At 26.0% G+C, this 72,089-nt stretch overlaps 4 protein-coding genes across 5 annotated transcripts; all 4 read left to right on the top strand.

The window, feature by feature from the left end:
* Positions 1-5,665: 5,665 nt before the first annotated feature.
* LOC145844350 (uncharacterized) lies at positions 5,666-9,579 on the top strand. The gene is made up of 4 exons (XM_082951745.1): positions 5,666-5,917; positions 7,804-7,954; positions 8,561-8,658; positions 9,325-9,579. The coding sequence occupies exons 1-4, from the start codon at positions 5,666-5,668 to the stop codon at positions 9,577-9,579; spliced, it is 756 nt and encodes a 251-aa protein (XP_082807871.1).
* A 15,464-nt stretch (positions 9,580-25,043) lies between these two features.
* Positions 25,044-28,484, top strand: LOC145844347 (tetratricopeptide repeat protein 7B-like). Its single transcript, XM_082951741.1, has 2 exons — positions 25,044-27,180; positions 27,832-28,484. The coding sequence occupies exons 1-2, from the start codon at positions 25,044-25,046 to the stop codon at positions 28,029-28,031; spliced, it is 2,337 nt and encodes a 778-aa protein (XP_082807867.1). The 3' UTR covers positions 28,032-28,484.
* A 1,172-nt stretch (positions 28,485-29,656) lies between these two features.
* On the top strand, positions 29,657-49,364 carry LOC145843861 (dual specificity mitogen-activated protein kinase kinase 7-like). The gene is made up of 12 exons (XM_082951112.1): positions 29,657-29,784; positions 30,139-30,390; positions 30,937-30,994; positions 33,740-33,920; positions 35,951-36,070; positions 39,989-40,096; positions 41,353-41,445; positions 41,630-41,716; positions 44,444-44,658; positions 47,508-47,573; positions 47,921-48,241; positions 48,459-49,364. The coding sequence occupies exons 1-12, from the start codon at positions 29,682-29,684 to the stop codon at positions 48,595-48,597; spliced, it is 1,743 nt and encodes a 580-aa protein (XP_082807238.1). The 5' UTR covers positions 29,657-29,681; the 3' UTR covers positions 48,598-49,364.
* Positions 49,365-53,026: 3,662 nt separating this feature from the next.
* On the top strand, positions 53,027-66,628 carry LOC145844276 (uncharacterized). Of its 2 annotated transcripts, none has more exons than XM_082951659.1 (11): positions 53,027-53,113; positions 55,929-56,009; positions 57,179-57,246; positions 61,339-61,571; positions 62,222-62,344; positions 62,944-63,043; positions 63,344-63,439; positions 64,140-64,302; positions 64,688-64,881; positions 65,153-65,290; positions 65,930-66,628. In XM_082951659.1, the coding sequence occupies exons 1-11, from the start codon at positions 53,038-53,040 to the stop codon at positions 66,014-66,016; spliced, it is 1,359 nt and encodes a 452-aa protein (XP_082807785.1). In that variant the 5' UTR covers positions 53,027-53,037; the 3' UTR covers positions 66,017-66,628. The 2 variants fall into 2 exon arrangements, with proteins under 2 accessions (XP_082807785.1, XP_082807784.1); XM_082951658.1 differs by having other exon boundaries at positions 62,932-63,043.
* Positions 66,629-72,089: the final 5,461 nt, after the last annotated feature.

The raw sequence follows: 72,089 nt of genomic DNA, 5'->3' as shown, positions 1-72,089 counted from the left end.
GTCGATTAAGTAAACACTTAAAAACTTAATCGAAAAAAATAAAATGACGAACTGTTTACAAAAAATTTAAATTATTTTTTTAATATTTTCACAATGAAGTTCCCTCTAACACACTATCTATACTCACTAGCTTTTATTCTAAAGTCCGAAGCACCTTCAAACCTTGGTGCTTTTAGGCAATTCTAAAAACTCCCCGTACCAAAAGAACCAATTGTGGATTCTTCCCGTTTAAATAAACCTTTTATTATAAAAGCTAATTTCAACAGCATAAATCACATTCATACTTTTTAAATTATATATTATTTTAGCTATTTCTTTTGAAGTTGTTTTTTGTTTTTTCAAATATTAAAGCAGGGTTTTAAAAATTTTTGTATTTAACGTACCAGGTTTACTAGAAGAAGCTTTATTTTTACGGACCTAAAAGAAGTTAAAAAACAAAGTTATAACTAAATAATCGTTAAACAGCACGACTGTTTACTCACAACCAAATAATTAGTATATTTATAAATGTATGTGGCAAAAAAAAGTTATTTTGGTTGCTTTTCACAAAACTTTTTCAGATTTTTTAGCCGCCAACCTTTTTCAGCAACGGCCGCCAACTTCTGCTTTAACGGTTAACAGATAAATACCGTGTTGTTTGCTAACATTATACAAAATATTTGGATTCAATTACAAAAATATTCTTAAATAATAATTAAATACTTATTTGTTTTTTTAAACAACTTTATCTATATATAACTAATGTTGTTTTTGTTTCTATGAAATTTGTTTGTCTATAAACTATAATTGTAATTTACGATATAACTAAAAACAGTTATGTATAACGTCAATCTATAAAGAGTATAATTTATAGTTTCAAATTTTTATATAAAATCAAGATAATGAGTTTAGTTACTTGTTATGTTTGTGTAAATAGTTACAAACTTATTCATTATTACAGTTTTATTTTCTAGTAGAAAAGCTAGTCAGTTTTTTTTATAAAGTTACTTTTCTTGTTGTAATTTCGATGTATTACCCGTTTAATTTACATATATAAACTATTAAAACAAAAAATATTTTGTATTGTTTGTTTCTAATTTTTTTCGTGCATGATGTAGTAGCACAGGTTTTTTAGTGCTTATTCTAGGTTATAAATGTTTTTTTTTTTTAAACATAAAATGGCTTGTAGCAATATTTTTCAAGTAAATATATGTATTTTACTATAAATCAAAACCAAGTAATTCAATTATATTTAAGTCTTTTTAAGTTGTTAAAAAAAAAGTAGCAAAACCCTCTTTATTTCTGAAAACATTCATAAAAATTTACTGACTCTGTTAACATGTAACATTTTTAAAAACCAATCAAAATTTGTATTTTGTTCGACGCAAGACATGTTCAACTAAATGTAATAAAAAAGTACACTATTAGTAATTTGTTGTTTTCTCAGCAAAACAAAAATTTCAACCGCTAGACAGTGCTACGCACTTAAACATTTTTATTGAGGTATTTTGCGGGCTTCACATTCATTTGGGCGCGCCTTAAAGAAATAATAGACCGAGTGATAAAATCAGGGCAATTACGTATTTTAACGAAATACTACGCTAAACTCAAACCGGTGTTTACAGGTTTAAAGATACTTAAGAAATTATTCTTGTGTATCCGTCACCTTGTATAATGCGCGGTATGCATTGAAGTGCGTAGCGTGAAAATTTACTACTGCAGTTGGTGTTCAGCATGACTTTTCAAACTTCTTACGTAACTAAACAGCTAAATGATATTTCGATTTTTTAATGAGTTATTGTTATTAACACGACCACGCTTCGAAAAAAATATTGAAGTTTTTATTTCAAATAGGCTATATGATTTCTTTTCAATATTTAGAACAACTCAAAAAAAATTGTACATATATTTATTATAGGTGTTTAATGAATAAAAAAAAGTTTTGTAAAATATCTACAAAGAACTGATAGTTTATTTTTATTCAGTCTACTAAAAATATGTCTTTATATAAAAAAGTTCAAAACTATTTTAATCTATTTTATACAAAAGAAAAAAGTCAGCAAACTAAATTTACTTTCTACAGTTTATACTATTATGCAATACATTAATATCTACTGATTTTTGTTTGAAAACCGAATTTTCAATGCAAATATAAGTTTTAGTTGTTATTTAGTGTAAGTTAAGCATAAAAAAATTTCTGTTATCAAAATAAAAGTTAAAAAGTTTACAAACATGTTGTATTTACATATATTGTGTCATCAAATAAAGTTCTATAATTAAAAAAAAACATATCTAACGGTTAAAGTTCATTTTTATTTGCTTAATTTATTACATTCATTAGTTTAGTTATATTTACTTTAAAAATACTTTCTTTTATCTTCTATTCAAACAAAAATAACATTTTGATATAACTGTGTTTTGTTTTTCAAAATTCAAATTATCATAATTATCATTTTTTAATCCTGAAATAAAGCTTAGGCTGTAAGTTCTTTATTTTTGTTTTTTTTTTCTTGCAGGAACAAAGTTTTTGTATAAATTGAAAAATTTGTATTTCATTAACAATAAATTGTAAAAAGAAATATTACAGCTTTTGTTTCAAAAAGAAGTTTAAAACTCTAAATTACGTTTAGAAAGTCGAAAGAGTTTAAAAATGATATTGCAAATTTTAAAAATTAGATAAGGAAAATTGTTTAGTATAAAATATTTGAACTAAAAAAAAGTTTTGTAAAATAGGATTAATCAACTTTGATTAATCAACTTTGGAAAAAACTTGTTTAAGTTTTGTTTTATTAATAAATACTAAACTAAAACGTAATTGATTACACTCGTAAACTATATTCATGATCAAAAGTTGCATAACTATTTCAAATTAAGGTCACTTTGAAAGATGACACTAATAAAACAGAAATCGCAACTATTTGTTTTAAAATTATCTTTTAAACAATTTTCGTCAAAATAATTAAAACTGTTTGAAATATATTATTTGTTGTAAATTCAAATCTGAAAAACGTGGTGTTAACGTGAACTAACTTTTCGGCTGACCAAATTTGTATAAAACTGTTAAGGGTTTTTGTTTCTTTTTCATTTAAATATGATACTAAACTACACACGGTCAGTCAAACGGTAATTAGCTCGTAAATTATTTTCGAAATCAAAGTTTACATAAACATTTCAAATTAGGGTTACTTTGAGCGGCGACACAAAGTAAACTCAAATCAAACATATTTGTTTTATCGTTGCTAAACAAATGTCATCAAATCAAATAGATATTGCTGGTGCAACTTGAAATATGTCATCTGTAATATGTGTGTTATGTGCTGCTCGTGCATGCTTCACTAGCAGCTCGGAACTTCCATTTCGTAATTTCTATATGTTGGTAGTAGCTGTCGGTAGTGTGGAAAACAATACCGGCAGTCACCAGATGAAAGGGAAATATTTGTGTTGAAAACAACCTGTTGTTTTCAGGATTAACACAAATGACTTCAGGAAGCTTTCACGATCTGTTTTGTTTTTGTGCAAGTTTTGCATATATAGAGCAGATTTTCATTAAAAAAGTTTAGAAAAAACTTACAAGCCTTAGTGTGAACTGGTGGAAATTTTTTATGTTAGTTCAAAAAATAATTTAAGTTTAAATTCTGTTTATTTAAGTAAATAAACTTGAGTTTACGTGACACGTAATTTAGCAAAACGTTGAACTTTATAACAGCTTGTAGTTCAATGTCAGTTTTGTTTGTTGACAATTTTGTTTTATAAATGTGCAGCAAGTGTTTAGCAGAAATTAAAAGACAAAGTTGTTTGAACTTGCTTAAAATATTGACAGAGCTAATTGAATTCAAAAAAGAGTTAGTTAAGAGCTCTTTAAAGTTTTGATTACTATTACTTACGTTATTTTAGCAAATGTGGTTAAAAGCTTTTACATAACTTTTTTGTTATAACTACATCTGTATAGTTGTTTTTCATATTGCTTTAAAATAGTTGTTTAGTTTTTTGGCAGTAATTATTAATAAAGAAACTATTACTTTTGTTTTAAGAGCTTGTTAAATACTTTAAAACTTTGTTATTTCAAAATGATTATCTTACTTAATAATTTGCACAATAACAAAAATAAGTTGATAATTTATTTTATTAAGATAACGAAAAGACAAAAAACCGTAGGTTTCAAAAACGAATGGAATAACAATTTACTAATTAAATTTAACATAGTTATGTAAAAGTATATACCGACTTAAAGCAAAAGTTCTTTTTAGTTAAACTAAACTGATCTTATAAGAAAATAATTTGAATAAAAAAACGTTGTATGAAAATAGTTAAAAAGAAATTATGTATCAGTAAAAATAAATTCGATTTAAATTATGTGTTCTACTTACTTGTTCATTCTAAGTGATATTTAATAATCTACTACTAAGCTATCTTGTTAATAATGGTTGTCAACATTATTTTAATTGTGATACAATTGTTATTTTTTTCCTTTTGACCCTTTATTTTATAAAATTTATACACTTATATTCTTAAGATTCCTACACTAATGTATAATAAACAAAGAAAATTAAATTTACAAAGTGCATTACTTAATAGTTTAATATTTTTTTTTAAATAACCAAACATACGTTTCATTTTATTAAACTCTTAAACAGTAGACTAAAGTAAACAATAAACAAATGACTATTTTCGAAGTTAATTTTACTTTAATTTACTTTTTTTAAACGTTATTAAGAATAATTTTGTACATACAGCTAATTTTCATTATAAAGGCAAAAAATTTGACAGCTTTTAATAAACTTAAAGTACATAAAAACTTATATAGTAGTTGACCAAATACAATACTCATCTATAAAAGTAATTATACATTTTTTTTTACAGACATTAATCAATGTCTTTTTAACTAAACTGGTACACTTTATTAATTGTTGATTCAAATAGTTGAGAAACTTTAAAAAAATCTAGAGTTTAAAACTTACTCTAACTTTTGTAATGAAAATTTTACTACTTTGATAAAGCTATGACTAAAAAGCTGTGTCATTATTGAACTAGTTTTTAAATAAAATATATCTTTATTTTGGTTTTTGTTTTTACTTTATTTTTTAACTATTTTCTGTTATCAGTACAAGTGTGTTCTTTACTTTGTTTTCGAAACCTAAACTTTCGTAAAATTAAGTGTATTTAATAAATAAGTTTGCATTAAACAGCTTCCTAAACACTACTATCACAAAGACAAAATCTGTTATACGTTCTAAAAAACATTTAAAATCGAAAGTTACTTATTTTTTCACTATTTAGCTAATTAAAATTAACACAGAAAAAAAATAATAATTTACAAAGTTTACAAAAGTAATTACAACACTTATAGTCACTTCAAATGTTTGTAAAATTATTACAGATAGAAGTTTAAAAAACCTAATGCTAAGTGAATAATTGATAAAATTAACATTATATACTTAGTGTTTAGTCATTTAGCCAAGTCCAGGAAAATATATATTAAAGGAAAACATAAAACCTTAATAAAATTATGTTTTGAAAATAAATGCAGTTCTATTCAGACTAAAATTTTTTTTCTAGAACAGGTTCAGACTAATAAAAGTATTAGAAAATAAAAACGTTTTTATAGGCATTCATAATTGTCTATTTTTAGCTTTAGTCACAAAAAGTAACTTATTTACATTTTAGATCACTTTACTAACATACAAACATGAAAGTAGTATTGGCGAGTTTCTCAAAATGCGGAACAAAAACTCTTGGTTCATGCTTCGAAGAACTCGGAATGAAGAACCACGATTTCCCAGAACATTTCGAATACAACTACGATGCGTGGATGAAAATATTTCAGCACGGTGGCAGCAGAGAGGATTTTGTGAAGATGTACAAAGATGTTGATACTGTGACAGATATGCCTGCTTGTTATTTTTGGGAAGAAATAATTGACGCTTTTCCAGATTGTAAGGTTTATTTTTGTCAAAGTTATAATAATTAAGTTTTATCTTTTTTTTAACTAATTTTGTTACTAGTTTGTTTGATTGAACTATTTACTTTACAAATGCTTGCTTTTGATGGAAGAAAATAATTGATGCGACTTCTAATGCTAAAGGTGAAATATTTTTTATTTACTATCCTTCTAAAAATCTATACTCTTAAATACTTTATATTAAACTTTAATTTTATATAAATTTAAAATTACTTTATTTTCTGGTTCTGATGTTGCTTAAAACTAAAGGTGATGTTTACTCTTCGTAAAAAATTGAAACACTGTTTTTTAAATTTTAATCCAAACTAAGTTCGTAATTTTCCTAAAAATAAACAAAATAAGTGTTCATGGCGTTAGTAAACATTTAGCTCTTACTGTTAATATCTATAGCTTATAAGTGTTTTAAATAGTATTGTTTATTGACAACTTAAAATACTTTTTTTTCTCTTAATGTATTTATAAACATTGTATTTTTTAGTACAAGATATAAACACTTAAGTGGTTGACTAAAATTTTCTTTACTTTTTTAACGAATAGCTTACATACATTTACGTTGTTTCTTTAACTTTTATTCACAAGATAAAATGTTTTTTATGCTCTAAAAAACCTACGGTTTGGACTATTAGTAAAATTACTTTATGATTTGTGGTTTTCAATCGAAATTTAGAGCTTTTTTATAAGCTAATAGATTTACGCTTATTTACTTAACGTGTAGTTGTAAACGTAATGTTTTCTATTACTTTTAATCGATGGTTATATAACTTCTGAAAAACTGTGCATCTTAAACTAATAAAAACTTTAATAAAAAGTAAAATTGTTATAGTTTTATTAGTATTTTTTAGTAAACAATATATTAGAGCCTAAATTATTTAAAACACCTTTTATAAGTACAAAACTATTTTAATGTATAAAATAACTATTGCGTCTATAATAATAAAACCTATTTTAAAGAAGGAAGTTTGTTTTTTTAACATTAATTGGAGCATTAGTTGAATTACAATTTTAATTTATAAAATAATTATTGCGTCTATAATAATAAAACCTATTTTAAAGAAGGAAGTTTGTTTTTTTAACATTAATTGGAGCAATAGCTCTCAATTACTTATTAAAGGCTAGAAAAATATATATTTAAAATAGATACAAGCAATTTTTCTACTTGTAAGAAAAGCACTAAGTTTATTAATAAAATTTATTATCGGCAGGCTCTACTTTAATTTAACATAAGCAGATGTAGTTTAAAAGTTATTAATTTTAATCTGGACAAAACTTTAAATTGTATTTATAAACCGAAAGTTTTTTTTGTACACAAGACCATTTGAACAAACTATTTTTATGACGTTCAATAAAGAATAAACAACTAATAACGAAATAGTTACACAGTTGTATTTAAAAAGATAAAATGCAATAAAATAACCAATAAAGTTGTACTATCCTAAAGAAGCAGTACGTTAACCAACTTATAAAAACTGAAAATTAACTATGAAAATTTTGTTAAAAGTTATCAAAATAACGCTGAAACAGAAAAAATTTCTATAGTTCTAGTCCTCAAAAACTCGGTACATAATTTAAATAACATCATTTCTAAATAAATAAATAAAATTATTAAATTATAAAAATAGAATAAAAAAACACTATAAGTTTACTTTAAATTGTATAAAGTTTCATTTAAAAGTTTTCAAAATAACGCTGAATTAAAGGAAAAAATCTAACATTGACAATAAATATTTACAATTCCAGACACAAAAATGCTCAAAAATTGATACATAATTTAAAAAACAACTTTTCTAAATAACTTTCAGTATTGAAGTAAAACATAAAATAAACGAATTACAAATCTACTTTTTACCTAGTAAATTTTCTCACAGGTCGTACTCACACGGAAATCATCTGACGAGGTCTGGTACAAAAGTTTCAAGAAGCAGGTGAGAGAGGCTGACGGGGACAATTTCAGCAAACTGAAGATGATTATTACGTCACCAACTATTTGGAAAATGAGAAAATTTTATGATAAAATGTGTAAGTTTTGTTTCACTTATTTAAAACTAAAAATGATAACTATTTCACAAAGTATTAAAAAGATTTTTTTTTGTTATTTTTATTATTTTTTAACTGCAGAATTTCAGAAAGGAGTTTTTATCTAAAAGCTAGTAAAGTTATAAAAGTTAAAGTTTTTAATTTTAAATGTTTAAACTGACTGTTAAAAAAGAAAAATAAATATTAATAGCAAGTTTTGAAAATAACAAATAAATTTCACGCGTCATATATTAAACTTTTTACAAAAACTTTTGTCGGGACTCTTAGCTTTTTTCGAATAACTAGCATGAAACTTTAGCTTCTGAAACTTGCTCTTTTTTTATTATCGTATAAGTTTCAAAATTAAGCACGGCTTTATTTTGAAATTAACTCATAAAATTTAGTTACTTTATAGTTTTTATAAACCAGTTTGTAGTACCAAAATTTACACTCCAAAAAAATGTTTTCTTAAGCGTTGTAGAAACTTGACTTTTAGTGCTGTAATCCGATAACTAAAAATTGCATTTTACGTTCTTTTGAATACATATTTTGTTATACGAAGTATAATGTATTATTCAAACACACTTGAAAACAAAATGTTTTATTCAGGTCAATGCATGTACAAACACACTCACCAAAGTTCGAATGAATTAAATGAAGATTTATGCAGGGAAGCATACAGAAAACACAATGCAAACGTGCTTGAAGTTAGTTATTGTGTTAATTGGTCATCATGTTTAACTATTTATGTTCAGAAGTATGAATTCAAAACCGTAGTTTAGAATACTTACAGTTTCGTTTTAAAAAATTAAATTGCAAATTACTTAGAAAAGATTTAAACAAATGTTAATAAATACCTTAGTAAAGAATAGCCATAAATTCATTAAAAAATGTCATTATATTAAAGACCGTCTATTTCACATAAACAAAAACCTAAATAGCATCATTTAAATTAGTTTCACTTAAAACTGTCACAATGTTGAGTTTAGTTTTATATATACAGCTATTTAACACTGAAATTTAAACTATTCATACGATTTTATTTATAAAATTTTTTGTAAAAAGTCAACAAATGTGCTTGCTCTATACTTCGTTTTAAATTAAAGTTTGCTCAGAACAAGAACGAACTTAAAGAAGTTTAAAAACCTGATTACTTACTGAAAAGCTGTTGTACAGGAATTTTCTTGTTTACTACAAAACAAATACAAATTGTTCCAGTAAACTGACTTAAATTTAACTTAAGCATAAGTTTAAGTTTAAATTATAAAGCAAACTGATCAATATTTTTTATTGTTTGAACAGTGTTTCTACTGGTAGTTAATTTTAAATTAATAATTTTTGTTTAATTTTTTTAAATGGAAAAACCTTTACAGAACTGCCCGAAAGAGCGACTCCTAGTGTACGACCTGAAAGAAGGATGGGGCCCGTTGTGCGAGTTTCTGCAAGTGCCGGTCCCCGACAAGCCCTTCCCGCACAGGAACAAGGGAGGGGTGATCATCAAGGAACTGCTTGACAACCACCCCGTGTTCATAAGGATGAAGCGGGAAGCGTTCTGCGTCATCAGCCTCTTCGCCGCCTTCCTGTCCTTCCTGTTCTATTATATTTTCAGCGCTTTTTTCATTATATAAGTACAACAACTACTTTATTTGTTAGTTGTAAGAAAAAGAGCTATCTCGTCTGTTTTGCTTTGCTGCCAGTGAAAAAGGGACTGAAAAAGAAGCGTTTTTTTTTAGGACAATGTTTTTATATTTAACTTGAAACTTGTTAAATTAAGAGTTCAGGTTTTCAGTGTTTGGTATAACTATTTGTTCAGTGCGTTATTTAGACACTTTGTTGATATATTTTCATTTTCATTTTAAAGTTTAGCGTATTTAAAACAGAGAAAAAGCTCTTTTATATTAAAGTAATTTATCTCAGATTATTTTTTTTCAAATGAATAATCATTTTTTGGCAAATTTTCTTAAAACTTGAAAAACAAGTGCTATCATTTATTTAAGAAAATTTTATTTAATCTACAATTTCTTTGACAATGGAAATTCAACCTTTCGCGGTTTTGTTTAAGTTACATTTTTAAAATTAATTTCAATTATCTAACATCATTGTAACTTCTTAAACTAAAATATTTAACAAATTAATCATTAAACCAATTTCTTTGACTTTGGTTTTTCAGAAACTAATAAGATAGTTCTTTTCTTAAAAAAGAACATATTCATATATGTTGCAATAACAACAATATCAATAAGATTGTTTTTATGTGCAAACTATAATACCTTTTCTGTACAATTAATATTTTATTGCATAATACTATTCACTATTTGGGGTTTAATTTTAAAGAATTGTCTATTTTAATCGAGTATCAATTTATAACTTGGAATTTTTTTTAATAAGTATAACATTGCTTAAATCTTTACAAAAAAAAATTTTGTGAATTATTGAGAATATTAATTAGAAACAATTTACTAAAATTTAAATCTCTGCGGTTATTATTTTCGTTAATTTTTTCTTTTTTTATAAAACAAATTTGCCGTATGAGCTTACCATGTTTGTTCTACATTTTTGTTTGACTCATCTTGTTTTTGAAACATGGAAAAATATTCATACTTTAATTTTTAAATTTCATTATTTAAACCAGGGTTTCCCAAACTCATTTACTAAATCGCCCCCTTTTCAGAAATTTGAAAAATAATCGCCCCCCCCCCCCCCCCCCCCGATTTTAAAATTTAGTTTTTCTCTTGAGTACAAACTTTTGAGCCAAAAAAAATGTGTTCGAAATGTAATTTAGTCTGGTATTTCTTATACACGCACTTTTGGGCTGTGTTCAAAGTAGTTTACAGGGCTTGAGAAAATAAGGTACTGTGGTTTTCTTATAAGCCCAGTAAAGTGTATTAAAATACCTAAATATTAAAAAGCCTTGTGTAATCAGTAATCAATCCTGTTTAAATATGAATTGTTTTGAAACTAATGAAACTTTTAGGGTAGTGGTGGACAACTTTTGTAGTCAGCAAATCATATTTACTAAAAAATCTTTTCTTGTTTCAAATCGTTAAAAAAATGTAATTGAGGGCTGCATAATTTAAAAAAATAACATATAAAAAAATAAAAAACTCGAGCATAATTGTAATAAAATGATTTACTATTATTGAGATCTAGGAAATACTAAAGTAACTGAAAACCAAATTGAAATTGTATTTCAAAATCATAAGCATCAAAAAACTAAATTTTGTTTATTTTGCACAAGTAGTTTCAATTTACTTGGCGGGTCGAAATTTGATTTGATCTGGACCGTAAGTTACCAATCTGAAATATTAACTGAAACCTGACATTATAACTATCTCTCATTTAACGAATTTCGGACATTTAGAGTGAATACTAAGTAACTTATTTAAGCCGCACAAAATACTTAAATTATTTTATTAATAGGCATATTCTAAAATTAAATACCAGATATTAAAAAACTATAAAAGAATGAAAAGATTTTTTTAAACATAATGAAAATAATATAACAAAATAATATAATATAATAATATAAACAAAATAGTATAATGTAATTTTAAACATAATAACAAATAAAACATTATTGCTGATCCAGTTTTAGAAAGTTTGACCGACTGGTTGATTATCTCTTATGAAAAGTGGGTTTATCAATAGCTTCTTTAATGCAGTAAAATTATTAATTTCAATGCTAAGATATATTATGAGCAAGTTAGTTGTAAAAGTAAAAATTTAATTTTTAACTTTTTAAACTATATGTTTTGTAGTTAAATACCATTAAATAGTATTTGACTTAAAATAACCTTTAGGAAACTAAACCTTAATTTTAACATTTTTTTTCTTCATTTAAATTCAAAAAATATCAAATATTTTTCAGTTAATTCTGTGAACAGAAATTAATCAATTAAAAAATTCTTTTAATTGTGTTAAACCTTTCTTTTGTAACTGTAGCAGTCTTTTTGATTGCTTATTTAATACTGTTTAATTTTTTTTTCTAGTTATTAGCCTATAATAATTTACCAGAAGAAAATAGTGAAAAACTAAAAGCTACTGTTGAACAACATATTTTAATTGCTAATATATTAAAAAATAAGATGAAACAAAAAACAGTTGTATTAATAGTTTAAAATTATTTAATATATAGATTTTTTAACAGTAATCAATCAAGTTAGAAAATAAATTTAAGTTTAATAATATTTTAAATGAAAAATTTGAAGTCATTTCAAATGGAGACATCAAATATATACTCTTTTAAAACCAAAAATAATTTTTGAAATAAAAAATTTATTGGTTATCAAGTTTTTTTTATTTATACAGATTAAACAAGTAATAACAAAAATATGTCAAATAAATTTCTTTCAAACAAATACTTTAACCATTATGCGATAATAACTTTTAGTGTAATGTAAATCGACAAATATAAACTACAAAATTAACCAGGTCAAAACAAAGCTATTAGCATATTTAAAACATAAACTATTTTATAAATACAGTAGACTTCCTCTTCAATTCGCACCTTGAACAAAATAAAAAAGTTTAAACTCAAAAATTAGTACCATTTTTTTTTAAATGATAAATTTAAATATGTTATATGCAATAACGTTATGAATAAACATGAAATCAACTAAAACATAAAACAAACATTCATAATAAAAAAAAGATCTATATAAGCTATTAAGTATTGTGTATTTTTTGTTTTATTGTTACTTAGTTAGTAATACACTTTATTTAAGTTAAATTTAAGAAAGTATAAATTTGCACTTTTTTTAGTAAAAAGTGCGAACTCAAGAGGAAGTCTACCATAATTAATATTTATTAGGCATTATGCAAACCTGTTATAGAATAAGTGACGTAAAAGAATTTTTAATATAAAAAGACTACTTAAATACAATACAAACCAGGTTAAACACGAAGTATTTTAAAAGATCAAATAAATAGAAAAAACTTTCATAAAATAATATCTGCTACTGAATTCTAATATAATGCGAAGGATGAGGTTCATGAATGCTTGCAAGTTTTTCTAATCTGATTCTAAATCAGTCAAATAAAGCCTCAAGTCACCTCTTTTACAAATATCTAGATTATATATTTTGCTCAAGATGTTGATAACTAAACTGAAAGCTTTCTCAACAACGTAGCTAGAAGGAAAAACTGTACACAATAATCTAAATTGCTCTTAAATGATCGGATACTTTTGCCTTAGTTTTTGTTGAGTCCAAAAGCTTTCATTTCGTTCTTCGGTAAAATTACTTTAAGTTTAAGGTCATTTTGTAAGTCGGAGGAGGTTTCTTGTGAGTCGTTTACTTCAAAAAGATCTGCCACGAAGGGATCCATACTTTTGTCTACATGATAGCTTTTTTGTGTCAAATCGATCTTTTACTACTTAATATGTTGAAATTGTTAAAAATTCAGATAATTTTTTTTTTTTTGCCTAAATTGTCAAATTCCAGGTTTTTCTAGGTAAATTGGCAACCCTGTATAGTTTTATTTCTTAATTAACTTAATGACTTTCCAAAAAACAATTGGAAATATCATGAGGTGATAGTTAATATAGAAAACATAGGTTTTTATAAACCATTTATGATCCTAAATAACATATATGTAAGGTTAAAAAATAGTGAAAAGAACTCCGATCGTCTATGATCTATGTAAGTGTTAAATAAGAAAATATATAATTGAAAATATGTAATTAACTTGAAAGTAGGAGTGAAAAGTACTTGATTTTTTCTCTATATTTTACATAAACACAATAAAATTTTTTGTTTAAGTTTTACCACAGGGTCAAATATTTATTAGCAAGCTAAAATTAGTAAAATAGCAAAATAAAAATTAAAAATTTTATGACTACCCAATATTTTAAAATCGCCCCCTTTTCGCCCCCTTACTAGTTATCGCCCACCCTTTCGCCCCCTTACTAATTATCGCCCCCCGAAATACTAAAATCGCCCCCAGGGGGGCGATATCGCCCACTTTGGGAAACCATGCTCTATATAGTAATATTTTCTGAACTAGAATGTTCCTGTATTTTCTTATTCAGCAAATTTTAAGTTTTTATAACTTATTTAAAACTTAATAAAACGGCTTCAATATAAATAATTTGACAGTTGTTTTGTTAATGAATACTTTATTTTGTACTTTACAACTTAAAAAATACAATGTTACAAATAAACTTTTTATTAAAAAAGTTACAACTAATAAACAACATTCTAACAAAGTATGTAACTAATTGTAATGTATCGTTATTGAGTTTCGCGAATAGCGAGAAATGGTTTATTTTTAAGTGCCTTACTTAAAAAGCCCCGACGCCCCCCAGTCTACCACCACAAAAGTAATGCATTTAAACTTAATACAAACATAAATGCTTTTGTGACGAAAAAGTATGTTTGCATCCATGCAAAGTCAGTCTGTTTTGTTTAAGTTTAAGAATGTTTTGTTATGTCATGCAAGTATAAAGCCAGCCAAATTATAAAAAAAAATAGCAGTAAAAGTTTTTAATTAAGTTATCTAATGTGCACAAAGCATTTAAGATATTTAGAGCCACTGATTTCGGCTGTATACACTTATACTTAAAATCATAAAATTACTTAGATCATGACTGTAGTTATATGCTTTCACCGTGTTGTTTCAAAGTTTTGGGTTGAATTTTACGTCTTGTTCTACTTTAATTTGAAAAGTTCCATAGTACTTCGTAAACATAAAGTAGAAAGACAAAAACTTTTACTTGATAATTAAAATATTTCAAGTTACAAACACATCGTGGTGCCACATAACATCAAAAATGTATAGGAATCTAAATGTGTACAAAACTTGTACGAATTTGCATAAGGTTTTCAACTTAAAATGCTACTATAAACAAACCAAGAATATGCTCAGTTTTTAACTAAATATTAAATATAAGTACACTGAAGTTCTAAATCTAAATAATTCTTTTTTAATTAATTGTCAAAAAAGGTTTACCTATAAAAAGGCACAAAGAATTTAAAGACTATAATGTTGTTTTATTAAAGTTATTAAACAAAATAGTAACTTAAAATACAACTTTATGTACTAATTTAGTAAGATGATAAGTAAGAAGCTAACTGATTAAGTTGAAAAACATTTACAATATGTTAACATTGATATATAATTTAAAAAAAAATATTTTTCTATTAATAACTTAAAGTAACATCTACAAGTTGCTTTTAATTAAAAATTAATCTTCGTATTTAGTTTGACTCTACTTAACTATTGCATTAATTTTTCTCTAGAAAAACTGATTTATTTTAGTTTTAAAACAATTAGAAATTTTATATTCTAAACAACTCGGTTTTTAGTTGCTAGACATCAGTAGTTGGTAACTATTCGAGAGTTTACATTCAAAAATTAAGTAAACAAAATTTTTATTGCTATTTAAACCCCTTTGTATTTGAAGTTCTGACAATTCAGCTTCACTAAAATGTTTTCACATTTTTAAGAGACATATATGATAGTATATATGGTATATATAAGTAAATTTTATTTATATGAATAATAGATTTCTAATTTAACTACAATTTACCGATTCTAGTTACAGTTATAGTATTTTTTTTTATTAAAGTTACTTACTAAAGAAATAGTATCTATTTAAAAGTTTAAAAGGCTGAAATATTTTAGTAATGGTAAGTATAAAATGATAACTATTATTATTTAAAAAAATCATTTCAATTGTTTTTACTATAACTAGTGTGTTTTTTAAAAGTTACTATACAAAAATAAAACGAAGCAACCAATTAAAATTAGATATAAACATCCTGTATAATGTATTTAGTGTAACTATTTTTCATTAGTCTAAGAGATATTATATTTTTTTAAGTTTATAAACCATTTATGAATAATTTGTAATTTTTTGTAATTAGATTTATAAAGTATTGGCTTTTTACTTGTTTGAAACTTGATTCTAAACTTACTTATAACTTAACAGTTTAAAACTAACCTATATACACTATGATTAAATAAAAAGTAGGTGGCATTAGTAGTTTGTAATATTCTATGTTTTTAATATTTTTTACTAAATTTTTTACACAAAACAAAGAATAAAGAACACTTTTTTGGAAGTAAGTGAAGTTTTTGTTGGATGAAAGAACAGAAAGTCGAATAAGCAAACAAATAACAAATAAAGCTACGGTCTTGAATACTTTCTAACGTTTGAGTTTTTATCCAAACTTTTAGACTTACTCAACTTTTCAAAATATTTTTACGCGTTATTGAGCGTTGGTTTACAACAGTTAAAGATTCACAAAATTTTCTGGGGTTAGACTTTACGTGTGTAGCAGCAGTATTATACAGTTCAGAGCTGGCTTGGTAAAAAGCAGTGTTATGTTTACTCAATCGTGAAATTTTTGTTATAAAACAAACAAAAGTTTATACGTTTCAGTGCTGAATTGGCATGACAACTTTTAGTTTTTTACATTTTATGGTTCTGAGGTATTTTTTGACTCAGAACTGCAAGTACTATTCAATGCATCAAATATCTGGTTGAACCATAAAAGTTTAGCACTAGAAGTTAACAGTTCAAATATGTATATTGCAAATAGTTCGCTTATGCTGTTTACTGTTCCTGCTTTGAAAATTATTGAAGGCATTAACATGTGGTTAGCAAGGTTACGAACACATAATGTAATAAAAACAAATTTAATTAATTGTGGTAAACACGAAACATCATGTTATCAGGAGTGTTTTCACTGTCGACGCCGCTGGATTTTGGAGACTTAAAAATTAACAAGAAATGAATCAAGGAAAAAATTTCCAGAAGTTGTTTGCATCAAAGGTGAAATAAAATACTCGGTGGCTTAGTTTCAAGTCAGTAATGCGTTAAGAAAAATATTCACCTGCTACTAATACTCGGACTGTTAAAGCTCAATTATGTGGAAGGCGTTATGTTTTTTGTGTATGCTCATTTATTGACAGTAAATATACTGTAGAAGCATATTACAGACAAAGATTATTGCGTTGTGTTTAATACAGCAAAAAAATTTGCATGGTTGAACGAAGGTAGATTTTTTAGGTGTTTGAAGACAATGTTTCAGATGAATTAACTAACAATAATGTAAGATTAAACAATGTTGAGGCATGCGATCAGATTTATATGCCGAAATCAATGCCAAAAATTATTAAAAGAAGACAACGTTAAAAATTAATTGCTATTAAGAACAGAGTATTTGTAATTGTTATTGCTAACATTTAAGTTCTACTCTCATGTAGTGATAAGTTTGTGAAACAATATAGAAAAAGAATTCATTGGACTTGCTAAACGACTAAAAACGTTTCTGACGTCGTTTCAGTTGAATATAAAATTGTAATTGTCAGCAAAAGAAACGGACCAGTGATGCTTTATGACGTTGAAAATGAAAATCGGTAAGAAAAATCCTGTTAAGCAACACAACTCACTGAGTACTTTTCTTGTTTAAAACTACTACAACTAAATTATCTTTAAAATTAGTGGCAAAAAGGTAATCTTAAATGCTTAACAAAGTATTTTAACTTTGATTTTTAATGCTTTTAGTTTTCGGTATCTTTAAAGGGAAAATATTTAATAAAAAATTTTGATAAAATTTGTTTAAATTAAGTGTAAAAACAGGTTTTCAAAGTTCGGTTGAAAAATTCAAACAAAATTCAACACATTTAAGTTATTTTATAGTTCTTACAGTGTAAGACTTACACTTAAACTAAGTTATTCATTTTATTTGACAGTAACTCTTCTTACTCGAAAATCTTATACAATATTTAGTTCTCATTTATAAATGTTACTTTTTTGTATAACTAAAGAAAATAGTTTCAGTAATGGTGTGTTTATTTATAGAGTTGTAAAGTATATTTTGGACTGACTTCACTGTTTATGTGTCGTGTGGTGCCTTTAATTTTTTAAACTAAAAAAAAATTCAGTTTTTAAAAAAATTTAAATAATCTAAAATTTAAAATGTAAAGCAATATATCCAAAATTATATTATCAAACTTAAACTCTTTAATTCTAAAAGATTATATGTAATGTTTATTGAATGAAAAGATAAAGTAGTCAAAATATTTTTCCTAGGAACCTGTGTAAGAAAAACCTTTCGGTTATTGAGTCGCACAGTGAGCACACCATTTAGATACCTTTAAACGTCTTGTCCAGGACATAATAAGTCTTCTTTTCTTTACATGTACTAGTATTTTAATTTAAACACATATCAAACTATTTGCCATATTTTAATGGCTAAGAAATTACTATATTTATACCATATATTTATCAACTTTTAACAACTTTATACTTTCGATGTACTAAATTAAATTAGTAAAAAAACTTTCGAACTTTTAAAAAATGAATAATTTATGTGCAAATTTTCAATTAAAACTAGAACCAAAACAAAACTTTTTAAAAGCTTGTATTGAAGTTTTAATTTTAGAATACATATTTTTTGTTGTTGAAAAAATAAAAAGTTCTATTAAAAACATTTTTTTCTTAAACAAATAAGAACGATTGGGTATTTGATTGATCCTTTTCAGTTTATTAATATTTAAAATGAATCGTTTGATAAATTAGTGTTTTTAAGTTAGACCTGACACATGTGTGAAGGAGGAAGTTTGTTTAATAAAAAAAATCCCCTAAAACTTAAGTATTACCAAAAAACAGCTGAAACTATTACATGCTTAAATAATTATTTTGCAAAAATCTATTACAAATTCAAACAGAAACCACAATACTTAATGGGTTATCAAACTGTGATTCTATAATAAATATAAAAATGACAAACCATAAAAAAATGTTGTTAAACTTATGAAAAAAAACAAAATCAAGATTTACTAATTAGAATTACTATATAACTGTTAAATAGGTTGTTGTACTGAAACTAAAATTTGGAATTTGAAAATTATATATGGTAGAAAAACATGAGACTATCTCTTACCTCAACAACAATAAAAATTTTTTGAAGATTATATATATATATATATATATATGTATATTATAGGTTTATTTAATATTTATATAAAAAGATTATTTAGGTATAAGTTAAGCAAAATTTATTATATGTTATTTAAATTATGATACCATACATTGAAAATCAATTATTAGGAATTCACACAGTGTGGCTTGATGCCGTAGTGGTCTCCATGAAAACTGAGTTGATTGTTGCAATCGAAACCAAGTTGTCAACACATATTTGTAAAAAAGGTTAATGGGTCAAAATTTCACAAGGTTACTAAACTGCACAAGGAGACAAAATTTCACAAAGACAAATTTGCACAAGGAAACAAAATTACACAAAGGGACAAAGTGGCATGAAGACAAGTTTGTAGAAAACTGATAATTTTGCACCAAGGGTTAATTTTTCACAAGAGTAGAAAACAGGTAGAAAAAAAACTAAAAGATGAATTAATAAAACAACAAAAACAGAAAAATTAACTGACCAAGGGTTAGGGGTAACAGTGATAGTAAAAAAAAAACTTAATTAAGAAAAAATAACAATATAAAAACAAAATTCTGTGCAAAAATATCTTTGTGCAAAATTGTCTGCTAGTGAAAAAGTGTCATTGTGCAATTTTATTCTCTTGTGCAAAAGTGTCTTTGTGCAATATTGTGCCCTCGTGCAAGTTTGACAGCTACCAGTAAAAATGTTACAAAGTGTTTTCTAAATAAGTATTGCCTTCTTTTTCTTAGACTTGACTGTTTTAAACTTCACTAACAAAATAATAGGGTATAACAATAAAAGTAAAACACTCTTTTGGTTAAATAAAAACTTAAAAACAATTAAGTTATCTAAAATTATTTGTTGCTACAAATAAAAGTATATAAATTAGAATTGGTGAATCCTAATGGAAATATTTAAAACTTTAAAAAGAACCTGCTTGTTGCAGAAAAACAAAAAAGTTTTTACAAAATCATAAAACATAAGTACACTAATTATCATTAAACATGAAAATACAATCCATAAAAATTGTATCATAAAAAAAGAACTCATTTAAATACATTAAAAAGCATCAAGTTTTTACTTTTAAAAGTACCTCAAAAGTTTAAGAAAGAAAGTAAAATGTGAAAGTTCACAACTATGGTCAATGAAATGGTGTGGAGAAAGACCTTTCTGTCATCGAGCCTCACACCATACATTTTATAACATTTTTTGAGCAAAGTTTTAATTAAAAAAAAAAAGAAACTTAAGATCAATGAAAAATCAATATTATTATTAATAATATTTTTTTTTAAGTATTATTGTTTAAATTAACTCAAAACGTAATTATTTTTGAAAGAAAAGATTGGTGTGCACCCTTTTTTATACCCATTTCTGCCTATATTGATTATAGAAACCATAGTCTACCATGGGCACCACACCGTCTCCTCCCCTTAGGTTTCAATTTTTACGATCATGTACGTCCGCATTTTTCTTTTTTGCTCTTTATATAAAACACCACTTAACTGCCTTTCTAACTTTGATAACAAACTATAAAAGTTTCCAAGTTACTTCCAACTTTATATTCCCCTTTAGGAGTAAATGTTACTGTTATTATATCATTAACTGTTTTTAAGTTAAGTTAGTTAGAAGTATTTACAGTTACTGTATATTGTAACTGTGTATGTCTGTGTAAAACAACCAAACATGCTAAAGTATATATTAGATAAACTTAAATTAATATGACATAATTTAAATGTTTGTGAAAGTAAAAATAAAAACCATTCAATTTGCTTCATGTAATTGTGTCTCTTTAGGCATGGTTTTGTTAGATTACAGTTTAGTAGGCTACTTTGATTGATTGTATTGTTTCACTGGAAAAAATCAAACTAGAGAAGACAAGGTGTTTTCTTAAATAAAAGCTCATAAGATTGTTAAGTTTTTAGTTCATAAGTTAAAACTATAAAAAACCAGTGCAGTCATTACTATACAGTTAATAGCATGTCTGAGAAATTTGAAGTGATTTTGTGAAGCATTGTTTGTAATAGAGTACTTTGTCTGATTTTGGTCAGTCTAGTTTTGTCTAATGAAAATTTGACTATATTTTGATTTGTTGGAAAAAAGTTACTAAACATATGTTGGGACCAAAAAAATAAAATTGAGAATAAACATTGAACAACATTATATATATATATATAGTTTTTAGAGAGTTATATATAAAAATATATTTTCGTATTAGAAGTCAAACTTTATTAGCTTATGTTTTGAAAAAGCAATAATACGTGTTGCTTAAGGTTAAGTTCGAACAACTGTGAATTTTAATATACACTAGTTACAACCACAAAAACAAAATATGATTAAAATATATAATCAAACATAATATTCACAAAGTTTTAGTTGTTTAAACTCAATATTTGGTTTTATAAGAAGTCTATTTATAAAGTATTTTCCTAAATATGGTTGTAGATTCATGTTAATAGTTAAATTAATTCAATAATTAATTAATAGTTATGTTTTGACTATTTCAGTTTTGATCATTCTTTTAGTTTATTCATTAAAAAAAAGTTAACTAAAAAAATATTAATTCAAAATTGTGTTAGCTTATACTTTAGAAAAGTGCTTCAGGTGTCATTTAATTTCAAGTTCAAAAGGCATTCAAAAATACTTAAATTACAACCAAATTAAAGTAGTATCATTAAAACTAAAAATTGAACAACATGCCTGCAAACAGAATTTGTTTTTATAAAGAATTTTTTGTATTAGAAGTTGAATGGTATTACATACCTTACACTCAGAATAGATTGAGAAATTTAGGCAAATTGGGCTTTAAACTTTTTTTTTTAACTCAGACCAATTATACTTTTTTATTTTCTTTTTACAAAACTCTTTTAATGTTCTTAATTAACATTGTTAAGTGCAGTGTACTATTTTATTATACTTGAAAAGGTCGTAATTATTTTTTTGTCATGGAAACCTGGTAGTAAAAAAAGTAATTAATTTGCACATGTGTTATAATTTTTTTTACAAAACTCTGGCTGTTACGATACTTTTCCTAAATTTAAACCCGTGTTACTTAAAAATTTCTTTAAAAGTGTGTTTTTATTAAGTCTTTTGCTTTGTATTTTGTACTTTTATATATTTGAGCTTTATTAACAGTAACTTCTCTCTGTTTTTGGCTGATATCATTTTTTTTATTTTATCTATTATTTTTTCTTTTACTCAAGCTAGCTTGATGTAGCTCCTGTTAGTTAATAAAACACTTTTTGCCTTAAAGAGTGGCCCCTGATTGTAGCCTACAGAGTTTAGTATGGGAATATGAACCCCATAGAGACCACAATACACTGTTATACATACACTTATAAAAATCCTTTGAAATGCTTGACAGGTTCTTACTGTAATTCACATCAATATAGTGAGAATATAAAAACTCATGTTGTTATTATGAAATGCATAAAAGTATAAATCATTACAGGACAAATTTATTACCACTTTGTATTTAGCTTAAAATCATAGTTCCCATTTTTACATAAAATCTCATGTATTTTTGGTAATGTGTAAACTTTTCAGTTTTATAACTTGAACATGAACTTATTTAAATTTTTTTGTGAACAACCTCAAACCACACTTATACCTGTTAGATACACTCAATCATCCTTAAATACAGGCAATTGTCAAAAATATGTCAAAAAACTTTATAAAATAAAAAATCTTTGCTCTTAAGAATAAAAACTTATTATAATTTTTATATACTTATTTTGAAAGTTATAGATAATGTTAAAAACTTATAAATTATGTTATTGTTAGCTTTTTTGCTGTAAACATACCAAACAAATTTCATTAAAATGTATTTTTAACCTTAACTAAATTTTCAGTGCAAACTAAAATAACTTATGTATGGTTTTTTTTTGATACATGTAAGCTAGTTAGGGCATACTGTTTTACAAACTTTAGTTTGCTATTTAGTATTAGACCCTTAACAGAGTTGCCACACACACTTGGACATTCAGGATAACTCAGGATATTTTGAAATTTTTGAAAATCTCAGAACAGCTTATGATATTTTGAGTTTTTTTAAACCTCAGGATAGTTTTTATATTTTTGAAAACCTCAAAACAATTTTTTTTTTAGATTTTTAATGAGATTTAGTTTCAATATTTTATTATTTTATGATAATTTTATTAACTTTTTTAATTAAAATTTTGTTTTTAGATTTTGAAAAAACTCAAGATATCTCGGGAAAATTAAAGGCCACTTAGGACTCAAAAAGTAGCAACCCTGCCTTAACTAGTATAGAAGCATAAGAGTAAGTGTGTAAATAAATAACTTACATCTGTTATTCTTGGGTTTGTAAAGACGAATAAAAAAAGAAATGTTATATTGTGACTAAAACAGCAACTGTGGCCCACAAAGATTTTTAATTTGAAAACTTGACCAATAACCATCAAATGCCTGTTAGTCCCGGAATAAAAAAAGAAATTATGAAAATATGTTTGAGAAACCTTAGTATAAGCTAATACATTCTAAAATAATGTATAAATATTTACTTTTTAACAAATGTATTTTTATACATTTTTTAATTTATTTAATGCATTATTTTTTATTTAGTTGGACATTCTAACAGCTGCTAAACACAAAATTATTTTATTTTATACTGCTTATTACCTATATATCCTGTAAAATTGTGGAAATAGTATATAAAAATTAAAACTATTTTCATCAGTAATTCCAAACCTTTTGATGCATTGCACCATTAAAATATTTTAATTTGTTCTCGCACTCCTTGCAGTACATATTAAGTACATAATAACTTGTGTTATTTTCAAAATTAGCTTTTAAAACACTTAAGACTTTTGCACTTCATTGAGAACTCCATATTATATGTTTCAAATTGCTTGTTAGCTTTAAAAATCGGTAGTTATGTTTTGTTTAGAAAAAAGGCGCACAGTCGCCCAAGTTAATGAAAAATCTCCTTATTTATCAAACAAAATTGAAAAGTGATCTCGCACCTTTGGCTGGGAAACCATGATTAGTATGATATGTTAACATCAGACAAAAGTTATTTTACCAACATGTGTGACTGCTGATGTAGTATACTAACAAGTAGCTCCTTGGCTTTTTTATGATAATCAATACAAATTTAAACTATAGTAGTTTTTGAATACCTGTGAATTTTCTTAATAGTTTGTTTAAGACAGTATAGATACACATTATATAAAATTTACCTATTAGAAATAGTTTTAAAAGCATAAAGCTGTACTGTTTTAGTTATTTTTTATTTGTTTATCTGATACATGACAACAAGACGTAGCTAGTGCAAAGTTAATACAACAGTATATAATATTAATCTAGATATAATTTTTAAAGTTTAGTAAAACTATTTTAATTTACATACACATATTTTATTCACCTGAGAATTAAAATAAATAAAGAATAAAACTATTCCTTTTTAATTTTATAAATAATAAAGATGTCAAAGTTTATGAGATGAAAACTTATTTCATAGTATCTGGAAGAAAATTAAAATTAATTTGGTGTTATTAACACAAGTCAACTTTATTGTATAGCTTATTTATAAGATCAAAGTACTGTGGATTTTTGAAAAAATGCGTTTATATAAGTATTGGATTTAAGCTAAATAATTTTGAAATTAGTTAAACTATTGAAAAATTAGTTAGTTTTTTTTTTTAAGCGTGTTGATTTAGATCAAAGCTTCATTCTTTAACATAAATGTAATAAAAATATATCTTTTAAGTTTTCATTACTATTCAATACATCAGGTATTATGTTTTAATTTTGTTCTATTGTTAGTACTTTACTATAACAAGTTTTGGTTATACCACCTGGATTGCAAGTTTTGTAAGTAATTACTAAAAAGAAGCTTTTAGTAAAATTTTTATTCTGTGTAGTAATTAGGAAAATATCTTTAATTTAATTACTTTTGTTAAGCTACTAAAATAATTATCTTGACTGAACTGCAGTGACTATTAGTTTAAAATTAAAGTAGTTTAATTTACTTAAAGTTTTTTTAAAAAACAATACTATTAGTTTGTAGATTTAATTATACATATAAATGTACATTCAAAATAATCAAACTATGTAATAGTATAATAAATTAAGGAACATAAATAATGAACTTACAAGTTCTCCTAATTTTCCAAAGTTTAAAAATGAACTCAATTCTTTTAGACTAATTAAATAAAAAGAAGCATACTGAACAAACCATGCTGACAATTTCAAAACGCCACAAGTACGAAACTAGTCTTTTGGATGCTTTAAACGAAAGAAATTACTCCAAGCTAACCGAACTATTGAAGCCTTACACTCACAAGTACGGCACCAACACAATCTCAAAACTACTGAACCAGGAACTGAAACTAGAAGAAATCTTGGCAGAAGTTCAGGAAATAGACAAAGTGACAATTGACACTGAAAGCGTGGAAAGCATAGAAAATTTCCTTTTGGACGTTTCGCCCAGTGACAACGAGAAGGACTCTTACTTCAAAGTGTTTGAGGAATCCAGGATTCTGTTGATGAAGGTGCATCTGCTGAACAAGAACTACGACAAGTGCTTGAGCCTCTTCAAAAGGACCAGCCTGAACAATTTAAAGCAGAGCAGGAGGCTGATGCTGGTGTCAGAAGCTTTTGCAATGAAGGGAATCTGCACGAGCAAGGTAGAGTCTCACAGCGGTGAGGATATCATCAACTCTTATGAGAACTGCTTTGTTTACTTCCTCAAGCTGCTGACTTGTGAGGTGAAGTCTGGCAAGAGAGCTGACAGCAGAGAGTGCCAGCTGTCATCCATCAACCTGTCAAGTGTCAGCTTTTGTTTGTTCACAGCCACTAAAAACTATGTTGAAATGCTGGAGGATAAAAATGTCCTCAAAGTCATCTCGATGCTGAGGCTGCTGCTGACTGCCACCAAAAGCCAAAACGTTGGCGCTCTGGACCTGAGACAGTACATGAGCTACAAATTGGCAAGTCTGTTGTCAACCAACACTTCCAAGAGCAACTACGATTACAAGCTAAACTTACCTGGTGAGTTTGAATCGTTCATTGTCAAGCAAGACATCAATTCTTTCAAGCAGGATAGTTTGGTGCAAGAACAGGTTCTAGCACTGAAAGTTTCTGAGACGCTGCTCAACGTTGACCCATTGTTGGACATGTCACCAGCTTTTGAGTCGGCCAGGACAGAATTATTAAAGAAAGCAGACAGCTTGTACAATTTATCAGTAATTACTATGCTGCCTGATGGCTTCCAGGAATATTTAGCAAACAGCCTGAAGCCCGCCTACAAGTACATGTTTGATCACGGCCATCTTTGGAAGACCACATCTTTGTTGGCCTGCCAGGGTCAAGACGATAAGGCGGCAATTGCAGCACTTACAGAGTCATTTAGGGTCAATGAGGATCCCTACACTGCCATGCTTTTAGCAAGAAAGTGCTACAACTTACAGGAGCCAGACTGTGATTTGGGTATTAAGTATTCACTTTTGGCTTTGAAGCACATAGAGGAACAGGGTTTGCATGAGATTGAGAAATCCAAAGCTTTGATAAGTTTAGGAGTGGGGAAGAGTATAAAGGGTAGAAATTCCGCGTTGGTTAAAGAAAAACAACAGTTGCAAGATGAAGCGCTGAGTTTGTTTGAAGAAGCAATAACCTTGGACAGTCACGACCCCTTGCCCTACGTGTGCTCAGCCAGACTGCTGGCAGAAAACAGGGAAATTGACAAGTCCTTCAAGAAAGTCAGGGAGGCTCTCATCCTCGATCCAGAGTGCCTGCCAGCCCTGCAGCTAGTCATTCTGATTCTGACAGCCAAGAAAAACTACCAAGGTGCACTGGAGAGCTTGAAGGACAGCCTCAAAAGTTACCCTGGCGACAAACTCTTAATGTCGATGAAATGCCACATTGAACTCCACCTTGGCTTCAAGGACTCGGCCCTCAAAACCTGCCTGGACTTCTTCAAACTGACCAGCGCTCAGTCACCATCCTTTGTCTGCAATATCGAGGACCTTACAGACCTCCCCAGAAGCTTGAAAGAGTCCCAGGCGTCCGAGAACCAGTCCACCATATTAGGCATCTGCTCCACCACCACAAATGAGAACAAGGAGCTCACAAGAGCCTGGTTGTTGATTGCTGAAGTGTATTTGAAGCTTGGCAGGTTGTCGGAGGTGGAGGAGTGCCTGAACGAAGCCATGGCGATCAGCCCGTTGAGCTCCGACGTGTTTGTGATGAGGGGGAGAGTGAGAGAGGTGAGTAGTGACCAGCAGCAGGCGCTGCACATGTACAACCTCGCCCTCACTGCCGATCCGACTAATGTGGACGCCATATACTACCTGTCAAGTTTGCTGATTGAACAAGGTAAGTTTGTACTTGTTGCATTTGTTATTTATTTTACAAATAGCAATTTTTAAACAAAGAATTTTATATACTGTACTTAACACTTAAAGTTTATAAATTTGAAACATACTTAAAGTTGTTTAAAGTTTTGAAGAAGTTTTATTATTTGTTTGTTTTTTTTTTTTAATTTCAATCTTCTACTGGTAATTTGGATTTATAACCAGTTTAAGAAAAATAGTAAAGTCAAATATTATATCATGAATTAGCAACTTATTTTATTAAGAAAAGAACCTTTATTGTGGTTTACACTAGTTTAATATGTTGTTACAACTTAATTTTAAAAATTTAAGTATATAGTTATCTTATATGATATAAAAATTTAAATGTCATTTTTACAAGTTTAAACTAGTTTATGATACTAGATAAGGTTTATTGAAGTTTATTTTTAATTTAATTATTTAATGTATGCCAATTATTAATAATTTGTACAAATTTGTTTTATAATTCAATAAGTTTAAAATATGAACTCTAATTTTTTACAAACAATTTCAATTTTTTTTAAGGTAAGGTAAAACAACTTTAATCAAGATCTACTTGTAGAAAGTAAGCCAAGTTATTTTAAACCGACACTAACAGTTGTTACCAAACATTTAATTTTAAATATATTCTTAGGAAACACTGAGACAGCAGAGACGTTGTTAAGACAGGCGGCTTCACTGAAGCAAACGTCCCACCAGATAATATTCAAACTGGCCACGCTGATCGCTCAGCAGGGCGACCTGGACAACGCTGAGAAGTACTTCACGTACGCCATGTACCTGGAAGAAACGTGCCCCATCGTGCCATTCTCCAATGTGGTCACCTCTGTTTAATATGTGGGAGAAAAAACTTTTGTTTCAACTTGTGGAGTTTTGTTAAAATTAACTCGGATACCTCGATATTTAAAACTGAACAAGGGAAAAGTTCTTCAAATAACATTTTTCTTTAACACTATCATTTTACGATTAACAGCCTGTAGCATAGGTTTATGAAATTATAAAAAGTTTAGAAAGTGCAAGACTGTAGAAGCTTATATATTTTTTACTAGTGACTGAATGTTACACAAGTTGTTTATACAACATTCTAATAGTTTTGTTAGCACAAACAAAGCTAAACAATAGTTTCAATAATAGTCAATACACCGCTTGGTTACATAATCTTACTTTTTGTTATCATAATAAAATTACATGTGCAATATTTCATTGTTGAATAAAGTTGTTACACGTGCTACAAGGAAATATTGTTGTTTTAAAAACTTTCCTTGATAAAATTTATACTCCAAACATTCTAAACGCATTCTACTAATATTTATTTCTTTTTGTTGAAATTTTTTTTGTGAGTTTATATTTTGATTTTTTCCAAACTCAGTTAATGAAGTTTTCAATAATAAATCTTTTTTTAGCAGGTTTTCTTCTAACTATAAAAAAAGTTGTACACATACTTTTAAACCAATTTTAATTTTATGAAGTTTCTACTTTTTAAATTTTTTATTTCATTTTTATAAACACTACTGAAAATAATAAACTTACAGACTAAAGTATATTTATTAAATTGTTTAGTAAACTAAAAAAGTGCTTGTGTTTTTAATCAGGCACTTTAAATCTAATTATGTTGTATTTAGTTGCTTGTTGATTTACTTATACAAAGCAGTATAGTTAACTTATAAAACATTTTTCTTTTAAAAATCCGAACCATTTAATTGTAGCTCATATAAGTAGTAGTGTTTAACAAAATTTTAATATTTTTTAACTATTTTAAAACTTTGTTTTAATTTATTTTCTTTAGTTTTTTATTTATTTTAAACTTATGTTGAACTTACTTTTGACAGATTTTTTTATATATTTTAACTATTTTAAAACTTTTCTTTTTCTTTTTGAAGTTTTTAGAAAATAACTGTTGAACTTATTTTTGTTATGATTTAGTATTTATGCTTGTAACTTGAGTACTTTTTACATAGTTTATCCACAGAAAAGTTATATTGCTATTCAAAACGAAATATGTTTCAATTACTTTTAACATTCTTGTTTTTATCTTGTTTTCATAAAAAAGTTTAAACGAAAAAACTTTGTATAGTAAACTGTTCTTTTTATTTTTTTTTAGATTCGAGGTAAAATTTGCATCCAAAACTTAATGCTTATAGTTGAATATAAGCACTTTTTTGATCAATCATTACTTTTTAAATTATTGAGTATCAAATGAAGTAAACATGTAACTAAACTAGAATATTATTTATTTTACTAAATCAGACTCATTTATAAAAGTTTTCGTTAGAGTATTTACTTGAATAATCTTATAAAATAATACCATAAATAAAAAATGTTTTTCTATGGCATCATTTGTTTTAAAATTTATTATTTAACTTTGCCACGACTGGTGTCAACTTTTATTTTTTAATTTAAATCTAAACAAAGCAGAGTTTTGTTGACACTGTCACATTTTGTTATGAATTTCCAGCAAAACACACTTTTAACATTACAACGAAAATGTCGAAGCCGAGCAGTTTGAATTTGGAAGCTCTCGAAAACAAGCTGAACAATACAATCAGCTCGTTCAATCCCAGAAAGAAGCCGAATTCACTGGGATTAGGTGGGTTGTTTTATTATAAAAAACAGCTGATAATTATTTATATTTTTTTAAAGTTTTTTTAAACTTGTTTATCCAACAGTTTATAAGCTACGTTATTAATTTTTAGCTTACAAAAGTTAGCTCTTTATCTACTAATTATTTTACCATTATTTATGATTTGTTTACTTGTAAAACTGCTTACAAGATGTTATCTATTTTCAAGAACCTGAAACATAACATTAAAACATACAAGAGAACGGCATAAAAAATACGTAATTATAAACTGATTTTTTCCAGGTTTTTCAATTTAAAGTTTTAAAGATAAAGTTGTTAAATTAAAAAGCTGTATTTGTAATGTTAGATTTTATTTTGCAGGAAAACTGAAAGTAGAAAGTCCGCCTTCCAAACCCAACCTGAGTTTAAATTTAAATAAAAAACCAAATTTGGAACTGAATTTAATTAAAAAACCTAATTTGGAATTGAATTTGAACAAAAAACCTAATATTGAGTTAAATCTAAACAAAAAACCTAATCTGGAGTTAACTTTAAACAAAAAACCAACTTTTGATCTGAACCTGAATAAGAAGCCTGTCGACACCAATCCTTTCAAACCTCTAAATTTATCCGGTGAGTTTTAATAAGCTTCAACCACGTGTTTGATTATTGCAAATTGTGTGGTTAAAAAAGTTGTCTTACGTTTGAATATACTTTTAGTTAGTAAAAAACAGTAACTATAAAATATGTGTTAGTAGTCTAATTTCGAGTATGAACCAAAAAAGCATGAGACGGTGGTATTTGTATTGTAATTCTGACTGATCTTGTTAAATTGGAAATAGTTATGTTTGTTACTTATAAATCTTTTTCTCAAAGCTATTAGTTCTCAGTTAAAAAAAAAACAATATTTTTATACTTTAGTTTATTCAAAACTGTTGTATTCGTAAATAAAAGTTTTTTGATAAACCTAGTTTTATACTTTTAAATGTAATATTTTTTGACAAAATGTTTTTAATAAGTCTAAATTACGTACATAAGACTTTTTTTCATAGAAAAGTACAAATTCAGCTTTAAAAAATTTATTTTAATTAAACTTCTTATATAAAGCATAGTTTTATGGACCTTTTGTTTTCCTTTTTCAATTTTAATTATGTGTTTATCCTTTGAATAACATTTCAGAGACAAAACCAGCGAAAAAAACAACTAGATTTAATATTCCTGATCAGCCTCAAAAGAAGTTAGTTCTTATTTTATCATTTAATATAAAACGAAAGTTAGCTTTACTGTATTAGTTTATTAGGTATTTTGTTATTTCGACTCTTACAAAGTAAGTTTTCATATGCTACGTTATTAACTATTAGCTTACAAAAGTTAGCTCTTTATCTACTAATTAGTTTACCATTATTTATGATTTGTTTACTTTTGAATTAATCTCAATGCATATGTTTATGTAAAGTTTTAAACTGTTGTGTTTATTGAAATCTGTCAGCTACAAAATTAAGGCGCTTCGGATTAGCTAAAATTTGATTTTTGTTTATTTTAAGTTTTATTAATACCTTTGATTTAGTTTTGTTATATGTTTGAGTAAGATGGATTAGGGGTAAATGTTTAGATTTAATTTTTGGTAAAATGAAATAGGGGTTTAGAAGTTTTTAGTGCACTGCTGCATTATTTTTTGAATAATTTTATAAGATAAATTAAAAAAAGCTGATTATTTATTAACTACTTGTAAAAGTGGTTGAAAATTTGTTCGAAATGCTTAAAAACTCTGTTCACAATAGATTATTACACGTAAAAAAAAATTAAAACGTTTTGATCAACTTATCTTGGTTTACATGTTGTGCCTTTTTTCATCGTCAATAAAAAGTTAGTATAAAACCAAAACACAAAACAATACAATTTATTATTAAAGTTTTTTCATTGATCGCTAAATTTTTCCCGCTTATCAGACACAGGTGAATGATAGTGTAAATTGCTAGCATTAAAAATATTTTTATATATTTAAGTTTTGAAAAAAATGTAAGTAGTTTTTTTAAAAGTTGTCAATTTTAAATAGTTTTGTACTTAAAATTAAATAATTTTTGAATTCTTGACTTTTTGCAATTATATAATGTTTTTAAACTACTCATATATACATTTGTATACAGTACTTGTGAATACAGACATAAGTTAAATAAATACATTCTATATGAGAACAAATTATCTACAAAAAATACTTTAAAATTAATTTTTCAACATTTGTATGTACTTACCAAGGTACATGAAAATTGAAATTTCAAGAATAAATCTTAAATAAAATTAAATTTTTTTCTTTGGAAAATAAATAACTGTAATTACTTATTTAACCTTAAATTATTTAAGATATTGTGTACTTTCAAAAAAAAGTTTAAACTCTGTCCTTATAGAAAAAATCTAAAGTTTTTTAATATTTTAAACCAAATTTTTTCAACTTAAAATTTTTGTAAAGATATACTTCTTAAACTTAAAAAACAACAATAAGCTATAACTAAAAAATTAAGCATCTTGTATATTTTTATCTAATAAAATAAAAGTATAACAAACAAGCTAATCTAAAAAAGTAAGATACTTTTTTTTTGATTATTTTTCTGAACAAGTATTTCTTATTCAAATCAATTTACATCTAAATTAGTTTGTTCGATCATATTATTTATTAAAATAACATTTTAATTGGTTTTAGTGTTTATATAAGCATTTTGAACATACAAATAGTACCGTGCACTACCTTATGCTTTACTTGAGCACTTGAAAATAATTGTTTTATAATTAAAAATACTTAAAAAGTGATAAAAAATAATTAGAGTCTGTAGCGGTTTAATTATAAGAAACAAAACTTTGTATACAATTTTCATACGATTTGTTGAGTTTAAGAAAATAGTTACAATTTGTTTTGTTGACGATATCTTAATACGAAACGTTAATTTTCAAACCATTTATAACTACAAGGTTTTTGTATTATTGTTTCAAATAAAACGTTTTAAGAGGCAACAAAATTTCCAAAGCAAATTTAATCATCTTGCGTGCTTGTATTTAATTTGCCACCAACAAATACAAAAGCTTATTGTTTTAAAAAATATGTTTTATACAATTTTATTTTATATGCCTTTGTAAGCGGAACTAATTTCGTTATTAAAAGCAACATATTTATTTGAGATTTGTTATTTTTTTGTGACCTACGAATTTTTAAATACTTGGTGATGTAAGGTATATATTTTGGTTAAAAATTAATATTTAAAGTACCTAAAGTCTAATTTTGTAACAATTGTCAATGAAATCATTCTTTACCTTCAAGTGCAGATTAAAGTTCCCGAAAAACTTCCCGGAAAGTTAAAAAAATGTTTTTCTCAAGAATGCGACAATTTAAGTTTAAGATGTCGCTTTTATAAACTGTTTTTAACTTTAATTTTGACTTATAGTTTTGATTGTTTTGACAGTTAAAAACTAATTAAGTACTCAGATGAAAAAAAGTTCCTCAAAAAAATTAAGTTTTTTCAATTTAACTTCTTTAACACGTAATTTCAGTTGCCAAAGTTTGATATATTTAGTAAAACAACTATTAAATAAACAAAATTTTGTAGTTTTAAGTTTTAAAATGAAACTTTACCTGCAAATATAATTTAAGTTCAATATAGTTGATGTTAAAAAAAGAATCAAGTCAGACCAAAACATCAGTATTAAATGTACTTTCATGTTTATGACAAATAAAATATTTATTATATATTTTCTATATTTTTTATGTTTCAATGTATTGAAATATTTTTCCTGCGACAAATAAAGTGTTGATAAATTAGTAGTCTAATTATATATACAAAACTTAAAATAAAGTTAAGAGTTATCAGTGTTAAAATAATTATCTATTTTAAATTAAATATTTTATAACTATGATTTCCTGTGGAAAACTAAGTGTATAAAAAATTTTGTATTTCCATAATTTACTTATAACATATTATCAATTTTTTCCTAGTGACAAATTAAGCATGCAAATGCAACTCGCAATCAAGCGGAACGGAAACCTTAACTTCAACGGCCACCTGATTTCGACATGCACCAGTAACTTTCAAAATATGGGCATGATTGGAATGGGGACTTGCGGGCAAGTCTACAAGATGCTTCACAAACCCACAAATCACATAATGGCTGTAAAGGTAATTTCCCTTAATTGATGCTGATTTATTATATTTACAATATGTTCATAAGCCCACCAATCACTTAAAAGCTGTCAATGTAATTACCCTAAATTGATACTGATTCTTATGTATAGAATATTTTGTTGGTGAAGAATAACATCTACGTAACTTTACAGTTGGTAATTTTACAATAGTCTGTATCAGTTTACCAATTATCTAATGACTTTTCCTAAATTTACAACAAAAAGATAAAGGATTTATAATTCAGTTAAACTAGTCATATCGTAGTTCTATATTCTCTAGATTAAAAGAAAACTGTTGTATAATTGCAATAAGTATTAATTTTCTATATTAGTGCAGGGTTGCCAAAAAACCTGAAAAAATCTGGAATTTGAAAATATAGGCTAAAAAAATTGGAATTTGAGAAATTTTGAAAAAAACCTGGAATTTCAACATGTTCAGTAGTAAAATTTCGATTTGGCACAAAAAATCTATCATATAGAAAGAAAGTTTTAATCATCATCAAAAATTAATTTTATTAAAAAACACATTTAATGTAGCTTTACAGTATCTTTTCAATGTTTTTATACTATTAAGCACAGCTTCATACTATAAACTTAACTTTAAACTAAAAATAGACCCAAAAACGTGTACTTTTAAAAACCTGGGGAAAATTTGCCAAAAACCTAGAACTTTAAACAATTTTTCCATGTAGAATAATGAAATTTTGTTCTGATACAAAAAATCTATAATACTTTTTTTTTTTGTACAATTTTAAATTTCATTTATTAAAAAACCCTTTTTTAGTAGCATTACAGTATCTTTTCAATATTTTTATACTGTTTCAGACAGCGTTAACTTTATACTTAAATTTAAACTAAAATTAGACAAGAAACTTATACTTCCAAAAACCTTTAAAAAATTAAGAAAACTTTGAAAAAGTTTACAAAAGTTTATTAGCATCCCTGTTGTAGATATAATAGATTTAAAGTTTATCCTTAGTTTTTAATTTAAACATTTAAAAAAGTATAATAAGAAGTAACCGATCCATAAAGGGTTGCTAAATCGAACAATTACAGTTTTCAAGTTAGAGTTTTAGGATATAATGTGCGAGATTTATTATAACATAATTTATTGTAAAACTTTGAAGTAATAACTTGGTATTTAGATCTTTTTATAAGGTATTTTTGTTATTGATTTTTAACAAAGTTTATATTTAAATACTTAGACTTTTGTTTCAAATGTATTGTATTTGAACTTGTAATAGCAAATGACAATAATAATTCGCTTATTTTTTTTATAACTACAATAGACTATATAAGTCTTTAGATGGATAGTACTTAAGTGCTCGAACAAACGTAAGCGATTATAAAATGACGATACGTTCTGAACATACGTTTATTAATACTACCGGGGTTTCACTGCTAAGCAGCTCTTCAGGTACAATAATAAAACGAAAATCTACAGCACTTTATAAATATAGAGATAGAAAGGTAGTTAGGGGTGATTAGTGACACTTAAAAAAGTATATATAAGTAGTTTAAGACGAAAATTTAACTAAAATACAACTAAATCAAGAACGTGACGAAATTAAAAAAAAATAAAATAAGTAAGTTAAATTAAAAGGCGATTTAAAAAATATAAACTATCAATGACTAAAATAAGGTTAGATCAAATTAAAAATAGCACGATCTAAAGTGGGGGCACAAGACAGCAAGCTCTGTTTTTTTATACAGATTTTTTAATCTGTTTATTTAGAAGCTTGAGCAAACTAAACTTTTGTTTGAAAACAAATTGCACAAATACAAGTTTAAAGTTTAATATCACTGAAGTGCTTAATATATGAATTGTTTAAATGCATGAACTTTAACTTATAATTATAACGCAAAAATGCAATATGTTTGTAAAGTATATAAAATTAAAGTGTAATTTATTTCAAGTATTCATCAAGTATTTTGAATATTTACTTTTAATAAAAAAAGATGAACTTTCACTTTTATAATCACTAAAAAAAACTTTTTATTCACAAAATTTGTTTTTATTCGCAGCAAATGGCCCGCACAGGTATCCAAGAAGAAAACAAAAGAATTCTGATGGATTTGGAAGTCGTGCAAAAAAGTCACGACTGCCCGCATATTGTCACCTGCTACGGTACATTTGTCACCGAGGTTTGTAAAATTGTCACCCCATATTAATGTTGTTACAATACATTTGTCACCATATATTAGTAGTGTCACTTGCTACAGTACATTTGCTACTGAACTTCGTTGAAATGTATCTATATATAAATATTGTCACCTGATACAGTGCATTTGTCACTGAGGTGAGTTAAATTGTCACTAAGTATGAATGTGTAGTTGTTTACTTTACTATGTCACTGAGTTTATTTAAATTCTCATTAGATATAAATACTCTCTCTAAATAAGTTGAATCGTCACTTGCTACGGTAAATTTGTCATCTAGGTCAATTAATTTATCACTTAATAAGTTGAACTGTCACCGAGGCTAGTTGAATTTCACTAAGTAATAAAACTTCACAGAACTTTTGTGACTATTTAGATTTAATTTAGATTTTAAGGTAATAATTTATTTAAAGAAAGTAAAAATGTCACCAGTATTGAAAACTTGTCAGCAAACTTTCTCACTAAACAAAAACCAATTAAAATGTACATAGAGAGTAAAATTTGCATAAGCAGCAGAAAACTAACTATGATTAATATGATTAATAAACTTGATAGAATTTGCTGCTTGGTAATAGACTTTCTGACTAATTGTATTTAAACTTGATCACATTTGTTACCTACTTTTTAAGTAAGTGAAATTACAAAGTAAAAATAGTAATTTGTTTACTAAACAGTTTAATGGGTTTAATATTGCCAATTAGTATTATAGAATTGTAACAAAAACTATTTGCTTAGATTTTTTGAGTAAATAAAAGTTTAGTCTCTTTGCTACTTTCAAGACTTTGTTTTTTAGCCTTTACACAACAACTTAACCAAGCAACAATTACTTCATTGTATTAAATTAAAGCAGTATTTATCCCGTATAATTTCACAATTTAGCTTTTAATATTCTTTAAAGTTTTCTCACAATAAATCAAATTTATGACAACTGCGACCGATGAAACAATAAGTTTGTTCATTATTTTTATTTTCATGAAGTAAAAATAAATCGGATTATATTGTGGATTTGCTGCCTTGTTGACTTTATTTAGTTATACGTGTGAAATAGTATTTTTTATCATTGTAGTTCTTAGTTTTATTTTTGTAGTTAAGTTTTGTGTTATATAAATTTAAAAGTAAGTTGTATCCTATAATTTATGCTTTAGATAAGTTTTAAAGTTTATTATTTATTCGTATAAGTTTTACAATTATGAAGATTTTTTTTTTGGTTTTTAAGATTAAAATACTTAAGTAGAAATTCAACGTAATAATCACTAATATAGTTTGAAAAATGTTTTATTGTTATTAGTAATTAATTGTTTTTACTAATTTACTTTTTGAAGACGGCTGAATGTATAAAAGTTAAATAGAGTATAAAAAATCAAAGTTTAAACCCTCATTTCGACTTTATTTTTAATTTTCTTTTAAACTAATAAACGTTGTTTGTGTATAAAAATGTTAACATAATAACAAAAACTTACTGGCAAAGTAATTATAAAAAATTTAGTTTTATGAAAAAAAGTTCTATTGCAGTTTATTAATGCAGCAACCATAAACTAATATTTGTAACATGTAGAAATTGACAACTAAAAGTAGTTAATAAGAGTATAAAATACGTGTAATTTTTAATGTTCACTAAATTCTTAACATACTTATTATAAATTTTGTGTTTTTATTTAATTTATTTGCATATAAAATTGTTAATTAAATGATCAAAACGAAAATTTTATTTTAAGATTATTACCTTTAACAATAGTTCTTGTTTGATTAAATTCAATTACTAGCCTATATTTTCAATTGGTTGTTAAACTTCCTTATTAAAAAAGTTCATTTGGTTTTAGGTGCATTTTATGTATCAACAAACAATGTTGTCTAATAAATAAACAGATTATTTGTTCAGTTAAATAATATTAGATAAAAGTTCTTGTTCAACTAAATTAAATTACTAGTTATTTTTTCAATAGACTGTCAAGTTTTCCTTTTTCAAAAATTTGCTTTGGCTTTATGGGCTTCTTATGTTATTCAACAAATAATGTTATTTAAAAATAAACAGATTATTTGTTTAGTTGATATTTATTACGAAAGACGTGAAATTAGTCAGTTCATAAAAACTAGTGGAACTAGTTTAACAACTGCGATTATAGTTTATTTAAAATTTAAGTTTCATAACGATTGTTTGCTTTCTATGATAAACTGAAATGTTATGGAACTAGTAAAAAAGTTTTTGTGTATACGATTTATCAATTTATAAGGTGAATAACATTTTTAACAAACTTAATCTATTATTTCTTTTTATTTTTTTTTGCAATCGAAATTTAAAGTTTGTGAGTTTTAACTTTAAAAACCACTCAGATGAAGTCTTTTTTTGATATGCAGTTAGTTCTGTAATTTCCTTATTAAGTTTACTTAATATTTTACCCAAGAACTTTGCACATTATAACTTATGATTGTAAAAGGAAATTTCTTTTATATTTATATGTATGCCAGAAATACGTTTCTTATTAGGTTTCTGAAAATCTGTATTTATTTATATACAATGACGTAACTTGGTAAGTTTTTGCAAATCTTTAATTTTCTAGAATATATTGATAAATCATATATATGTTACTACAATGTTTCATTTCATACAACGCTCTATTATTTGAAAAAAATAACATAAATTTGCTTATGGAAAATACAGCAAATTGATAATCTAAAAATATATTTTTTGATATAGTGTTAATTTTATTGTTAGAAATTTATCAGTCTTAAAGTTGTGTTTTATATATAAGTTAAGTTATTATGTAAATACATATATATTAAATTGTGCAGTCAGTAAAGTTCAAATTAGGTTAAAAACTCGCTCATGCGTAAAAAACAAATATTCTGTCTCTTATTTTATTAATGTCTGGCCATTAAATACACTTTTATTCCAGGTTTCGCTTATCAAAAATTTTAAAAATAAAGTGATTTGTGGAGAATATTATTCACAGTTTTTTTATTGCAAATTAAATTGCTTGGAAAACCTCTCAAGCGAAAATAAATGCATTTTTGCAAACAATTAACAAAAATCCACTTTTAGTTATTCATACTCAATTAATTTCTCATTTTGTAAGAAATTTTAATTAGTTTCTATACTTTCTAACAAATATTTTAGTAATGGTATATTGGCAGAGAGTACTAACAATAAGCTAGTATGTGGTTACAAAAGTATATTAAAAACTTAGTTACGTTTGCTTAAAAGGTTAGTATTAAAGTTACATTGTACATGTTTATTTCGGAGTGTTAAATTATTTAAAAGCATTTTACCAATTTGTACAAACATCTAACTAAAAGCTAGATGACCTTTGCCATATAATTGTAGTGTATGTTGTTACAAAAGTTTATTGTAAACATAAAGTTCGCTTTGAAAAAAATAATATTAGATTTTTCATGTTGTACAAGTTTAAATTGAAATTTAATATTATTCAAATGTATTTAGCCCAGCTTTTAAATTAATGAAAAACTAAAAACTAGGTGACCTTTTACCACATATAATTTAAATTTAAAGATTACCGCTTTGCAAATTACACTTGCGCGACCTTTTATGGAATTATTTCTCCTTTTTGTGTTTAAAATCTGAGATTGCGCAAATATTTGCGTAGGATATCCCAAAAATAGATAGGCAATTTTTATTTGAAATTTTTTGATAATTTTATTTGTGTGTTTAGTAAAATAAACAGTTACTGTTTTTCTGACACTGATTGAAATTTTAGATATTATTTTAATTATGTGAAGTGATGTTTGAAAAGTTTACTTATGATATAATTTTAAATAAAATATGTTTTTAGATATACATATTAAAATTTCTAGTTATATCTTAACTAAACATAGTTCATCAGCTGTAATTTATTTCTAAAAATAAAACTTTATACAATTAATAAATCATTTGTATAAATTGCACAGAGCCAAATATGGATTTGCATGGAGTTAATGGAAACTTGTTTTGATAAACTAAAAAAGAAAGTTGGAGGTCCTTTGCCCGAACCTATCATCGGAAAATTAAGCGTTGCTGTTAGTTAAAGTTATTTTAGTTGTATCATTAAAATATATCAGTACATTTTACAGTACCTAACATTGAAAAGTTAATTGTTGGTTGCAGTTAGTTTACAAATATATTATATTATTATTAGTTCAAATATGATTTATTAGAGCCTGTAATCGAAAATTAGTTAAGCTGTTATCTGGATAATATTTTATATTTCTTGAATTTTAAATAAGATAGAGTTAAGTTTGGCGGCTGATAAAAATAATATTTTTGCATCATGATAAACTATTAGATAAAATGAATTTAGTCCAAAAGTTTTATAACAAGTTTTGTTGTCAAGCACTGTCATGTTTTTAATTAACTGTATACTCCTTATGAAAACAACTCTCTTTTTAATCATACAGCACAATATGATTTAATTTTAGTAAAATTAAATAAGTACATCAAATTTTTCACAGAAAACTTCACTAACTATTGAAGATCAATTGTAAACAAATTGGCAATTCATTTTAAAGGTGTTAAAAACCTGCCACCTAAATACAATTTAGTTTTCAAATTTGTTTTGTTTTCCAGCAGGTTTTTATGAACAAAGTGTTCAAAAGTTTAGAAACATTTTTTTTGCACTTTGTTCGTCAAAACTATATGCATAAAGGTTTACATGTAAGAAACCACAGAATTTACAACCCCTATTCTAGGGTTTCTCAAAGGGGGCGATATTACCTCTTTTTTGGCGACTTTAGTAAGTCGGAGCAATAACTTGTAAGGGGATTTTTTTTTGGCAATTATAGAATGCAAAAAAACTAACTTACACTAGAAATTTTGTAATTTTCCTGCAGATCCAAGAATATAAAAAAACAATAATTTCATTAGTTTTCTCCAAGGATGTGGTCATGAAAGTTAATTTAGGAAACACTGCCCTGAATTGAAAAAATACTAAATACGTTTACTATGCCACCGACTACTTAATAGAGAATCACTAAAACCAAAAACTTAAAACAATTAAAAAATTAATGATTTTATCATTTTTAAAAGTACTAAAAGCTTTGCACTACTTGAACGAAAAGAATTAATAATACAATAAAATACAATAAACAAAAACTAAAAGCTAATTTCATTTACATAGGTAGTGAAACGATGAAAACTGTTTCAAATTTTATTAATAAACTAAAACTATACCAATATATTGACTTTTTTTCAAAGGTATTGAAAGCTTTCTACTATTTGAAGGAGAAACATTATACATAATATAGTAATTAATAATACATAATTTACATATTCTCAGGTACTGAAAGCTTTGCACTATTTAAAGGAGAAGCATGACGTCATTCATCGTGACGTGAAACCTTCGAATATACTGGTGTCAAGTTCGGGACAGGTTGATAAATAATTACATATATTTTTTTTTATAATTTTATTTATTTTCTTTCCTCGTAGCTTCATCACGGCAGGTGATTTTTTTTTTCTATTGAGTTACTTATTATTTGGTATCAAGTTCGGAGTAGGTTAAATATATTATTAAATTTATCTACATATATACTAAATATATTTTTTATTCACAGGTGAAGCTTTGTGATTTCGGTATAAGTGGACGTTTAGTCGACAGCAAGGCAAAAACAAGAAACGCTGGGTGCGTCGCCTATATGGCTGTTAGTTTTTTGTTGTATGTTACATAAAAATAATCGGAACAACTTATTCCAGAAACGCCAGTTGCCTTGCTTGTATGGCTTTTAGTTCTTGTTTTATTTCATAGAAATTACAAAAAGTCACTTTATTTCAAACAAAAATACTGAGAAACTGGGTTCTGGGTGTAGTGAAAGAAAGTTCAGATATTTTTTTGTGCAACTAATATAATATAATAACGAGATGTTTTCTGTCAATTTTATTATTAGAATAAATACTTTTAAGACTTTTAATTGCTTATCGATCATTTAAATTATTGCTCCCAAACCAAAAAAAATAAAAAACATAGTTTTTTTTAATACACTTTACACAAAACATTTACAAAATCTTGGTTTGTAATTTTTTATAAAAAAAAAGTTAAACTTTATATAACAACTGCCAAAGGTCACACTTATTGTAAATTTGTTTTATTATAAAAAGTTTTTGTACACACAAAATTGTGTGTATATTCAGAATTACTTTTTATGTACTCAAACAAACAAAAAGCAAACAGTCATGTGAAAACCAAACAATATATTTCCAAGAAATTTTACTTTTTTACGGTTAGAAGTAATACTTTTCACACAAAAAATACGTGGCCAACTCTCTTTCATGATAAAAAAATCTTGATAAAAAAATTATACTGCTCAGAAATAACAAAGGTTTATTTTTGATAAATTTATACCAAAATGTATGACCTTTTATGACAAAGGAGTTTTTAGTTTAAGAAAACGTTTAACCCCATTTAAGCCTTTTTAATGCTCATAAGCGACGTTTCGTAATAAAAAGTAAGTAAAAATTACTGGTTAATGTATAAATGATTATAAAAACATGTGCAAAACTTTTTATGAAAGTTTCCATTACATACATGCTTGTTACAAAATTTTACACATTTATATTTTAAATATTTTTTTTTTGGTTATTTTAATGATCGAATATGACAAAAAATAATGATCTAAACAAATAATTACATAAGAATTTGTTTATAATGTATGCGATCTTTTTTATCATAGGAAACTTTTTGTCTAATTCCATTTGGAATAGTTAGTGCAATTAACCTAAAAACTGGTATTTTCGACTATAGAACAAATAGAAATTAACACTAATGTAAAATTCATTATAAAAACATGTACTCTGAGTGTTTACAGTATTTTAAAATTATAGCTCAATAGTTCTAAGAAACATAATTTGTTTTTTTTTTCATGTAACATATATAAGAAATGGGTAGCTGTCAAATTTGCACGAGCGTACAAAATTACACGAGGGGACAAAATTGTATGAAGATATTTTTGCACAAAGACACTTTTGCACGAGGGGATAAAATTGCACAAAGATACTTTTGCACGAAGGGTCACTTTTTCATGCAGTTACTTTTGCACGGGTTACATTTTTTTTTTTTTTTTTTACTCTTACTGATACCCCTTACCCTCGGTTCGGTAACTTGTTTTTTTTTATATTAATTTATCTTTTAGTTTTTTTTTTTTCTGTTTTGTTTTAAATCTCGTGCAAAAATGTAACCTGTGCAAAAGTATCTTCGTGCGATTTTTTTCTTGCGCTATTTAGTAACCTCGTGCAATTTCGACCCGTTCCTATAAGAAAAGACTATATTTATTGTATATTTTGGCATGTTTTAGACTAAAAGTTCATACAAAAAATTTAAAAAACTTGCAAAATAATATTGTTAATGCAGGGTTGCCACAAAGTCAGGAATAAATAAGACTTTTCAAAAAAAAATAGGAAACTTGACATGAACATGCTCTTAATACGAAAGTTTATCATCACTAAAAAATGCATTTTGCTGATGTTATATTCTAGAAAAAATGATTTTGCAATTCATATTTATTCACGTTCTAATAGAATTTTTGGAACAAGTAAAAATATTTTATTACTTTATTTGTACTTTAAGTCTTTGATTAAGTATTTTTGAATCAATTTTAATTAAGAATCTGACTTTAAAAAGTCAGGAAATTTTTCAGCTCAATCTCTGACAACCCTGATAATGAAAATTTACAAAATTTTAAAATTTTTATATATCATGAAATTTCCAGCTTAAAAATTTCCAACTAACGTATGGAATGTATCAAATATGTCTGTATTTTTCGAGCTTTAATTTTAAAAAGTATTTTGTAGTACAACGTTGAAAATTCCTACTTCAGAATTTTTCTTATTGAAGTTAGTATATAGTGATCAACACTTATAAAACAAAGTAAATAAAAATGTACACTTTGATAATAGCATGGTACATAAATGATCATTTCTTTTAAGTTATAAAGTAGTGTCTATTTTATTTAATATACATATTAATATGTATATTAAATTAAAACGGGTAGGTTTCAAATATGCACGAAAGGACACTTTTGCACGAAGACACTTTTGTTCTAGGTGTCACTTTTACACGGATTGAAACTTTTTTTTAACTAACACTGTACCCCTTACCCTTGGTCGGTAACTTTATTTCTTCTTATTTTTTTTAAACTTATTTTATAATTTTTAATTGTCACTGTTACTCCCAATCCTTGGCCGGCAGTTTTTTTACTAATTTTTTTTTTATTCGTTTTACTCACGTGCAAAATTGATTCTTTGTGCATATTTGACCCGTCCCCAACTGAAACATTTACCCTAACTTTTGTATGTTTTAAATATCAAACAATACATAAGATATCAATATGGTAACTAACTTTTAACATATAAATATATAAATTTTTCCCTCACAGCCGGAGCGAATATCACCAGACAAGATCGAGTACGACATTCGGGCCGATGTCTGGAGCCTGGGAATCTCCCTGATCGAGCTCGCAACCGGGAAATTCCCCTACAGTGAATGTCAGACGGATTTCGAGATGCTGACCAAGATACTGGAGCACGATCCACCCGCGTTGCCTGGCAACGTCAACTTCAGCGTGGATTTCAGAAGATTTGTCAACAGATGGTTAGTTGTTTTTTATTTCATTTACTGTTTTTATTTATAGGGTTGCCAAAAAACTTTGAATTTGACAATTTAGGCTAAAAAACATGGAACTTGAGAAATTTTGAAAAAAAACTTGGAATTTTTAAAATGTTTACATGTTAAGTAGTAAGATTTCGTTTTGACACAAAAAATCTACTATATAGATAAAATATTTTGGTAATCATCAAATAAAATTTTACTAAAAAACACATTTAAAGTAAGCTTTAAGATATTTTTTATGTCGTTATACTATTTTACACAGTTTTTAACCTTAAACTTAATTTTTAACTAAAAATAAACCCTAAAACATGTAATTTTATAACCTGGAAGAAAATTTGCCAAAAATATTTGGCAACCCTGTATTATCATCGACATCTACATTGATTTGGAAATATTAGTTAGCAGATTGTTTGTTTTTTTTTTTAATTTAAGATAATACCTGGGTTTCTCAAAAAATGATGATTCTGCACATTTCGGGCAGTTGTAGCTATTATGAGGTGTGAATTATACGGGTAACAAGCTAGTAAATGGACAATGTCTAACAAAGGAGAGTGGGATTTTTTTAATTTTTACTTAGGGAGCGATAATGAAAACTAGTTTGGAAAACCCAAGATTGTACATTTTATACTAATTTTAGATTAATGCTCTTAGTTTAGTTTTTTCGTTTAGTTTTAGTTAATTAAAACTTGTTAGTTTGTTCGTTGATGATTCGCTTAATAATAATCAAAGTAACAAATTAGTTTAGTGTATTTAGAAGTTAATATTATTTGCGTCATTGATAGTAGTTGTTGTTAAAAGTTTAAGAATTTAAAGACTAAACTTTCTGGCAATGTTATTTTGTTATCTATAAGTTTTGCCATTACCCAATGCAAACCCTAAATGCACTAAATACAAATACAAAACTAAACCTGTTTTTTTTTACTTGTTTTTAAGATTCATGAATATAAAAACATGTATAACTATTAGTTTTACATTAAGTTGTTAGTATAGATGTTTTATCAAATCAAAAATCATTAACTAACTTTAAAAACTAACTTTGCAAATTATCAAAAAATCAGACTGACTTATACTGGTACTATTACTTTGTTTTTAAGTTAATGTTTTGCCCTGTTATATGCAATCTTTTTTAATGTGATATGTTTCAGTGTCTAAATTCAAGCTTGGTTTGTTTATTATCATAGAAGGCAATATTATGACAATACTTTTTTGACTGTTCATAAAACAGTTGTGTTAGAAAATGCAAATGTAAACAATTATGATTTAAGTGATTGAAAAACATAGCTATGTATTATGCAAAAAATTATCATTTTATTCCCATTTACTGTTATGTTAAATTACATTTTTATTTATATAAATAAATTTAAGATTTATTTTCCATCCAAACACTTGCTAGGCTTACTTGAATTTTCATAACAATATCCTTACTTGATATATTTGACCATTTATTTCTTAAGGAAAGAAATTTATCTTACGCATAAACAACTGTTTCACCTTAAAAATAGCTGTCACCCATTTTGTGAAATTAGAATAAAAAATTGGTTGTGAGATGTGCATTAGTTTTTTTTTCGCACTTATTCTCAACTTTCTGAAAATCTTTTAGCTTTACTTGTTCAAATATTTTAACAAAAAAATCCTGATTGATTAGCGTTATAGTTCAAATTTAGTTCGGAAAATAGTAAAATTGTGACACAAAGTTATTTCCCCAAGATGTTCCAACACTTAGTTATAACAAGATTCATACGCGTCAGGCTAAGTTAGTTTTTTGGGAATATTGGCAAAATACCAGTTTGTGTCAGTTCAAAATTTTTGAATTTTTGTGTTAAAGTTTTTTTATTGTAAAGTTTTAAACTGTGAGTTTTATTTTCTTTGTAAACAAAAGTTTGTTTTTCGTAGTTTATGTAAAACTAAGATTTTTTTTGTAATTGTCAGGATTTGTCAGTAAAAATACTTTAAATTACCGATATTTTAAAATACATTCGAGGACGAGAATTATTTAATTTTGAGTAGATTAGTCTTGAATTTCTTATCAAGCATTTAGTTTAGCCCTTAGTCGACCCAAATTTTGTTTAAGTGGAGTTTTGTATTCAATCAATACTTGTAAATGTATTAAAAAGTTATATTTAAATGCTGCCCAAGGGATCGAAGTTTTCTACTTGTATAAAAACCTATCGGAGCAAAAATTACCAGAGTTAAAGTAGGAAGCTCTCTAAAACATTTTGCTTTTTTTAAAGATATATTTATTTTAAATTTAAGAACGAGTAAACACATGTTTTAATTGTTAATATTTTTAACAGCTATTAAATGTCTAGTAGATATTAAGTATAAAGTCCTAATAACGAAAATGAGTAATCTCAGAAAATAAAATAAGTATTCCTTTTGTGGATGCAAGTTACGACAACTCAAATTCTCATGATGTTTTCAATGGGCCGTATCAGATAGATTAGTTTGAAACTTAAGTTTAAAAATTTACCTACAATTTACTGTTATAATAAGTTATGTTGTTACAACAAAACTGTTAAGCTACGTTTTCAGTCTATTCAAGCCTATTATTATTGATTATAAAATTTCAGTCTAAAGTTGCAAAAAATTTTGCGTACAAACCCAGTTATTAGTAAAACTCATGGGAGTTATTTTTAATTGGTAGATAATTGTATGTAAGTAGAATAAAGTTTTTATCTTTTGTCAAAAATTTTCCTCTTGTCTCTATACATATATTCATAATGTACTATGTTGTAATAAATGTATGAATGCTTAGACTTTATTTCGCAAACAAGTTTTATATTAAACTTTTAAAATATATAAATTTAATTATAAATAAATAATTTTCACAGTTGCACAAAGAAACTGGAGAATCGACCAAAATACCGCCAACTTCTCCACGATGAGTTTATTGCAAGGTATGAGAAAAATATAAGTCTATGTTATATAAGTTTATATCACTCTACTAAGCTATTAGTATATAAGCAAGGTAGGAGAGAAATATAAGTTTTATAACTCAACTTTATATCAGTTTAGATTATTTATTTACCTGGTACAAAATATTTGTTGTTTGTATTTTCTAATTTTCATTCAAATAAATGTAATATTTAAACAGAGTACGAAAGAATCCAGATAATTTTTTTTAATAAAACTATGACTTTTATGTCAGAGTTGTTTAAAAAAAGCTAATGAAGCTAAATTGAAATTTAAAAGAAAAATTCTAAAGTTTATACATTAAAATTGTAATTCCTATATTTTTTTTCAGATATGAGCGAACTCAGATCGACATTGGCGGCTGGTTAAAATCATTATCACACAAAAATCCCCAGAACCAAAACTCTTACATCGGTCGCAAATCTTGCACCTTACCGCGTCTCGGCGACGGACCACCTGACTTGGAGGCCTTTAAGGACGCGGTGAAGCCCAAAACTTCGGGAAATTTCTGCCTGCAGAGGAAACCCGCGGCAACTTTTTCAAGCAACCATGGCAACCAGAATCAGGGGTCGTCAGGCAAGGAGGACCCTTTCGCGTTTGCGGACAACTTGACGGCCAATTTCATGAAGAATAAGGGCCACACCAGGAACAGGTGTTTTAATTTAATTGATAAAAATAGTTTAATGAAACTTTGTACAATGTTAAATTCTAAAAAATGTATTCCTGTTAAGTACAAAGTACACTGTATTTCCTTAAATTAGTTTAGAACTCGGACTGTTTTTATTATAAATGCATTTATATTTGCAGTTTAAGATTAATATACTTTATAAAAAAAGGAATAAATTTTATTGAAAACAAAATTTGTATAGGTCGTGGGCCGACTCGTTCAAGTTCCTCAACCTCAATGACAACAAGCCTAAGGATAATCAGGTTGGTGATAAAAGTGGCGGGAAAAACTCAGTGAGCTCGAGCGTGACCTCGTCGTCACGTGACTCGCTGCACCCGTGAATTCAATAGAGCGTGAAATTTATTTTGGCGCCAAAAAGACGTTTCAGAACAGCATTTGTTTTCTCAAAGTAATACTTTGTTATTTTTGTTTTAAATTTGAATGAAGATCTATATTTTAATTTAAAAACTCAAAGTTTTAAATATTTCAAACTCGTGTACTTGTAAAAGCTTTTTACTTTCAGTTCAAGTAAACAGCTTGTTTTACTTTCAAGACTTGAAGTTTTGATTTAATCATTCATATAGAGTTTTGCAAACTTATTTCCAAAGTTAACTTTTACTATATGTTTTCCTTTTTCTCACAATATTTCAACCTTGTTTAGATTATACGTTTATTTCTGTTTATTTTAAGTGCTATTTAACTACAAATATTTTTATTCACATACTTATTTATACTAAGCCTTCCTATATGTAGTAACTTATTTTAAATTTTCTTTCTGTTTGGAATTCTTTTTTTTTTTTTGGCCAGTCGGATTTTGCCATGAGCAGTCTTATATGGCTGCATCATTTTTTTTACTTTTTTTCAAACTTTTTGTTATAAGTTCAAACTTAATTTATTTGACATGGTATATTTCATGCCTAGTTTTTTTTTTGGCAGATCATTTACCATAGCGTAAGATAAAATAATTGTTTAGCATAAAATGCCATGATTTTTCCATGTATACGTTTAATTTTATAATGATCAATAATTTTTTTTTTTCTTTTCTAAAAAGTCCCTAAATTCTTGAAGTACGTGCAAAACAGTTTTTATAATAGTTTAACTTATGTAATTTATATCGGATTTTTTCGGTAAAAAGTTAAGAATAAACATGAAACATTTTATAACAGAATATTTTATTAAGACCTATTCAAATTATACAACAGTTATAAAAGTTGCTTTTTATATAACAGATTATTTTTTATACTTTTTATCGTTGTAAAATTAGCTGGTGTTAAAGTTTCATGGAAATAGTATTCACATTAAGTCATTTTATATTTCTTATTCATGGATTTGCTTAAGTATATATATTTATATCATGATTAACTGTTTTCTTTTCAACGTATTTTTCATTTTTCAAATAAAGTGCTCATATTTGAATTGAATATTCTTATTAAGAAAATAAGCGAGTAATATAAAATGTTTCTATAATTTAATTACAACAGTTTAATGCGAAAGTTATTACTTAAGTTTAGCAGTTTTACTTACTTGTTGTTTTCAAAGTTTATATGTTTACAGTATTTATATTAAGTAGAATATGTTTACTGGAACAGTATTTTCAAATATTTGTGTAGTCTTTATTTTTAAAAAGAGGCTAGCTATATAAACAGGGTTACCAAAAAACCTGGAAATTGAGAAATTTTGAAAATAACTTTGAAAAACCTGGAATTTAAAACAATTTTTACATGAAAAGTAACAAATTTTCGATTTGACTCAAAAATTTACCTTATAGATAAATTTATCATATAGATAAATTTTTTGTCATCATCAAAAATGTATATTAAAAAACACATTTAAAATAGCTTTGCAGTATCTTTTCAATGTTTTTTTTTACTATTTAAAACAGTTTTTTACCTTAAACTAGCGTTAGAACCAAAAATGTGTACTTTTAAAATGTGTATTTTTTATTTAACCTGGAAGAAATTTGGAAAACCTGGAAAAAATTTGCCAAAAACATTTGATGACCTTTTATGAAATTTGATCAGTTAGAAATAACAAGCACTAAACTACTAAAATACAAAAATTACCAGAAGTTTAGAGTATGCAGTATTTTTTGGTTTAGTTATTATAAGATTTTCAAAGTTTTTAAATCTTTTGAACACTATTATTATAATCAAGCTTAAGATGAGAAATTATTTATTGTATGATTTGTACATACACTTCGACAAAATCTAGTCTAGTTAATGATAAACTAATTAAAAGTCTGATGAATTGTAGCTTTGGAGAAAATTACTTTAAAAACACCAATCATTTTACTTAGTACCAATGCTAGCAAGCCTTATCTATTAATTATTAGCTTAACTTATAATACTTTCTTTTAAGTTTTGAAGATATTTGAAATACTAGACTTTGCTTTTAGGCTTTAAGATTTAAATTAGGCTTTATAAAAAGTATACTTATGTTTGTACATTGCACATGAAGTCTATAAATTTAAAAATATATTTATTATTGTGTTAAATTAAAAACATATAGCAATACATAAAACTACAAATAAAAGTAACCCTGAAAATAAGAACTAACTTGTTAGTACATTGATGAAACCGATATGTTAAAATTTGTTCTTCGGTGTATAATCAGTAGTCAAACATAGAATGGAATTTTAAAACTTCACTTAATGTTCAAAAGTAAAAATCTTTAAACTTTTTGTTATGGTAATTTTAACTGTATTAAAACACTATGAAGTCCTAGACAAGACGCTAAAAGGTATCCAAGTGGTGTGCGACTCGATAACCGAAAGGTTATTTGTGCACCAGGTCCTAGGACTATATATTTTGAGCGCTTTTTTTAGTATTTCAAGAAACAATTATAACGAATAGTCAAAGTACTTATTAAAAAACTGGTTAGATAGTTATGCAGGATTGTTTCAAAACTATTTTTTTTAATTTTGATACATTTTTAAATGTTTATTATTATTGAATAAAGTTTATTTTGTATGTTATATATCTTCTTTTTTTTACTTAAAAATAATATAATTTTGTTTTTTATTTGTATAACATAACCTCAGAGTTGGAAAGATAATTACAAAAAAAGCAGCATAAAACTAATTTCACTCTTAAACGAGAAAGTATTAGTAGGCTGCCGTTTATTTTTTGAATCTTAAGCATCAGTAAAACCTAGTTTTGTTAAAGATTATTTTCTACTAATTTGTTTAAGCAGAGTACTAAACTTCAAGTGTCTGAACAAAATCAAACAAACAAAAAACGCTTGATTAAACAGTTAAAACTTTAACAGCATTTTTTTTCTTAGCAAGTATAATGCTAAGCATGGTTAACTAAAAACTTTATAAATATTTTTCATTTATGTTTTATAAACCTCATGAAATTCTATAAAAGTTGCTCTTACTTGTTTTTGTTCTATGTTTTTTAAAATGTTTACTAAAACACTTTCATCTACACTAGACGCATAAATGTAGCTAAATTTGTTTGGTTTACTAAAACTATTTGAGCTTGAAATTTTAAATTAAACAAACGTTTTTTTCAAAAATCAATAAGATCATTAGCAATCTTGATCAAAGTGATTTATTAAAACACGGTGATTTATTAAAAAAAACTTATTTCCCAAGAAACATACTTTTCTCGACCTACAATAATGGCAAACAATAGTTTAAATGACCATTTGGTTATAAGTTGTTGATACAACTGCTGAAACAATTGTAATTTTGTATTTTAGTCAATTGACTAACTTATGTAAGAAATGTTTTTTTTTTTGACGAATAAAGAAATTGACAACACTTTTAGTATTTCTGACAGTAAAAAACTATGTAGATTAAAACTTGTACAAGATTACAATGTTGAAATAGTATTTAGTATGTTTTAGTTTACGACGAGCATAAGTTTATTTTTCTTTTCTTAACCAACTTTTCTTTAAGTATTTTCATGTCTATTTGTATTAATAAGCAAACTTTTAAACAGAGTTATGTTGTTATGTTCATTATTCACATAATAAATGTCAAAATTCCGTAAAATAAATTTATTCATACTAGATAAACAATTTTTTTTAATCGATAACATCATTCTCGAGTAATAACGTGGTATTTTTATCATGCAAACAAAATTCATGTTCCACAACTCAAGTTATAAGTACAATTATTACTCAACTAATGTGATTTTAAAATGATTAGTAGTGTTTATATAAAACCTAAGTTTTGTAGTAATTAGTTCTGCTAAAAGTTTGCATAAAAATTAAGATTCTTTTCATAAGAAATTTTATTTAGTAGCGGGTTTCTATTTTATAACGTTAAACTATTTCAGTTTTCTATGCTATTCGGTAGGCGTTTTTACTATATATACACATTACACACAGTCTAGTCCAGTCCAGTCCAGACTCCATTCCAAGGTTATCATAAATAAAGAGTTGCGCACAAAATACTTTATATTATATATATAAATCAAATTGCAAGCCTGATACAGTTTATGTTTACAAAATTGGTCACTGACTATGCCAAACCAAGTAATACTTTTAATAAGAATTTTTAAATTCATTTAGCACGTTTCGATTTCGAGCTTAGTGTAAGATAATTTTGAATATTATTTTGATAATATAAGACTTAACACACAAACTTTATGTTAATTAAAAAAACGTTTCTTTATATTTTTTTGTAAATATTTTTATTTCTTTGCACAAGTTTTTAACAGTGTACCATACCATACGAGCTAAACCAGACTTAGAAAACTAAGTAAAAGATTTACCACGGGGAATTTATTTTAATCAGTTTTTAAAATTTTTAGCAGAAATTAATTAGAATCATGTTATCCAAACTAGCAAACTTTTTTAAAACGAAGATGACTGAGACTGCGAATGATCTACCACCAGAAAATAAAAGTAATACTTTTATACTACATTTTTTAGTCTAGCAATTTAATTGTTAAGGACAATATATATGTATAGTAAAATATAATTGTTTTACATAATAATTATAAGTTTTAAATATTTCTTAAATAAATTTAGACCATTTTAATTAATTGGACTTCCCAGTAAACTTTTTTTTCAACTTCAAGTAATTTTTTAAAATGTGGCCGAACAAATTTTGTTTTATATATTTTGTATTTTTTCTAGAATAATTTTTTATTTACTGTTTTTTACCATCCTAATTTTTACTTATTGTACCTTCTGATAATTAAGTATGACTTCAAAAAATGGCTGCTTATAAATCTTCAATTTGAACCTATTGAAGGCTTTGAAAACTCGGATTTGAAGTTTTCAAGATTTTTTATCTTAGAAAAACATCAGACTTACTCTTACTTCTACAACATTAACATTTTATGAAGATTACAAAAGATATTGAAGAATTTGAAGTTTTGGAAATTGAATAAAAGTAATTTGAATTCTTGTTTAAACTTCCATGGAAGAAAACCCACCCTGATATTTAACACTTTTAACCTGTGTGGCCATTCCAGATAAAAACCTGAAAAAATGTTCATTTGGAAAATTTAGGTAAAATAAACCTGAAGTTTGCATTTATAAAAAAAAAAAAACTAGGCAGAAAGCCTGGAAATTCAAACAAAAGTATGAAAAAAAAACCCTGGTAAATTGGAATTTTGAGCAAATTTTATTGTAGAATGAAAGAATTAAGATATATAGGAATAAGTAAGTAATTACCTAGGATGATGTAACCAATACCAAGGTGAAAATATATTTTCTTCTATGCCTTTTTTAAGCACAATTTTAGACTAAAAATTATATTTTACAAATACTAAAATAAAAATAAACTAATTTATCATGAACTAAAAAACTCAAGTGTTTAATTGCTTTTATTTTACAAATAAAGCGATTATATCAATACAATGATTTATATTGATTACAATATTGTAAAATAAAATTGATTAAATATTTTAGTTGATAATAAAAAAAGTTAATTCTTACTATGTAGTTATATAGCTTGTTTAAAACTTAGTATCTTTTCAGATTAAACATTTTACGCTCAAAACAATGGTTTTTAGCCTTAAATTAAAGTAAAAAAAGACATTGAATACTATGTAATTTCAGCTTGATATTGGTGCAACATCGTCCTAGATAATTACCAATCAGTGTTTAATTTAAAAATACCAGAGATAACTTTATTAAAAAATATGTTAATAATATCTGTTTAGTGTTTTTACACAATTTTGTTATAGAACTTGATTTTTATTGATTTTAAGAAGTTTTTAATGTTTTGAAAAAGTTCAGGACAGTTTAAGGTCACTGAAGACAATTTTTTTGCCTAAAAGAGTGGCAACCCTGGTATTAGTTACTTTTAATAGAAAGTTGAATTCAAATTTACTTTAAAGATGTAATCAATTTTGTTAAAAGTTCTTGATACATGTATATCAAATTTTTTGTTGTTTTTTTTTTTTGAAATTTAAAATTAACTAAAAATCTTAATTTTTATTTTTCTGCAAAAAACTTTAAAATTTTCGAAATAAATTTTTATTAGGTTTTGTAGAACTATATATACATATTGGAATTTTTATATTAAAGCTTTAGGTAAGAAATTACCAAAAAATCCTTTTTGAAAAATTTAAATTCATGCAAGTATTTTTTTAGTAAGAAATAACTCTGAATTTTTAAAGAAGATTGATTTTAAAATATAAAAATATTTTTTTGCTATTCAGTCTTTCCCTTACTAAATTAAATTGCCAATTTTTTTTGTATCTCAAAAATAATTTCAACTTTTTGTAGTAGTGATAAATCACTTCTAACAAAACATAGTTTTAAATCTTTCTAATACAATCAAATACCACTTGTAAAAAACAAGCTTGACCTCTCAATAGGCTTAATTTTTATTACTTAAGTGTATAAAATCATCTGTGAATATCTTATTAGTATGACATAAGTGTAAACTCTTCTGTGCTTTTATAATTAAGAAAATGTTACATTTGATTATTTCCATTCCAGATTTCAAAGTAAAACTGTAATGAATTTTCAAAAGATAGCCTGTATTGTTTTCTTATATGAAATTTTTTTTTAATATAATCAAATTTACTGTTCAAAAAAAACTTCCTTTTAGTACTTGGAATAATTATTTACTATCAATGTGAAATTTCTATTTATAAGCTTATGGTAAATATTTTTTAGTTAGTAGCAAATGTGTTGATTTTTAATGTATAATTTTATTATGAGATTTTTTTATCTAGTTAATCTTTTTATGACAAATAAAACTGAAGTTTTTAATATTTGAACAGACATTTAGTTAATGGTAAACTATTTGGTATTATATTGAACAAAATTATTGCAGTTTTATTGCCCAGTTACCATAGATATAAACTTTTCTATATTTCAATGAAAGGTTTATGCACTTAGTTAAGCTTTCAATAGATTGCTTTTGTAAATTATTATATTTTATTAATTATAATTATACAGTTCATCATAATAAACGTTCATCATGTAAAAAAGATAACTTTAAACTTTAGTATATATTTTTTATACACCATATTTCAATCAAAGTTTGTTTATAAGTTTTCTAAAGTTTTTTTTTTAATGTTATAATTAATTATATAGTTCATCAGAATATTGTTCATGTACTAAAACTAACTTTAAATGCTTTATATAGCTAACCTAGATGTATTGTTTTTTTTACTGGTCTATATGTACTTTTTTCTTTGTTAGATGCATAACTGATGATTTTCAAATAATTTTTATTAAGAACTATTTTTTCCAGGTTCTGAACCCTGCACTGGTGAGGCAAAAATCACAGAAAAATCAAAAGTAAAAGAAATGGAAGAAAACAAAAAAACTAATGGTTGGTTTTTGATGTAAAAAACTAAAGTTTTATCTGAGCTAATCAATTTTTTTTACAATTCAACTTGTATTAGTTATTGTTTATAGTCGTTTTACTAAACAAAAATTCCTATATTTGTCAGTTAAGTAAAATTTATAATATTGTTTTAACAAAAGCAATGTATGTAAGTTTTTGTGATTTATTATTTAGTTAGTAAAAGTTATGTAGTTAGTACTATGCACTAGTATTTTAAACTAAATATTAGACCTAGGGTGCTTATATTAATGATATTTTTGAGTTTTCAGCTCTACAATTTTTTGTACTCATGAAATATCTTAAAAGCACCTAGTGCAAAATTTGAAAAAAAGTTTCATGGATTTAAAAAAAAACCTAAATTGTAAAAAAATTACAGAAATTTAAAAAAAAGACTCGGTAAAATTCTTTTTTTTTTTCAATAATTCTGTTCAAAGTTTTTTTGAAATAATTGCTACATGTAACACTATTTTCAGCTAAAAATTCAAAAGTTGAGTTTTTAAGTCCTATGCAGTTTACATTTGGGCTATTTTCAGAAAATTGAGTCAAGATTCCTTTTAAGTTTATTCATATCAAATTTAACTTTGAACAAGGTGATAAATAATGTTTCATGATTATTAAAAAACTGTTCTTCTTAAAAATCAAGAATCTTACTTTTTATAAGTACCCTACTAAATGCTAATAAATATACAATCTGAAACTACTTTAACAGTAAAATGACACAAAATTTGTAATTAAACTATTTCTAAAAAAATTAGGATATAGTTCCTTAAGAATTAAATTTTCCTTATAAGTTTTTTGCATATAGTTAATGTCTTTTGTTTGAAGAAAGTTATTTCATTATCTTTTTTTATAACGTTGAGGTTTACTAATTTTCAAACTATTTACGAAAATAGTGTATCAATTAGTTTCAAAACACACACTTCGTTGTTTAATGTAGGCAGATGATTATGTACAAAATAAACTTTTTTCAAAATGTAAAAATTACTAAATTTGGAAAATTTAACTCATACAGTTCTGTCCAATAACTTATTTTTAATATAATTATTGAATGTATAAATAGTTCACATTTTATTGGTACTTCTATTTTACAAAAGTAATTGTATTAAAACATAACTTCTTTAATTTTAGAGTTTTTAAATTCAAAAAATATTTAGAACAACCAAAAGTCATGATCAATCCAGAGGAATCTCCAAAAACTCCAAAGAAGCCTTCTACTACAACTGTAAATTATTTTTCGATAAAATTAAACTTGTAAACCACTTTCTAAAAATTTTCACCTAACCTAAATTATAGATTTAATATTACTATATTAGTCTTTTAGTTTAAAAAGATGTATATGTTACAGGGTTGCCACAAAACCTAAAAAAAACCTGGACTTATGAACAATTTTTATATGTAAAATAATGATATTTAGCTAAATACAAAAAGTCATCATATACTTTTTTTGTACTAGATATAAATTTATTTAATCTTAAACATATTTAACGTAGCATTACAGTATCTCTTCAATATTTTTACACTATTTTAGACAGTTTTTTACCCTAAATTTAATTAAACTGAAAATGGACAAAATACTTTGTCTTTCAATAACCTGGAATGAATTAAGAAAACCTGAAAAGAAAATAAAAAGTATGTGGAAACCTATATGCACTAAAGAAATCATAAAATTTTTATTAAAAAAAAAAAAGTTACAGTACAACAATAAATAAAAGGAATTTAAAAATAAGAGCACAGAGCAATTTCCATTTCTGTCCTTACCATTTTTTAATGATAGAAACAAATGTTTTGGATCAAAATTTTTGTTGATAAGTTATAATTTATAAATCAATTTATGTTAGAGTTGCCACTCAATCAAAATAACTCTGCTAGTTTGAACTTTTTTTAAAAACGCAATCTTAATTATTTTTTTACAAAACTCATGGTAGTTTAGGTTTTACTATCTCAGGTTTGTTTTTAATGTTTTTTTTATGATTAATTTTAATGTTTAGTTATAATTATTTATGGTATTTAGCTTGATTAAGATTTTTTAGTATTTAGCTCAGATTTATCATTTTTTCATAAAATAAGGCAACTCAGGCTGGCTTATTTGCTTTTGAGAGTTGCAATCCTTTTATAAGCACCTTGTAAGAAACTCCTGCAACAAAACTCAAACTGGCTGAACAACATTAATTTCCTGTCAACTCATTTACTTGGTAGTTAACAATGAGGATATTACCATTTTAAAAACTTTTTTTGAAAATAGTACACAGACTTTTCTTAACCTACCAAGTATTTATTGATTCATTTAAGAATATGTATAATTCAGGTTCATTTAAATATGTTAATTTTTAAGAATAGTTTTAACTTATGGTTTAAGCTTCAGTTTACTGCAGTGTTTTGTAAACTGAAGTAGGTTTTTTTTTGCCTACAATCAGCTTATAAGAAAATATTGTAATCAGTTTTTAAAAGGCTGCCTAAACCTTGGTTTGTTGCAACCTTGATTAAAGTATATATAAAAAAACGCAAATAAATGATCAAAACTTTGTACTGCTAATTCCACCAATTACTTAAGTTATCTGACAGAAGCTTTTTTATGAGTAAAATGAGCTCATTAAAAAAATGTAAATAATAAGTCTTTTTTAACTACTTATTTTACAATGCAAACTGATACTATGTAAATTTTGAAAATTAAAGGACAATTAGTTTGTTTTAAAAGTTTTTAAAGGCATTGCTCAGTTTGCTAAATATCTGTTAAATGTAAACAACTGAGTTCAAAAACTTTTTTTTTAAACTCTTGTTTTATTTAAAAATAATTTGATTTTATTGTTTTGAGCTTTTAAAAATATTAAAATTAAGTAGGGTTGCCAAATAAACCTAGTATTTAACAATTTAGGCAAAAAGAAAAACTTTGAACTTTAAACATAAATCACTAGAAAACCCGGAGAACTTGGAATTTTAAACAATTCGAATCGAAGGAATTTTGATTAGGTTCAAAAAATCTATCATATACAAATAAAAATTTCAGATAGATAAAATGTTATTTATTTTAAAACCTATCTAAGGAAGCAATACAGTATTTTTTCTGTACTCATATATTTTCAAGACAGTTTTTTTTTCCAAAAACTTGATTTATACTAAAAAAGGACAAAAAAGCTGAAAGAAATTTTGAAAACCTAAAAAAAATAAAATTATTCAGATAAACCTTAATTATACACATTTTCGACCTTTGGCAACTCTGATTATTTGTATAAACTGCATTTAAAAAAAATAATGACATACAGGGTCCAATATTTTATTTTACAAAAGTTTGCATTAGACTTTATATAAAAGTTGTAATTAAATACTTTAAGATTTTTTTCACAGAAAAGAAAGAACTAATTTACTTTTGAGATACCTTCAGTTATTTAAAAAGTTTCTAATACAAATGTGTATTGAAGAAATTTTTATCATTGACAACTTTCTTGGAATTTTGAAAATTCTATCTTCTTCTCTTCATTTTTTGTCAATTAAGCTCATTATTAAAAAGATAAGAATTTTATGACCAAAAAAATCTTTGTTTTTAGTTTTTTTTTAATTTGTTTACTCAAAGTTTAAAAAGTTTCTACAATATAAATGTTTATAATTTAGTTAAAATTGACTGAGAAAGTTCCAGAATGATTGCTTAAAAGCTGTAGGGGCGATAGATTTTTAATGATTTTTTTTTTCATTTTACTTAAGTCCTTCCATAAGGAACCTCTTTTTACCCTCATATCTCAGAAATTGATTTGAATTACAAAAAATGATAAAAAACAACTTCAAGCTTATTAAAGATCTTTAAAATAAGATCAACATGTAAAAATGTACCTTACCTCTCTCTCTCTATGGCCTTAATACTAAAAAAGGCAAGTAAACTAATAAAAATATTAAGTTTAGGTGATTCTTCTGTTTTGCAAAAAGATGAGGCTTATAGTTAAAAACCTTAATAATTTTTTTTAATTTTTTGATGTGTGGTTTGTTCTTAAAACCTTGACAAAAGTTATTTAATTCTCGTTAAAAGAATGCTACAAATACTTGTTTTTTTTCTTGAAAATGGGTACTTTTGGTCTTCTAAATTAAACAAATCGTTAATTTAAATAAAACTAAGATTTACTCAAAAGTTTTAAACTTTTACTTCTTCTAACGTTTTTTCTAGCTTACAAAAATTGTAGAAATTATTTAATTAATGCTGCAAGTTATAAAAATGAAATTTACTTCATTCAGCTTGGTTTATATTACTTTTTTTACTTAAAAAATCATGGCCATAAAACTTTTTTCACAAGTCTATCATATTTTTATTAAAGATTTTTGAATAGTTTGGTTTTGGTACTGGTATTAATTAAAAATTTAAACATTTAAAAAAGGTTTATTAATTAATTACATTTAGTGCGTCATTAGAATAATCTGAAATAATAATAAATCAGAAAATTTGATAATAAAATGATGTAATAATTAATTTAAAATTAAACTTTTGAAAACTGGTAAAGAAGTCAATATAGCTTTATTTTAATTATTTACCGAACCTTTTTTATATTGATATCACATAAGTAAGAAAAGAACAGTTTGACTGAAAGCTATTTAAAACAAAACATAAAAAGTGATCCAAATCCTACAAAACCATCTCAATAATTATAAAAAAATATTCTTGATAAATGTTTTAAATTTTAAGGTTATGCCAATTGGTGCAAATATGTGCAGGTTTGGAGTTGCTTGCAGAAATTACAAAATATTTAAAAAAAAATACTGTTTTTTTTTACTTGCTAGTAGTAAAGCCTTTCATTGGCGAAAACTTTAAATAGCAGAAATAATTGTTGCTGTTGCAAAGAGTTTTAGGAATTGAATTTTAGAAAATCACTTTACTTTAATTACTAAGATAAGTAGTTTTCAAAGTAAATTATAAGTAGTTTTTAGATTAACATAAAGGGGCATAAATTAAAAGTAACTTTATGGTAGGTAAAAATAAATGCTTGAATCGCTATTTTGTTATAATATAATTTTTCACTCATTTTATAAGATTAATGAGATACTCAATTATAATAAGTTTCTGAAAACCAAAATTCAACATACTTGAAGACATTAAGGCTTGGCTTAAGTTTACAAACTTCATTTCAACACTTAACAAAAAAACAAGATCTAATGAAAATCTTTGAATAAGCTTAAGGCTACTATAAAAAAAAAATCATAGAAATTTGTTAACTTGAATTTACAAAATGTGGCCAAATTTGATAAACACCAGTAAAAAGTTTGAGTCTGCTTTAAATAATGATAGAAAAATTGCAAGTAAAATGATAATAATAATTAAAATGAATATTTTCTACAGAGCACCCCGGATACCAGGCGATCGGGTAGAAAGAGGGTTGCAACCAAAAAAGTCAGGGAGATGGAATTAATTTCTCCGATAAAATCCCCTGTAAAGAGAAAAGGGAGCCACAGGACTCCAAAACACCCCAAACTGTGCCTGAAAACCCCCGTTTACAAAACTCCCAAGAATTTGAAGGGAGTGACTGTTTACAGGACGGGCCGGGACGACGAGATCTGCATTCCTTCGCAAACGTTCGTACCTCCTTTTTAAAATTTTCTAAAGATTTTTTGTACTAAATATCGCAGCTTCTGCGAGTGTCACAGAGTTGCTACATGCTAGTTTATTTGTTGTTAAATTTGTAGTGTTTTTTTGCTGTCATGTAAAATGTTAGCTTTGCTGTGATGCATTATTTTGTGCTTAAATACTTTTCAGCAAATTATATTCCCATTACTTGTGTTTAGTTATAAAAGAATTACCTAAAAAGTATATGTTAAATAATATTTGATAAAAAATTTACACGTATGATATACACTTAAATGTCAACAAACTATGGTGCTAGTAATAAATTTGTGGTCAGAAAAATTAAAAACTCATTTTATTGTAAATTACAAAAGCACTAGCAGAAGTTTTTGTGTATTTAATCTTTTTTTAATTACTACATCCGGCCCACAAACTGTAGAAGTTGCCCACCTCTATATAGTGTGCGTTCGTAAATACCATGTGTTAGCAAAGATATATATTTCTCCGACTTCGACCAACCATACCTCAAATTGTTTAGAGTTTTAAAATTCTGTAAAAGCGACTTGCAGCTAAGTTAAAACTCAATGAAACATGACTAAATTGCGAAAAAGGGTGACATGCCCTTAACATATTTCCAACAACCATGTTGTTTTTATTTCAGGTTCGGTTTCCTGGGGTTCACGAGCCAGCTGTGGAAGACGGCGCTGACGATGAAGGACAACCAGCACAAGGTTCTCTTCAACATCAGGCCCAAGCACGTCACAATAAGCAGCGCGCAAGAAAAGTTTGATATATATTTATATATATATATATATATTTCAAAGATTGTTTGGGCAATTTAAGCATTTATCTGTTTTTGTTTTTAGTTAATTGTATTAAGCTTATGTTTATAGTTGTTTATCAAACAATCAAAGGTCACAGCTCAAGAAAAAAAAAAAGTTTTGACATTTATTTTTAAATCAATTTTTCTTTAATCAGATTTATTTGTATTGATGAGCTCGTTAAAAGACACACTTTTTTGTAAACTAAAAATTAAACGACATTTTGAACAAGAGTTTTTGAAAACTCAATATAGAAAATTAGTTGAGCACTGTCAGTTGACTTTAATTGTTTATAAAGAGTTAATTTTGAATATTTTAACATATTTTTGGATAGTCTGTTTATGTTTATTTTACTAAAGGAGTTCTTGTTTTTGTATAGACATTAAGGATTTATAAAAGCTAACAACAGTTTTATCAAGCATGTTTGATTTTTTTTTTCAGAAATTTAACAAATGTTAGATAAAGTTTATTTTGTTTTTCAGTTTTTAATTTAGATTGTTATTATTTACAACTAATTATTATATATATTTTATTACAGTAAATTGTACAGAAATCGTTACAGAATGCTAGATAGAAGCGGCGTTCAAATTGAAAAAGGAAGCCAAATCACAATTAAGTCTGACATAATATTCATCGACTACAACAAAGAGGACGCTTATGAGGTCCAACATAATAAAAAATATTATTTTAATATTTTTTATACAACTATTTAATTATTTTAATTTAACATTTTTTTTTAATATACAACTTGAAAATAAATTAATTTAAGCGTGGATCAGTTTTCATACATTTATCAGTTTTGGAAAAATTAAAACACTAACTTCTAAAATGCAATCTTTTTAACAATAAATCTCCAAGTATTTTTACCACCAACAATGTTTAGTACAAAATAATTTTTTCTATCAGAAATTTAAATCTTCTTTTTCTTTTTGTTGTTTGTATCACAGCATGTATTTATACAGTTTTTGTCGAACGTCGTGGACAGATTGAAGGAAACAAAGATGATCATCAACATGGCCATTGGGTTGAGCGAGAGACAATTGTCTGATCTTGCAAAAGTTTGTTTATTTACTTAGTCACAAAAAAAAACCTTCAAAAAAAATTAAAAAACTAGAGGTCCCTTCAACAAGAAAACTACTAATAAAATCACATAAAAAATTTTTTGCTCTTCATCATCAACTTCAGAATATCTAGTGTAAGTTTCAAATTATGACCTCATGGCCCACTTTGGGAAACCCTGTATTAAATTAGAAATAAGTTAATTTTGTACTTGCTTCATTAACAAGTTTATATTTAAAAACATTAATATGTATTGTGTATAGATGTTTGTTGGTTTGTGGGTCGATACGTGATGACATCAAAGGATGCAAAGCAATATAATAATCATTAATTGCAGTTAAATATGAAATGATGTTTTAAACAGTTTTAAAATATGTAAAATAAAACAACTACATTTGAGCTTGAATTGCTCTTTACCCAATTAATTGCCCTCTGGTTTATCTTAGTTTTTAAAAAGAAAATTGTAATAAAGGTATGTTTCTTAAAAAGCCAACTAAATCTATTCTTTTTTTTTTTTAAACTTTGTCACTATAGAACTTTTTATTAATGTAAAAGTTATACTGTTTTTTGTTTGATTTGTATTTAACGAAACGTTTTACTCACCTTAATAACAAAGTCTACATCATGTAGTATTAAAACATCACATTATGACGTAAAAACTATAACATTACCTAACAACTACTGATTGTGACGCCACAGAAAGCCAGAGATCGGGGACTGAAGTGGATGAACCTGAGCTTCCTGGGAACAACGGACTCCATATGGAAGATGGATTCCATGGCGTTTTGCGACGGGGACAAAATACTGTTTGACGCTTGCCTGATGTCCTTGAAGTGCCTCACAGATTCCATTTATTATTTCGGTTTGTTATTTTTTATCATTGATTTGTTAAAAATATTGCTTCTAGTCTGTAAAGTGCTTGACAGACTTAATTTATTATTTTGATTTGTTGCTTTGTTGTTTCTTATAACAGTAAGTGCCTTAAGTATTTTTTCATTTAATTTTCTATCGTTGTGTTTTGGATGGAGGTTTTTTATGTTTCTCACTGAAGTCTTAAAACATTCAAAGGGTAAGCAGCCATTCTAATAAACTGAAGTAATCAAATTATCACATTATACTCATAGCTTATAAATGTTTTGTTCTTTAATACTTGGGTTTTATACTTTTGTTACCTGAGTGTTTTCCTAAAGAGGTCGGGTGGAAAAACTTTTAAATAAAATAAAACCGATCCAACTATGACGTCACAGAGAAGGAAGGGGAAGCGTTCAAGTACAAGCTGACGGTGGACTCGGTGCGGGCGGTGCACGCGATGTCGGTGTGCGACAACGAGCTGATAGGGAGGAAGCTGGAAATTTCCAACGAGAACCTGCTGAAGGGGTACGGGGACGCGGGTTTCGAGTGCGAGTTGCACCGGCAGTCCGTCAATATTTCGTACGAGCAGGTGACATGTTATTTTGTTATCATTAAGAAAGATACATTAAGTTACACAGTACAGCAATGTTGTTTATAAAATACACTAGTTTGAGGAAAGTAGGTATATTAAAAGTGTGATATTTTGTTATCATAGTTCGTAAATTCTTTAAAGAAAGATACATTAAATTACACAGTATAGCAATGTTGTTTATAAGATACAACAGTTTGAGAAAAGTAGTTGTTATAAATTTGCAAAGTTACTTGATGATTGTTTTATTAACAATATTGGTTTTGTTTAGAATCCGGAAAACATGCCGGTGATAACGTGCGAAGAGATTCAATCGTCCATGACCGAGTACAACTCTCTCAAAATGCCCGGGAAACACAACAAGCTTCCCGCGTTTTACGACAGGAAAATATCGCAGACACTTGAAAAGGTCAGTAGATTGTTGTGTGAAATTTCGTTTGATTAAATTTTATTGTGAGACACAAATGAGTATTTATAAAATTTGTAGTTATACAGAGTTTTTTTTTCAATACGTTATTCAACAAGAATTTTAAGCTATTGAAGTTTTCTTAACTCATTGATGTGTTTTTAAAACATAAGAAAACTTTTATTAGATTCAGTTGTGCAAAAGCAACCTTATTCTGTAAGGTATCTAGTGAAATAGAACTATAAAAGTACGAGTAACTAGAACCAGGCTGTTATAAATAAATATGATATAAATGATTAAATAAGTAGGTCTTTAAAGAATTAGTTTCAGGTAACAGATTTCAACCAAGCAAATATGAATGATTTAATACTAACTAATATAATAAATTTTTCAAAAATTTAGCCATATTAAACCAGTTGCTTTTGACAAAACAAGACAGTGCATAAGAATAACATTTTTTGTATTTATATTGTCATACGTTTAATCTTAATTTTTAATTCTCTGATATTAACTTACTATTATTTAAGATAGTTTTTAAAAGCACTTTACTTCGAATTTTTCCAAAAACTGACTAAGTTTGTGAAAAATGACACTCTGAAAAACTGAAGGAATGTATATAATTGAAGTAATATTCCTTAACAGACACTGAACAATAATGAAGATATAAAAAGGCTACAGGCAGTCGCGTTGTACCAATACGAAGTCGAATCCCAAGATGAATCCGCATAATATTTTAAAATTAACCCACCACAGAATTGTCACTCGCTTATGCTGGTTTTTAACTGTTAAAAAGCTAGCCTTTTTGGTCACTAAGGCTGGCTGCTTGCCTCAAAATCAGTGGCAATCCTGTTTTTATATATACCGGGTAACCAAAAAACCTGGAATTTGACAATTTAAGCCGAAAAACCTGGAGTTTGAGAAATTTTGAAAAATAAACCTGGAATTTTTATCAATTAAGTAATAAAATTTAAATTTGACACAAAAATCTATCCTATAGATAAATTCATTTTGTCATAAACAAAATTTTTTATTGTTAAAAAACACATTTAAAGTAGCTTTACAGTATCTTTTCAATGTCTTCATACTATTTAAATTTCTTACCTTAAAATTATCTTTAGACTAAAAATCGATCCAAAAATGTGTACTTTTAAAAAGCTGGAGGAAATTTTGAAAACCTGGAGAAAATTTGCCTAAAACATTTGACAACCCTGTATATACTTCTTTAATATTTGTTAAGTAGTAGAAAAAATTAGAAATTTTTTTATTTTCTGATTTAGATGTAAAAAGTATTAAAATTAAGTTTAAAATATATATAGAATTTTATGTTATTTTAATGTAAGATTCACTACTCTCTAAATTAAAAAATAAAAATCTAAGAAGTTTATATGTTGTTTGTATAAGTTAGTGTTTCACTGGCTTGTAAGAAAAGCAATTAATTATTTTATTAAATTAAGGGTTTTATAATAAAGTTATTTTTCTTTATAACTCCTATTAATAGATGCACTTATGATTTAGAATTTGATTTTTCTACAGTTTAAGTATTAAAATCATTTAAGCTGTATAATTAGCTGCATTTATACTAGAGTTATTTCAATAGTTGGTTTAGAACCTTAAAATAACTTAATGCTTTAAAAACGTCAAATTTTAAAAGGTGCCTTCATAAATATAGTACTTTGAATGTGTAACAAAATTAAAATTGTCAATTTTTTTAAATAAGAGCTTGTTAAATTTTTTGTTTAAAAAATTATAAGTACCGCTGTCTAATTTTTTATACTGAGATTATTATTATTTTATTTAGGAAAGTTGTAGGCTATTATTCTTATTTTAATAGGCTATTGCAAGTTAAACCGAAGCTAATTGTTCGTTTGTTGTTTAGTTTTCGTTGTTAATAAACTTTGTTTTAGAAGTTTTAGCGTTTTGATATTCTATAAAAAGATGTTTAAAGGTTTAACTAGATTATGGAATTACATAAAATTATTTTTATTGATTAATATTAAAAGCGAAATGAATATATGTATTAAAGTGTAACTATAAACTATTAAAATACTAAGTATGAATAACCTAATTTGTACCTAAATACGAGCAAACGGTAATTAGATAAAGTAAAAATTGCTACATGGAAAGTTATAAAAGTACTGTACTTACCTATATAACGTTATAGTGTTAAGATATAAAAAATTACTTTTTGCTTTAATTACGATTTTAACACATAAATAAAATTTTAAATTGTTTATTGTCCATATGATGGGCCTGGGCATCAAAACCCAGGCCACTTAAATAGAAAGTTACATAACGAAATAAAAATAACTCAAAAAGTTCATTGTTTAAAAAAATTCAATATAGTATATATAAAAACTTATATACTAACATAAAATCAAATTTTTTAACCCCAGAGTTATACTTATTTACGCTTTGATGCAAAACGATTAATCATGAAAAATCTAAATGCATTGACTAACAACAAAAATAAAAAACTAAAGCCCCAAGCACATTAAAATGTACTGGCCAGATAAATAATCATTTAATATATTAAAAATGACTCATCAATGATTAATAGAGGAAAGGCGCTGCTTTAAAAATTAAACTATGTACTAGGTTAAATCTCAAAATTAAATCAACGGTTGATAAAAATTACTTAAAAATTTTACAAACAAACATTTTATTTAAAAAAACTTTTTTAACTTAGTTTACAATTCTATAAGTTTATTCCATATTTGAACTGACCGATAAAAAAAAGAATTATTCCAAGCCTCATTATTGAAATGATGTCTGCATGTAAACTTTTTCCTCTCTGTAAATAATTAGCTCCTATTAGGTTCAAAAATTGATTGTATACTAATTGTAGTTTCACCGTTAATTAGTTTATAAAAGTAATGAGGTCAAATTCAAGTCTCCGGTATTCTAAAGGTCTAATATTAAGTTTTGTTAGTCTAGTAAGATGTATAAGAAATATTGCAGCAGTTGAAGATTAATCTAGTACATTTTCTTTGAACAGTTTCTATATGGTTGTCATCTTTTTTTAAGTATGGATATCAGATTAGTGTGTTATATTCCAACTTAAAACGAATGTATGTGAGAAACAACTTTTTAAAGATGATTGTATCCGTACATTTAAATCTCTTTAAAACTTGAAAAGATGTAGTTGATGCAGTTCGGTAAAGGTGATTAATATGGTGGTTCCATTTTATGTTTTCAGCAACAAAAATTCTGAGATCTTAAACACATATAAGTTCAAGATAAGTTTGTATTGTTTATTTAAAAGTTATAAGATATGGTAATAGTTTCTATCCTTTAGCCAATTGTAAATTTCACCTAAGGAATTCTATAAAGTTGTGTTCGATTGGCTAAAATTTTTTGTATCATTTGCGAAAAGTTTAAGGGTGCTACTAACATTAACTTCTAAAGCTATATCATTTATGTAAATAATGAATAATAGTTTGCCAATAACCCCTCCTTGAGGGACTCTACTAAAAATAGGTAAAGATTCTGAAAATGAGTTTTTAATTACTACTTTTTGAGTTCTATCATTTAGAAACTCTTTGAACCAACTAACTAGACTGCTATGAATTTTGTATTGCAATAATGTTTAAAATAATTTAACATGGGAGACAGAATTAAAATCTTTTTTGATATCTATATATATTACTTTAGTAGACTTGCTGCTAAAAAAAAAACACAAACCAAAAGTGTAAGCAATCTAATAATTGAAAATAGGATGTTCGATTAGGGAGAAAACTAAATTGTTTAGGTGAAATAAGGTTATTTAAAAAAAGATCATCAAGTTTTTTTATAGAATTAATAGGTTTAAATATTTTGCAAAAGCTACTTGTCAAAGAAATTGGTCTGTAATTTAAAAGGCTAAACTTGCTTCCTTTTTGTGTATTGGTAATACATATCAAATTTTCCATTGTTTTGGTACAGAAGATGTAGCCAAGGAACAATTAAAGATTAGTGTTATTGGAAAATTTTTGAACAAATAGTACGTATAATAAAAAATGAAGGAATATTGTCTGGTGTTCTTGTTATTTTATCTGTCAAATGGTTGATAGAATTAACTTTTTCATCATTACTTATAAAAAAAAAATTTCATTTCTAGGCAGTCTTTATCAATAAGGTTAAAATTTTTGTTTGCATCATCATTAACAAATATTTTTTGAAAGGCTCTATTAAAAAAAGAGGCTTTGTCAATGTCGGATACTATTGGTAAATTGTTTTCGTCTTGCAAAACAAAAAAAGCAGGTGCTATCTTAAGCTTAGAGTTTACACAGCAGTAAAAAATTTTTGCATTTTTGTTCTGGAGAAAACTTATTTCATGTTCCTATCTAATTTATATTGTTTATGGAGTTTTAGTTTTTCTCTCAACAGTTTTTTATACTAAAAAAGGATATGTTTTTGATTTTCTGTGATGTTTAGTTAAAGGCACCAATTGTTTGATTGAAAATTTTATTGCCTTTATGAATTCATCATAAAATTCTTGTAAGTTTTTTGAGTTGTTATATCTAACTTTCCAATTTATTTTCGACAAAAGTTTATTGATTTTTACAGAGTTTGCTCTGTAAAAATCGGGTAGAAAGACCGAGAACTTGGCTTTGTACCCCTATCAACAGTAATGCCTGACGAAATAACGCTGTGGTCATTAGCATCGGTTAAAGGCGAATCAACCGAATAATACTTAACTCTATCCAAACCCATACAATTACAAAGCAGTAAATCAAGAATGTTACCGTCTTTATGTGTTGGAGAATCAATAAGTTGTGTAAAAGTTTATCTCAACAAAATTTAATTAAGCTTATGTAACAGTCATTGTATGATGTGCTTTGAATATTCCAGTCTATATTTGGTAAGTTGAAGTCATCAAGAATGTAAAAAGGAAACTTTTTCGGGATAAAGTGTCTGATTAGATTGATCATAATTGAAACAATTACTAGAGATTTAGAAGAAATTGGAGGGGTGTAGACACACAAAAATCTAATTTTTAGTCCATTAAGAATCAAATCAAAACATATAAATTCAAAACCATCAGAGGAAATAACGTTAATTTTAACTAATTTAAGAAAACTTTTTTTAAATGACAACAATGCCTCCCCCTGCTTAGTCTATAATTACAGATAATATTATAACCTAAGGGACAAAAATTTGGATCAATAATATTAGGATTTAACCAGTTTCAGTAAAGAAAAATAAATCTTATTTTTTTGTACACATAAAACATTCAACAAAACTAAATTTATTTAAAATATATCTTATATTTGTATATGAAACTTTAAAAAAAAACATGTATACTAAAATTTAGATTATTACATCTAACTTTACTTGAAGCCTTAGTACAACAACCAAAACAAAAACTACATTTATTATTGCTATAATTGTTTGTTAGATTTTCTGAATTAAAAATGCTTTATGTTAGAATTTAAGAAACTTGATTTACTAGATCCAGAGATCCTGGGTTTTGAACCTTAAGGGTTGTCCAGTGTTTTCTACTATTCTGATTTGTTTAATCATGTACCTGATGGTCAAATTTCTGCTTTCAGCTTCTGCTTGTTTTGTTTTTTCAGTTTAACTCTTAATTTTCTAAACTGTTCAATTTCTGATTTGTACAGTCAACATTAATGTATATGTTAATCTCTCTACCATGGTGGCATGTTTTAAGGTTTATTTTTTAATGTTTTCGTGATCTTTTTCTGGTAGATTGAGTTCTCAGTTTCAGAATAATTGGTCTTGTTTTATTGCTGTTATATTTACCCGCACGGTTTGAAGTATTTAGTTCAGTCTCAGTCAACTTGTTAGAACTTAAACTATCTTGAATTAAGTTGAGGTCTTTTTTAGCATTTTCAATTGTGTAAACTGATGGACTGTAACAACTTTAGGAATATTAAAAAATATTACATTTAAAGTTTTTTTTCTTTTAGTGTTCTTTCACTTTCAGCATTTATTTTTTCTGTTACTAGTGTCAATTTACTGTCGATGTTACTAACGATAACAGGTTGTTTTTTAATTGAGTTATTTGATTTTTCTGCATTTACTAAGTATTTCTTTTCAAAACTCTCAAATTTGTTGGTAAAATATTTTTTAAATTCCATTATACTCTTATGTAGCAAATTAATTTTCTGTTCAAGAGAATCCTCAACTGTTTGTTTCTTGTAAACCTCCAGATGGGTTTCCTGCGTTTTTTGAATGCTAATTTCTAGTTCATTTATTTTCTTTTCATACTTATTATTCAAATTACTGAGTTCCCTTTCCAATAATTTATATTTAATATCATTTTTTCTTCCAAATTGTTTCAGACTTTCTTTTATGGCTTTGTTAAGTTTACTACTTTCAAGGACACTTCTTATTTCTAATTCAGAAATTTTAATATTACTATACTATATAATAAAACCTTTTTCAATATAAATTGTTTAGTTAGCTGACTTTTATATAAATTCATTTAGAATTAGTTAACATAAAGATGTTCTACAAGTTTATCAGTTATGGAAAAGTAAAGAATAAGTTTTAGGTTAAAAACTTTTTTGGATACAGGTAACAAGTTTATCGTTGAGCATTTTGTTTAGGTTAGTCTACTTCGAAAAAAATAACAATTATTTCGAGACACTGAAAACCATTCCTAGTTCACTATTCTGTTCACCTAAGTATTTTATTGTACACTTATATGAGCATAACTTTTTTTTTAATAGAGATATTTTTAGTTCCATTTGCTACAAAGATAAATCAAAAATAACAACCATTCTAAAAACTACTTTTTGACAAATTTTTTGTATTTCTATCAACGTAAGTTCTTAAAGATTTTAAGACGTTTACTATT

The sequence above is a fragment of the Thalia democratica genome, chromosome 9, assembly GCF_965202585.1.
Source record: "Thalia democratica chromosome 9, ktThaDemo2.hap1.1, whole genome shotgun sequence".
Classification (NCBI taxonomy): domain Eukaryota; kingdom Metazoa; phylum Chordata; class Thaliacea; order Salpida; family Salpidae; genus Thalia; species Thalia democratica.
Note: the sequence above shows the minus strand (reverse complement) of the source record. Positions and strands in the feature narration are given on the sequence as shown.

Excerpts from the sequence above, each read along its gene's own strand:
- LOC145843861 (XM_082951112.1), top strand. The coding sequence starts at position 29,682 with ATGTCGAAGCCGAGCAGTTTGAATTTGGAAGCTCTCGAAAACAAGCTG. Across the intron at positions 30,391-30,936 it reads CAAACCTCTAAATTTATCCG|AGACAAAACCAGCGAAAAAA; the intron begins GTGAGTTTTAAT and ends ATAACATTTCAG. Across the intron at positions 41,446-41,629 it reads TGGTGTCAAGTTCGGGACAG|GTGAAGCTTTGTGATTTCGG; the intron begins GTTGATAAATAA and ends TTTTATTCACAG.
- LOC145844350 (XM_082951745.1), top strand. The coding sequence starts at position 5,666 with ATGAAAGTAGTATTGGCGAGTTTCTCAAAATGCGGAACAAAAACTCTT. Across the intron at positions 5,918-7,803 it reads ACGCTTTTCCAGATTGTAAG|GTCGTACTCACACGGAAATC; the intron begins GTTTATTTTTGT and ends ATTTTCTCACAG. Across the intron at positions 8,659-9,324 it reads ACAATGCAAACGTGCTTGAA|AACTGCCCGAAAGAGCGACT; the intron begins GTTAGTTATTGT and ends AAACCTTTACAG.
- LOC145844347 (XM_082951741.1), top strand. The coding sequence starts at position 25,044 with ATGCTGACAATTTCAAAACGCCACAAGTACGAAACTAGTCTTTTGGAT. Across the intron at positions 27,181-27,831 it reads AAGTTTGCTGATTGAACAAG|GAAACACTGAGACAGCAGAG; the intron begins GTAAGTTTGTAC and ends ATATATTCTTAG.
- LOC145844276 (XM_082951658.1), top strand. The coding sequence starts at position 53,038 with ATGTTATCCAAACTAGCAAACTTTTTTAAAACGAAGATGACTGAGACT. Across the intron at positions 53,114-55,928 it reads TCTACCACCAGAAAATAAAA|GTTCTGAACCCTGCACTGGT; the intron begins GTAATACTTTTA and ends TATTTTTTCCAG. Across the intron at positions 63,440-64,139 it reads AATTGTCTGATCTTGCAAAA|AAAGCCAGAGATCGGGGACT; the intron begins GTTTGTTTATTT and ends GTGACGCCACAG.